Raw genomic sequence first — 72,089 nt, forward strand, 5'->3', positions numbered from 1 at the left:
TTATGACTTTCTTTCCCAAGTGTCTTCACTCTCCATGACACCCAATAATATTTACTGAGATATTTGTGATGAGATGTTTGAACAAAGATTTTAGAAGAGCAAAGGGCCCAGGGAGGGTTTCAGAGACAGATGGCCTCCCTGTGTCTACTAACCCAGAGAACAAATGTGCAAGGTGTGGGGGCAGGGAGGCCGTCTCAGCCCTGACGTCTCCCTTCCAGGGGCCTCAATACAGTTCCTCTTGCACAAGGACAGCATTATGCCTGGTAAACTTTGGTGTGGGCAGGCGAGATATTAGAGGATTTGCAAGGCTGCTGCAGTGATGACACCAGCCTATGACATGAGAGACCGGCAGAGCTAGAAAAGGAGCCCACGTTCCTTAGTTTACAAACACACAAGCCAGTGGCCTTGTCCACGGGCTCAGCATTGGTTAGCGAAACAAGAGAGGATATGAATCCCAGGCTCCTCGCTGGTTCTCTAATCACTCTAATCCTCTTAAAAAGAATTGCCATAAAACCAACAAAAACTCCAGAAAGAACTAGCATCTTTTGGATGAGCATGACCTTCACTGGAGAGAGTTTTCTTAATATGCTTTTGGTGCCATTTTTCCTATGAATCAATCACAAATGTCCTGTGGGCAGAGCCCTGGCCAGGTACACCTGTCCACAGCTTTGCATTGTGGACTCTGAACTGTTGGCAGCATGGATGGATGGATGGATGGATGGATGAGTGGATGAGTGAGTGGGTGGGTGGATGGGTGGATGGGTATGTGAATGTATGGATGACTGCAGGAAGGAGTTAGAGAATATTACCTGGACAGCCTCAGAGTACAAATTCTAGGACATAAAACGTCAAATTAACATTTGTTAGTGTTTCTGGCACAGAAGACTGTCTCTTGGTGGAAAACTCTGCTTTTGCCTCCCAGTGTAGACATCAGCAGTCAGTTAATTACATGTAGTTATAGTTACCACTGTTGTTTTTATAATGTGTCTGACTCCCTCAATGAAGAGGTAGTAAACAATTAAAACACTTGCTCCTATACTGTCCTAAATACTCCTTTGGAGCGGCTGTGAAATCCACCATCCCGAGAGAGAGACAAGGGGAGAAAAGAAAGTGCCTTCCCTTTCAGAATACATCAAGCAGTAAAAAGTCACCAGTGGATGACAAGAGTGGTAGGGACATCTAAGGCTGAGGTAGCAGCAGCAGGTTCGGGGGGTGGGGGGTGGGGGGTGGGAAGGAAAGTCTTAATAAAGGCTCTGTTGGCTCTCTTGCCCCTGGGGTCTTCTGCTGGGCCCCTGACTAGGTCTGCTAGTCACTAGTCCCTCCTGTGGGGGACTGGTCACAAAGGTGTTTTGCTGCTTTTGGAAGTAGGCAGACCTGGGTTCTATCCCCCTAGCTTTGTGACACTAGTTACTTAACCTCCCTGAGCCTAAATTTACTCATTTGTGATTCAGGACAGGATTGTCCAGAGTAAGTGATGTAGGACACTGGGTGTCAGGGCGCGCTCAGCCAAGCGCTCACAGCGTGGATCTTCCCTCTCCCCGCGCTGCTGCAGGAAGCGGCCACAGAGAGGAGAGACCGCAGGAGACGAGCCCTCCACTCGGCTTCCAAACGGCTCTCTGCGGTGCCTCTGCCGGCGAGGTCCAGGCGCGCGTTCCGGAGACAGCGCGCCCCCTAGAGGCCGACCTCCCGAACAAGGGTTGCTTCCAAGGTAGGACTGATTAAAAAGCTTTGGGGAGGCCCTAGGCCAATGCACAAGGTGGAAAGGAACTAATGAACGAGAGCACAGCTGTTGATTTCGTTTTCTGGAGGCCTAGAGGGGATCCTGTCGGTCCTAGCTTGCATCCCCAGGCCGCCGAACTGACCACAGTTGGCTAAGCTGAAAAAGCTTCTTTATTCGAATGGGAAAGTCTCAGTTTCAACTACCATCTACTGAGCACTCACGAGGTTTCAGTCTCTGTGCTGGGTGCTTTCACTTACTTTATCCCATTTAAATTCAGTAACCCTTTGAGGGAGGGTTTGTTTTTCTGATATGGTAACTGAAGCACTCTAAAAGAAAGTATGTACCCATGGTGGAAACGTGGCTACCGCGGGATTCGTTTAGTGTGCTAGGGCTGCGGCAACAACTACCAAAACCACAATAGAAATGTATCGTCTCATAGTTCTGGAGGCTAGGAGTCTGAAACAAGGTGTTGGTCACCTCCTCAGGTCAGAATCTTCTTCAGACCTTTCTCTTTGGACTGTAGATGTCTCGTGTTTGTGTGGTATTCAGTCTGTATGGATATCTGCTCCAAATGTCCCGTTTTTAGAAGGACACTAGTCATACCGGATTAGGATCCTAAGGGACTCCTGTTTTAACTTGATTACTTTTGTAAAAATTCTATCTCCAAGTCACTTTCTGAGACGCTAGAGGTTAACACTTCAACATAAGAATTAGGAGGACTCCGTTCAACCATAATGGAATTTAACCCACAACTGCTGATTCTAAGGCTGGTATTTGCCTGTATAGCAGGATTCTTATACTTGGGTGTACGTTAGATTTACCTAGAGGGACACCTGGGTGGCTCAGTCGGTTAAGCGTCCGACTTCGGCTCAGGTCATGATCTCACAGTTTGTGAGTTCGAGCCCTGCATCGGACTCTGTGCTGACAGCTCAGGGCCTGGAGCCTACCTCGGATTCTGTGTCCCGTCCCCCACCCCTACCCCTTCCCTGCTCGCACTCTGTGTCTCTCTGTCTCTCAATAATAAATAAATGTTAAAAAAATTTAAAAAAAAGATTTACCTAGAGAATTATTTTTTTAATTTTTAAGAGGTGTGTGTGTGTGTGTGTGTGTGTGTTTTAGAGAGAGAAAGCGAATGGGGGAGAGGAGCAGATGGAGAGAATATTTTTTATTTATTTATTTTGAGAGAGAGGGTGCAAGCATGGGTGTGCAGGTGGGGGAGGGGCAGAGAGAGGGAGAGAGAGAATCCCAAGCAGGGCTCGATCTCACAAACCGTGAGATCATGACCTGAGCTGAAATTAAGAGTCAGACACTTAACTGACTGAGCCACTCAGGTGGCTCCCTGAGAGAGAGAGAGAGAGAGAGAGAGAGAGAGAATCTTTTTAAAAAATTTTTTATTTATTTTGAGAGAGAGAGAGAGAGTATGCACAAATGTAGGAGGAACTGAGAGACAGAGAAGGAGAGAGAGAATCCCAAGCAGGCTCTGTGCTGTCAGCACAGAGGTCAACTCGGGGCTCAATCTCACAAGCCATGAGATCATGACCTGAGCTGAAATCAAGAATTGGACACTCAACCAACTGAGCCACCCAGGTGCCCCGTAGATTTAGGTTATTTTTAAGATCTTAATTTTTCCTTTACATGGTGAATTAATGGGTGCTTATCTATATCCACATCTATATTTATATCTCTATTAATATGATCATATCTAATGAAGAGGCTACTCCAGGACCATTAAGGAAAGTATATCATAAACAGGATTATGATTTATCCTAATTCATTGCTGTGTACCTGAGGCTACTCAATCCTCCAAATAGTTGGGCTTGTTCAGATTGGTTCATGATTCTCTGAATCTCACTTAGCTTATTCTAATAGCTTAGTTAGATTTTCACAAGGGTCTGGAGTTAGGACCATTTTGTCCAAGCTACTTCTTTGATCAGTGCTGTGTTTTTACCAATCTAGATCAAACATACAGGTCACGATTTAGTGTGCCAATTCAGTTAGAAAGCTCAACTGATTAAGGTAGAGGAATCCAGAGACTGAAACTTCACTGAGTTAAGTGGAATCAGTTCAGTGGATAGGAAAAAGAAAGAGAAAAACAATTAGTTCCTATAAAACAGAAGAATATGAGTTGCTGAGACTCTCTTAAACATGTAGAGATAGCAAGTGCCTTGGCAGGAAGTGGTAACCAAAACCATTAAACCACACCTTGAGAAAATGAGCATTAATTTGGGATTACAGCAGGGATAAAAAACAAAACACTGGTGGAAGAGAATAAGAAAATCTAATCTTCAGTGCCCACGGATCAGAATGCAACGTTTTGACTTTGTTCTTCTGGTTTTGAAATGATGGAGCTGCTTTTCCATTTTAGAAACAATGTATTTTAAGTACCTCAAATACCCCATATTCTGTAGGCAAAAGTAAAGACAGTTAACAGAGCATAAATCTGTTTCATTTGACTACATGAGGGAGCTTCAAATTCTCCTTTAAAGCCCTGGCTAGTGCATTGTTCAGAAACAGTGGGACACAGGGATCTGGGAGGCTTCGGAGGTACCCAAACTCAGAGAGTGGTTTGCCAAACAAGGAGCACTGAGTTGTCATGGTGTGAATTTGCAAAACTTGATACTTTTAGTGATACGGTATTCGCCTTGAATTGTAGTGCACAGTACATTTTGTCTTCATTGTAAGGAAAAGGATATGAGCAAAGATAAGGTAGTATGTTTTTCATATTTCTTCCCTTTTCTACCCTGTAAATAAAAGAGCAAAAGATATTACCGAGCAAATGTTTAGAAAAATTTGGCTTATTTTCATGCTTAGAAGTTTTGCTATAGGGATAGTCACTGCTACTGTTTACATGAGACATTCCTATGGGGGAAACTAAACTCTGAAGTATTTACTATGCTTAGATAAAACACATATTTTTCCTTGTGAGTACAGCATGTTCAGGTTTATACATACCATGTGTAATTCCCCAAGCACTTTTTGCAGCTCAAAAGCATGACATCAGATGCATTTGTGGAAGTTGATGTGAAAATTCTTTGCTTTTTAAAATACTTGCTAACTGAGCCTATTAAAAGTATGCCTTGTTACTGAATTGGCTTTTATTGGTATTGACTCCAAAAATACGGATAAAATAGGAGGGAAAAATTATCTTTTCCCCATAGAATTTGAATGGAGAAATCCAAGACTAAGGGTGAGAAGTTTGTCATAATAATAGCAGAATCCTAGAAAGAAGAGTCAAAAATGAATGCAGCTGAAGAACCCAGAGACTTCTCTGGTTTGTGCCATCCTGAGGCTCTGATTCATGTAGTACCCTAACGCCATTCTGTACATTTCCATCATTCAGAAAATATCTAAACGGTCCATAGTATTAGGGAAAAAATTAGCCAATTGTGAACAGAGCCCAGAAGATGGCACAAAACATTTCTTTACTGTACTCATCACATCATTATTCAGTCTTGCCACCCGACTATGCTGCATGACAAGACCAAAACACATCTTTCTCACTAAAGCAACTGAGGAATGCGTTAACGGGTGGAGCCCCTGTAAACTCTCTCAAAGGACAGCTCTGTGGTTGCTCTGCTTGGGAGGCCAGGTGTGAGATATCACCATTGACACAGCCTCCCCAATCCCAATGGTGATGATGGGATCTTACAGTGGTAGAGATAGTGGCAGCCCTTAATCATCAGAGGCAGAGTGGGTGCATCTACGGTGGAGGGTAATCAGGATGCCTTTGCCTGAACTTTGATGGTAGTGAATTTGCCATGCTCCCGGAGTGAAATAGATGAGCCACCTTCTGGAGTATGGCTTGGTCTATATAAGAGGAAAACACTCTAAGTCTAGTAGCCAAACACCTGCCTTGAGCCACCACTGTGGACAGTCATGGCCTCTTACCAGTTTCCAGACTTAGGTCAATTTACAGACCCAAAGCTCCTTGATTCAAGAAGAGGCAGGTTGCCCTGGAGGAAGGATCCTGCTTGCTCTCACATAAGCAGAACACATGGGGCCAGAATCAAGGGTTAGAAATGGGAGTGGCTCTTTTTATTATTTTACCTAATGAACTCACTTCCAGTTAATTTTTGCTTTTCATCCTGATAACCTTGAGTTCTGCTGCTTTGGAGGTCTTAGTCCTAAAAGAGGAAATCTTTCCACTGGAGAAAATAACTACAGTTCCATTAAATTGGAAAGTGGGATGTCCACCTGGTCTTTTTGGGCTGTTTTATGCCATTGAACCAACAGGCAGAAAAGAAATTCCTCTAATGGCCACAGTGATTGATCTGAACCACCACAGAGAAACTAAATTGCTGCTACACAGTAGGGACAAGGAGAACTTTGTCTGAAACCCAGGGGATTTTCTGGGGTGTCTTTAGTATTTCTATGCCCAGTGTTATGATGGAAACCATAGAAACAAACAAACAACAAATGCAAGATAGTTGACTACTCAGTCCTTTTTCGAATTTGGGCTATACTACCACTTAAAGAATCCCCACCAGCTGAGGTTCTGACTGAGGGTGAGAGAAATACAAAATGAGTAATAAAGGAAAGAAGTCATAGATATCAATTATGGCCTCATGGCCAATTAAAGAAATGAGGAGTGTATTGCTTTGCACATTTTCTATTTTCTTGGTATATATAGGTTTTTATTTGCATATATCAACCATTTTCTTCATCTTCTTCTCATTTTTATTTTTAAATATAAGTTGTTGGAGAATAACTTTATAGCTTAGTCTTTAGGGTAAACAGAATAGCAAATTGAATTGTGACAAGATTTGGGGGTTAATTAACATAATCAGTGATGGACATAGTGACTGTTTGGACCTTGCCTTTCTTCATTTTGAAGAAAGGGTGAGAACTTCTTCACTTGGAAGGACACCTGTATCTTATTAGTTAGAAATATAAAGTTGCTTTGCTATTTTACAGAAGTTGCAATGTTTAGAGAAAGGTGTATATGGAAGCTGTATAGCCAAAGGGGTAGGCTGTGTCAATTATTAACTTATTGCTTCTCAGCTCCAAATCCATACTTCATTGCCTGCTCTGTGATAATGGAGGTGGACCCTATAAATATTTCTCCCTTGCCTACTGAGATGATGCTAAGTGTTGTTGGTAAAAGGTACTGGAGGAACACTGGAGGAAACAGGGTTTTGCTTCCTGGTTCTAATGTGCTTCTCATAAAACTAGGCTTCTGCCGTGAGGGTAGCTTGTCAGGCTGGGTTCCTACAGTAAGCAGGGGCCAGCAGCCCCTGGTGGTCAGTTGGCACATGGCACATCCCTGTGGGCAGCTTCCCCTGGCCCACCTTGGGCAGCTTCACAGCAGAATGGTGCCAGCATGGCACTTCCCTGTGAACAGCTTTCCTTAGCACCCCAGACAGCAAATTTAGGCAAGTTGAAAGCCATGACACCTTTCTGTGCATGGCTTCCTCTGGCACCCCAAATAGCCCATATCCAGCAAGTCCCCCTAGCACAGCACCCTAGCATCCATAAGCCAAGGAATGCCACGGATTGTCAGGAACCACCACCAGCTGGAAGAGACAAGGAAGGAATCTTCCATAGAGCCTTTGGAAAGAGAATGGCCTTGCTGACACCTTGATCTTGAACTTCCAGCCTCTAGAACCGAGAGACTTCCCGAATCCCAGTCTCTTCCCAGGTGTTCTCTTCCCTAGTCGGCACATTACCTGGAATCAGGGGTAGTGACAGAATGCATTACAGTGCATCACCTCTAGAAGGGGATAATGAGACACAGTGCATTATAGTACATAACCTCTAGTAAGGGGTAGCATGACAAAGATTTTTAAATGTTTGCTTAATGTGCTCAAAGAGAAAAATGAAAGCATAGTAGCTATTAATAATGAATGATAAAAAATTATTAAATCCTTAGTTTTTATTATGTGACATTACCGCATCTGTTAGTTGGCAGGAAAGCACCCTCAGGTTCCAATGTGTCCATTCCCTGACTGCCAACAGACTGCTGATATGTGCGAAGGGCTCCAAGTATCCATTGGGTTACCCATATAAGGCATTTATAAAGTATTCTTGTCACATTAGAACTTGACTGGATCCAACCTACTTTTCCTCTGTTGTCACTAATACTGCTCTTATCTCGTTTGTCCTGTGCCTGTGTTAAAAAAAGGACATACATTGCTACTAATAACCAAGATGCTAAATGGTGATTACAACTGATAATGCAAAGATTTTTTGAAAATATGTAAGATTGTCTTTTTATGTACAGGAATGTGTGGAATTGATATGAGAACTGGAATCTCATATCAATTTGGAATTGGAATGAGGATTGATGAAAAATTCATCTGTACCCACTTAAATGATATTGCACAACAAATACAGGTACCAACAGATCCCATTTTCATTTCCCCATGATTTTTATCTAAGATAATATCCTATGTAGATTGGTTATTTCCATACTTTGTTTTGTTGTAATCTTCTTAGTAGGTCCTGTGAAATGTTATTTTGCCTAAGTGACTTGAGACTGGAGTTGATCTTTTCGCCAGAAGCCCTTGGCAGTAAGGGGTTAGTGCTAATTTACCTTGGGGGTGTTCTACTGGGCATTACTTGATGTTGCCACATAACTTTTAAGATATGTTCTGGAAATTTTGTTGATTAGTCTATATTCTATAGCATAGTGGGGAACACGTATAAAGCTTAGTTAACCTCTATATACTATGATAGCTTATTGCTGACTAGTTATAGTGTATGTAGGATTGCCTATAATAATTTAAGCTGCTTATTGATGTGTGTAATGGTAGCAACATGTAATCTTGTACATTTACTGAGATGTTGCCTTTTTTATTTTAAAAGACTTATACAAATAGAATTCAAGTGTGCCTTTTACTTCAGTGAGGGTTAATTTGCAAAAATTTTTAATGACATCCCACTGATTTCAGATTTCACTTGAAACTGACTTTAGGAAATTGTCCTGTATATTCCAAAAGAGAGAAAGAAAATTATGAGAGAAAAGCAGGCAGAAATTGAACAAGAATAAATGAGTATCAAAAATAGTGAATGAGAGATGCTTAACTGACTGAGCCACCCAGGCGCCCCTCTCACTTAATTCTTATACAGCTTCTTTGAGTCAGGCATTATCACCCTACATTTTACAGATGAGAAAACCAAGGCTCCTCCAAACATTCCCTTTCTTTTTAATGGAACCTGGCAACTTCTGAGGACCTTAAAGCCCTGTTGGGTGGAGGCTGAATTCCTTCTCACACTGAAATTCCTCAGGGTCAGGAAGTGAGGACCATGCCCCGCTCTCTCGCCATTTTAGCTTCCAGAACATTACCCTTCATCCCTATGCCCAAGATCCTAAAAAGTTTATCTGGAGTCAGTTTTTGAATGAAAGTCCATCAGATGATAAAGCACAAGCTCTTTCCACACACTCCACCTGGGAAGATGAGCCAGCAGTGGGGCCATCTGTGCTCTTACCTCCCAGGCAAACCAGTGGGGCAAGTCCTAGAGTTAGCTCTCCAGGTTTCAGTTTCCCCACCTGTAAAATCAAAGTACACCAGCTGTGTGTGTGTAAACAGGGAAATGAATGTGAGTGGATTAGTTGTTAAGGGGGGTCAGTGTATGTACTGGTTAAGGACCTGGGCTCAACTGGAAAGGTCAGAGTTCAAAGCCTGGCTGTGACAATTCTTAGCTGTGTGAACTTGGAAAAGTTGCTCAACCTCCCCACACTTGACTTTCCTGAACTTCCTCTTTCTTTTGACCCAACATTTTACTATGAAAATCTTCAAACATGTAGGCAAGTTGAAATAATTATACAGTGAGTACCCATATACCTACCATCTAGATTCTATGACCAACATTTTACTGTTATCTGCTTTACCCTAATCTATCCATTCCTTTATCAATGTGTTACAAACTGAATGCCTGTGTCTCCCCCAAGATTCATACATTGACCTAACTCCCCGTGTAGCTGTATTTGGAGATGGGGCCTCTAAGGAAGTAATTAAGATAAACTGAGGCCATAAGGGTGGGGCCGTAATCCTGATAGGATTCCGGTGTCTTTCCGTAAGAGGTCATGTGAGTACATGGTGAGATCGCAGCTGCCTACAGGCCAAGAAAAGAGGCCTCAGAAAGATGCCTACCTTGTCAGCACCTTGAACTGTGAGAAATAAATTTTCTGTTGTTTAAGCCTCCCAGTCTGTGGTCTCTTGTTATGGTAGCCCTAGCAGACTAATATACTGAATATTGATCCAACTTATCATTTTGTGCATTTCAAGATAGGTTTGCAGATAGCAGTACATTTCACCCGTAAACATGTCAGCATGCATATCATTAACTGGAGTTCAATATTTATTTACATATTTCTTTAATCTTATTAAAAATAAATATGACTATTAAAAACATATATGTTGTAAGGACATATATGTGCTGTGTACCCCTTTCTGACAATCTTAAGAATTTACAGAGTGAAGAGCTTGTATACAATAGTTTTTTGTTTTTTTTTAAACTTCAGTTTGGGGCTCCTGGGTGACTCAGTTGGTTGAAACTCTGACTCAGATCATGATCTCATTGTTCATGGGATTGAACCCCATGTCAGGCCTTTGCTGGCAGTGTAGAGCCTGGTTGGGATTCTTTCTCTCTCTGCTCCTGCCCTGCTCATGCTCTCTCTCTCTCTCTCTCTCTCTCTCTCTCAAAATAAATAAATACACATTAAAAAAACAAACAAGCAAAAAACTTCAATTTGAAGGAAAAGCTCTTGTTAGAACTACACTTGTTGGTTTCAACACTTTTTGGACATCATCAATTGCTGAAGTATGATTCTATGGAAAGGGAATTGAAATGGGGTTCAGAGACTGGATTATCATGCTGGCTTGGTCAGATCTTTGCAAGTCCATCAACTAGAAAATTCTAATACTGAGGATGTCCTCCACCTTTTCGGCTTATTCAACTCATTTATTCTTTCATTCAGTTATTTAATTCATTGAATAAGTGGTATTAAAGTCCGTGGGCCCCTCATTTGCATAGGCCCTTCTAAATCCTGGCAAAGACTCTGTAACATATTCACGTGGTCATGTGTTTTCATAAGATTTACAAAAATAAGAACTTTCACTTTAACTGGTTAATGGCTATGTTTTTTCCACTCCAGCTTCCCCTCTGTCACCCTGTGCTGGGTGGTGTTGGAGTGGCCATAAGCACTTGGGGGGCTAAGGAGAAATTGAGTTGGGGGATCCATTTCGGGAGGGTTTCTTGGCAGGTATCAATGTGGTTCACAGTCATTTCACATACAGTGAAGTTACTGTGAACTGTCCAGATGTAGGCGTGGCTCCAGGCTTTCTCCAGCCATATACTGTGCCAACTTATCTGACACCGTGACATGGAGAGGCAAGAGGTCATATTGCTTCATGAGCGTGTTCACAGTGCCCACCATCAGCAGTCTAGGGGTACTAAAGGAGAAGCAAGGCTTGAAATACAGCACCGGAAGCTGATCTGTGGAACATTTTGATCATCAAGATGAAAACTGGGGGTGGAAAATTTGGTTCTGTTGGCTGAAAGATCTCTTCTGGGAGGAACATCCTCGATCATGTCCTGAAATCTTACAGTGCGCATATGAAAAAACTTGATAGAGTTTCTCCCAAATTACATAGCAATCCTAAACATTTGTGAGGCATTAGAAATCATGAGCTGGGGAGCTGAAGGAAACTTTTCTAATTTATTGATAATAAAAAACAAATTTCAATCAGTTATGCTAGAGAAAAGACTGAAATCTTTCTCTTTCCTCTATAAAAATGACAATTCAAACATTGTCATCCTATACACAGGTGATTATGTAGCCAAAAAATGTAAAGAAAAAATATTATACAGGTTATTTAATCATTAACTAATAAAAATTTGTTATTTTTCCAAAATTTATAATGTAGAGGTGATTTATTTAGCCATTAACCAATAAAAATATCATGTTATTTTTCTGAATTTTGAAATATTTGCAGTATTTGGAAGCTTTCTAAAAATTTTGGTAATTTTTTCTCATTCCTAATATTCACTTTCACAGCTCAAGTTGTAGTTATTTGTAGTTCTGTATTATTTTTCTTTTTTTTTTTTTTTTTTTTTTTAAATTTTTTTTCAACGTTTTTTATTTATTTTTGGGACAGAGAGAGACAGAGCATGAACGGGGGAGGGGCAGAGAGAGAGAGGGAGACACAGAATCGGAAACAGGCTCCAGGCTCCGAGCCATCAGCCCAGAGCCTGACGCGGGGCTCGAACTCACGGACCGCGAGATCGTGACCTGGCTGAAGTCGGACGCTTAACCGACTGCGCCACCCAGGCGCCCCAGTATTATTTTTCTTTTTTTTTTTTTTTTTTTTTTTTTTAATGTTTATTTTTATTTTTGAGAGAGAGAGAGAGAGAGAGAAGGTGGGGGTGGGCAGCAGAGAGAGGGAGACACAGAATCGGAAACAGGCTCCAGGCTCCGAGCCATCAGCCCAGAGCCTGACGCGGGGCTCGAACTCACGGACCGGACCGCGAGATCGTGACCTGGCTGAAGTCGGACGCTTAACCGACTGCGCCACCCAGGCGCCCCTTATTTTTCTTAATGAGGGTGCCCCGGATCGAATAAGCTTTAGGCTTCAGAAAGCTGAATCTTTCCGTGTGTCACCCTAAGAGTGACAGTGACCTGATTGGGCCACAGTTGTCAAAGAACATGCAGAAAGAATTGTGAAATTTGATAGTCCCACTGGCATCAGTATTACTCGTGGGTATTTCATTTTTGTTCCAAGATGCCTCCTTAAAACCAGGCGGTGAAAGTATTCGAGTGCTAGCTTCTGTTTGCTGAGCAGCCGGCCTGGCCCCTTCTGACTCTAACATGTGTTTGTTACTGTTGCTGCTGTTCTGATGCAGCCATCACTGTGTTCCAGACTCTGTTAAGCACATTATACACAAAACCTCAATCATTCTTCACAGCAACCCAGGTAAGCATTGATTAAATTTCACAAATTAATTCATTCAAAAGCATTTACTGAGTGCCCATAAGAGCAAGGCGTGGCACTAGCCACTGGGAATAGAGTGTTGGACAGACAGACAGGGTCCCAGCTTTCCCGGAGCTGAAATGTTAGCCAGGGAGACAGACATTAAGAACTAGGTGATGATATGTAGAGGGGACAAAGACATTCATCTCGGTCTGAGGAGTTAGAGAAGGCACCCCTGAGAGGGTGAAAAGCAGAGACCCTGTCCACGTAGAAGTCAGCTAGGCAAAGAGGGACAACAACCTTCGAGGCAGGGTGACCAGCATGTGCAGAGGCCCAGATTTTACAGGTAAGGATGCACAGGGTCATTTACTCATTCATTTGTTCAACCAATATTTATTGAGCACCTGTGATGTGCCAGGCATGGATCTCAGTCCTGGGAAACTGGTGAATCAAGGTAAATAAAAGGCCTTCATGGCACTTATATTTATTTCAAAGGAAAAATAAAAACAATACACAAATTAAGTCTATGAATAACTATCTCATAGTTGTAAGTGCTACGGAGGAATAAAATAAGATAGATAATGTGTTTTGGGGTCTGCTTTTGATTAGTGTTCAGAGAGGGCAGCTTAAAGGAATGGCATTTACTAGTGAGCTGTAACCTGAATGACAAAAAGGAGCTTTCATACCAATATCTGAGGGAAAAGCAACGCAGGCAGAGGAAATAGCAAGGGCAAAGGCCCTGAGGTGGGACCAACTGCGCAAGTTGGAAGATTAGGAAGAAGGCTGGTATGACTGGAATAGAGTTGGAGAGGGAAGCAGGAGCCAGCTCCTGAAGAACACAGTTTCCTACCCGGGGCTTCTGTGTGGTGGACTTACTGTTCCACCCAATCCTGGGGGCAACCAGATATAAGCACAGCCTTATCTATTCCCTCAGGGTTAGGAGTTAGGAAGCGGTTCTGGGTACTGCAGGAGGCCTTTGGAATGCTATATGCTGGGAGTAACGGGTTCTGACTTTCGAAAGCCAGTCCGGCTGCTCTGTAGAGAATAGATGGTACGGCAAATGGTGGTGGCCCAGAGACCATTCAGGAACCTGATGCTGAAGAAGAAGCTGGAGAGGCTGATAGAAGTGGAGATACAGAGACATGAACAATTTGGGACATTTTGGAGGTAAAGTGCACAAGTAATCTGTCCAAGCCCGCACTGCCAGCAAGGAGCAGAGCCCGGGTTTGTGACAGTTGAGTTGCATGCAGATGGAGTCTCTGAGATGATTACTTAGGTGGAGCAGAGACAGTGTTCATCACAGTTAAGGGCCAAGGCATGAGCCTGACTCTGATGCTGGCCAGGTATGACCTGAAAGAGATGCTTCACTGTACCGTGCCTCTGTTTCTTCATCTGTAAATTGGCACGATAATCATAGCTACCTCAGAGGGTTATAGTGAGAACACACAGCACCCAGAACAGTTCCTGGCATACAGTCAATAAATGTTACTTATTTTTTAGATAAATAATGTACAGGGGCGCCTGGATGGCTCAGTCAGTTAAGCGTCCGATTCTTGGTTTCGGCTCAGGTCGTGATCTCACGGTTTGTGAGTTCGAGCCCCACATCGGGCTCTGCACTTGCAGTGTTGAGGCAGCTTGGGATTCTCTCTCTCTCCCTCTCTCTCTGCCCCTCCCCTGCTTGTGCATGTTCTCTCTCTCAAAAAAGATAAACTTAAATAATTAAAATAAATAATGTAAATAACATAAAATTTACCATTTTAAGTACATAGTTCAGTGGCATTAATATCTTCACACTATGTACAAACATCACACTATCCACTTGCAGGACTATTTCATCTTTCCAAACCAACATTCTGTACCCATTAAACGATGATTCCTCATTGCTTCCTCCTTGTCCCCAGTGTTCTGTTTCCTGCTCTCTGTCCCTATGAATTTGCCTATTCTGGGCACCTCAGAGAGGCAGAATCATACACTATTTATCCTTTTGAGTCTGGTTTATTTCACTTACCACAATGCCTTCAAGGTTCATTCATGTGTCAGAATTTCATTACATTTGAAGGCTGACTGATATTCCACAGTATGTACATTCTGTTTAGCCATTCATCTGGTGATGGGCACTTAGATTATGTCTACCTTTTGGCTCTTGTGAGTAATGCTGCTATGAACAGTGAATATGTAAGTATACAACTTCCTGCTTTTAACTCTTTTGAGGATATATCTAGAAGTAAAATTTCTGGGTCGTATTGTATTTCCATGCAATTTAACTTTTGGAGGAACTGCCGAACTGTTTTCCAAGTGGCTGTACCATTTTACGTTCCCACAAACAGTGCACAGGGGTTCCTATTTCTCCACATCCTGGCCAACATGGACTATTTTCCAATTTTTTGGTGATAGCCATCTTAATGAATGTGAACTAGAAAAATCATTTTTTTAAGGAAAAAACTGAAATTTTCCCAACAGATGCTTGCAACCCGGCTGTTGGCAGATGCCTTTTGTCCTCCATTGGCTACTTCTACAGGTAAGAGCCAACATTTTACAGTTAGGGGATTTCTCTCTCTCTCTCTCTCTCTCTCTCTCTCTCTCTCTCTCTCTCTGTGTGTGTCTCTCTGTCTCTGTGTCTCTCTCTCTCTCTCTCACACACACACACACATACACACACACACACGGCTTCTCCCCAGACATCCCACAGATCCAGGCCAGGACATACGTGGGCATAGTTGTTACATTTCTGCATACATGTTCTATGAACCTTTTTACTGGAATAACCCACTTTGCCTTGCTTGAGGCATACCTTTTATTTCCCTGCTGGCTTTTTTTCTTCCATGGTGGCCATCCCTTCTTCTGCCTGGTCACATCCTCCTGTTCATCAAGGCCCCTGTTCTCTCCTCTCTCGACGTCTCTCCTTTCTCTTCAGCTCAGTCTGGTTCAAGAAAAGAGGAAGTTGGCAGTGCTGTTTGTTAGGGGGAGCACCAATGTCCTGAGGGGTCCCTGAGGGTAGCTGCAATGTGGTAGAGCTGAGCAATTAGAGATTCTGAGTCAGTCTCTGATGATTACCCCAAAAGGCTAGGCAGTAGCATTGTGAAAAGTCTCTAAGCCCCCACTCTAGGACCACGCTGATTGAGATCATTCACGAATCTCTCCAGGTATTCCTCCCCTTTTATTTTCTATTCATTCATCCTTTCATCTAGTACACATTTACTGAGCACCTGCCATGTGCCAGGCATAGGCTATGGGGATACAAAGGTGGTTCCTTCTCTTCCCCAGGACTGATGGGGGAACTTCTGAGACACTGAGACTAGTTGGGTCACTATTTTCCATTACAGAAACCACCAAGAAAAGAGGGAAACTGACAGCTAGTATTGCTTGGGTTTATTGTAGGGCAGTGACAGTGGACACTCAAACTTGAGTGTGCTCAGAATCACCTGGAGGGCTTGTTGGGACACAGGTTGCTGGAACCCATCCTAGAGTTTCTAATTCAGTAGGTTTGGTGTGCGATCTGAGAATGTGAATTTCCAACAAGTCCTTAGGGGATGCTGATGCTGCTGGTTCAGGACAGACCTTGAGAAACTGTTCTTTTTTTTTTTTTTTTTTTTTTTTTTTTTAATGTTTATTATTTAGAGAGAGACAGAGAGAGACAGCACCAATGGGGGAAGGACGGGGAGAGAGGGAGACACAGAATCCAAAGTAGGTTCCAGGCTCTGAGCTGTCAGCACAGAACCCAACACAGGGCTCAAATTCAGGGACCATGAGATCATGACCTGAGACGAAGTCAGATGCTTAACCGACTGAGCCACCCAGGCGCCCCAAGAAACACTGTTCTATGAAAACTATGCCAGAGTTGTTGTAAGAAAACTCCCTCCCCTTCGGCTGTATCTCCTTAGCTAAACATCCCAATTCATACAACAGCCATTGCTGTTAAATGTTACTGGAAGGTTGCTGAAATGCCTGGCTGTCTTGATAGCAATCCCAAATTATTACTGGGGCTAGAAATGAGCTATCCCTTTGGCTGGGCCCACATGTGGGGGAAGGAATTTTACCTCAGAATAACGAACCAGTAACTTTCTGAGTTGTTAGTTCTGCATGCCAGGGATCCTTGGAAAAGCCCTTTTAAGTCTAGTTGGAATCAGCTTTGAGTCTTTCCCTGAAGGTGAAGCTACTGATCCTGCTGTTGCCAAGACCACTCACTGGAAATGGCGGCTCCCCCAAGACAACCACTCATCTCTGCAGAGACACATCTGGAGCTCTAACCACTGGCGTTATCAGGAGGTCACTGTCTTGTCTTCTCTTTTTCCGGGCAACTAGGCAGCTCTTAGTTTGTCGGTTCAAGAACTGAATTCTACCATCTCCACTTATTTAAAATTTGTCCTAATCAAGAAACAAGTATTATTTTATGTATCCTCACCATCTACAGTAAAAAAGGGAGTGGAGTAGGAGAAACTCCTAACTGCCCTTTGACGGTGTAGATTAGTATTTACAGGTGCATATGACTCCATCTGTGGTTCTTTTTCCTTTCACTTTGGATCTGTCCTGATTTGAGGGAAATCAATGCTTTCTTTCCTGGTGGTAAAATTCTAAATGATGTTTTACCTAAAGCAGTGGTTCTCAGCCTTGGTTACACATTGAAATCATCTATGGAACTTTATAAAGTACTGATCCCAATGGCCAAAGCTGGAACAATTTGGGCAACAAAATCAAGTAGTATTGGATTATAACTCAAAATATAAATAAATATCCGTGGGCCTGTACTGACATACATAAAGACTTGAATAAAGAAATAGGGGCGCCTGGGTAGCTCAGTCGGTTGAGCGTCTGACTCTTGATTTCGGCTCAGGTCATGATCTCACAGTTTGTGAGAATGAGCTCCCATCAGGCTCTGTGCTGACAGTGCAGAGCCTGCTTGGGATTCTCTCTCTCTCTCTCTCTCTCTCTCTCTCTCTTTCTCTCTCTCTCTCCTTCTCTCTCTCTCTCTCTCTTTCTCTCTCTCTGTCCTTCTCTCTCTCTCTCTCTCTCTCTGTCCCTCCCCCACTCACACACACCTTCTCTCTCTCAAAATAAAAAATAAACATTAAAAAAAAGAAATTGGGAAAATAGACAAATCTCCTGTGCAGAAGAACTCTAAATAAATTATGTAGAGACTCTGTCCTCTAGGAGGTGGAGCATAACTCCTTAAATTGCATCTGTCCCCTCCTACAACCAAAAAAGAAGCACAACACCTGGGGGGCCTTTTTGGAGTTTGGAAACAACATATTTTTCATTTGAGTGTGCTATTCCAGCCCATTCACCAAGTGACCTAAAAAGCTGCTAGTTTGGAGTGGGGCCCAGAACAACAGAAGGCTCTGCAACAAGTCTAGACTGAGCCCCACTAGCAGTTCGGCTGCTCGGCCCGTATGATCCAGGAGATCCCATGGTGCTTAAGTTGTCAATGGCAGATAAGGATGCTTTTGGAGCCTCTGGCAGGTCCCAACAGGTGAACTGCAGCCCAAGTCCTCAGGATTTTGGAGCAAAACTCTGCCATCTTCTGCAAATAACTACTGTCCTTTTGGGAAACAGCTCTCAGCCTGCAACTGGGCTTTAGTAGAGACTTCATGCTTAACTATGGGCCACCAAGTTTACATGAGACCTGAGCTTCCCATTATGAACTGGGTGTTATATGACCCACCAAGCCATAAAACTGGGCATGCACAGCAGCACTCCATCATCAAATGGAAGTGGTATATTTGTAATTGTGCACAAGTAAGTTACATGAAAAAGAGGACCAAATGTACTTGGTCTTCACCCCTGCTGGACTATCTTCTCTCTCCCAGCCTGCACCTCCCCAGCCTTGCCCACAATCAGTAACAGAGTAAAAGAAGATTTGGGCCTGGTTTACAAGTGGTTCTGCAGAAATATAAAGGCACCACACCCCCTGAAAGTGGACAGCTGTAGAACTACGGCCCCTTCCTGGGACATCCCTGGAGGCAGTGGTGAAGGGAACCCCTCCCAGTGGGCAGAACTTCAGGCAGTGCACCTAGTTGTCAGTTTGTTTGGAAGAAGAATGGCCAGATGTGTGATTATATACTGCTTCATGGACTATGGCCAATGGTTTGGCTAGATGGTCCGGGACTTGGAAGAAACATGATGGGAAACTCGGTGACAAGGAAACTTGGGGAAGTGTATGTAGAAAGCCCTCACTGAATAGGAAAAAAATGTGAATATATTTGTGTCCCATATGAATATTAACCAAAGGGTGAGCATAGCAGAGGCGAATTTTCATAATCAAGTGGATAAGATGACTCATTCTGTCTTTCCCCAAAGAGAGGCTCTGTCATATCACCTAGAGGGCTCATGAACAAAGTGGCTATGGTGGTAGGGATGGAAGTTATGCATGGGCTCAGCAACATGGGCTTCCACTCACCAAGGCTGACCTGGCTTTGGTCACCACTGACGGCCCAATCTGTCAGCAGCAGAAACCAATACTGAGCCTCCAACAGGAAATGATTTTCCAGGGTGATTAGCCAGTTACCTGGTGGTAGCCTGATTATATTGGACTGCTTCCATCATGGAAGGAGCAGTGTTTTGTTTTTACCGGACTAGGTTCTTACTCTGGATATGAGTTTGCTTTCTTTGCCTGCAATGTTTCTGCTGAAATTAATATCCATGGACTTACAGAAAGCCTCATCCACCATCATGGTATTCCACACAGCATGGCTTCTCATCATGGAACTCAACAGCAAATTAAGTAAAGCAGTGGGTCCCTGCTCAGGGATTCACTGGTCTTACCATGTTCCCCTCCTCACCGCACCCCACCCCCACCCCCCATGAAGTAGCTGGCTTGATAGAATGGTGGAATGGCCTTTTGAAGACTCAGTTACAGCACCAGCTAGTTGGAAATACCTTGCAGGGCTGGGGCAAGGCTCCCCAGAAAGCTGTACATGCTGCGAATCAGCATCCAATATGTGATGCTGTTTGTCCTCTAGCTAGCATTCATGAATCCAGGAATCAAGGGGTGGAAATGCAAGTGGCACCACTTACTATTACCCCTAGTGACCCACTAACAAAGCTTTTTGCTTCCTATTCCCACAAACTATGCTTTGCTGGTCTAAAGGCTTTAGTTCTAAAGGGAAGAATGCTTCCACCAAAAGACACAACAATGAGTCCACTGAACTGAAAGTTAAGACGGCTGCTCAGCCACTTGGGCTCCTCATGCCTTTGAATCAACAAACAAAGAAGGGAGCTATGGTGCTGGCTGGGGTGACAGATCTTCACTACCAAGGGGAACCTTGACTGTTACTCCATATGGAGTGTAAGAAAGAGTATGTCTGGAGTATAGGATATCCCTTTCGGTGTCTCTTAGTACTACCATGCCCGGTGGTTAAGGTAAAGGGAAATCTACAACCCAATCCAGGCTGGACAATTAATGGCCCAGATCCTTCAAGAATGAAGGTTTGGGTCGCTCCATCAGGTAAAGAACCATGGCCAACTGAGGGGCTTGCTGAGGGTAAAGGTAATACAGAATGGGTAGTGGAAGAAAATAGTTATAAATACCAGCTACAACCATATGACCAGCTAGAGAAACAAGGAGTATGGTTTTCATGAATATTTAAGCTATAGGATACCAAGAAGAGTAAACATTACTCAAGGACTTTATCTCCTCTTCTGGATAAGGGGTTGGTGTGTTTTCAGCTGTATGCAAGATAGTTGTATTGTGTTTGGTGGAATTATGACTTTGCTATTGTCTTTATTTGGAGATTAAGTATGGTTTAAGGAGATGCATATGGGTACCATGCCTACAAAGTATGGACTTGTGATGATTAATTTTATGTGTCAATTTGCTAGGCCATGGGGTACCCAGATATTTGGTTAAAATTTATTCTGGATGTTTCTATGAAGGTATTTTTGGGTAAGATTAACATTTAAATTGGTAGACGGAGTAAAGCAGATTATCCTCCTTAAGGTAGGAGGGATTCATCCAATCAGTAGAATGTCGACCTTCCTCCAAGTAAGAGAGAACTCTTCATACATGATAACCTTTGAACTAGGAAAAAGGCTTTTTTCTTGCCTTCAGACTGAAACTGAAACATTGTTTTAGGCCTTCAGACTCAGATCAGAACTATTTATTATCAGGCCTCCTCTGTCTCCCGGTGGCCAAACGCACCTTATAGATCCTGGGACTTGCCAAACTCCATAATTGCCAATTTCTCATAATCTCTCCCTCTCTCTCTGTATGTGTATATATTTATATTCTACTTATCATCTATCTATCTATCTATCTATCTATCTATCTATCTAATCATCTCCTATTGGTTCTCTTTCTCTGAAGAACCCTCACTAGTACAGGGAGAATGGACATATCTCCCAAATCTATTCTCTGCAAATCTATTCTGCCCACAAGTAGGTGGAACATAACTCCCCACTCTAAGTGTGGGCTGTACAGAATGACTTCCTTCCAAAGAGTACAGTATGGAAAGGGGGGAAAAGAGTAACTTTACAGTAGAGAAACCTGACAAAACACTACCTCAGTCAGGTGACCAAAGTCAACATCAACAGTGACAAGTGATGTTGATAGTATGTAACCTTGATATGGTGTGATGAAAATGGCACTTTACCTCTGTGGTCTTACTCCCCAAGACCTGTAACTCCATGGATCCAGCCTCAAGAGCGGGAGCATGGAGAAGTGGTGACTTGGGCTCTAATGCTCTCTTTTGGCACTGGGAAGGACTGTCCCTTTGCATGTATCAGCCCCAGGTTTTTTGGTGAGAAGTATGGTCTCCAAAGGGATGGAGTGATCATCTGGAGAAGGAAAGATAGACTTTTCATAATATGAATTGGTGGAAAAGGTTATACTAGTTTTACTTATATTTTCTCTTCCCATAATTAGTATGTAAAATTTTTGCCCTTTTTTTGGGTAACAACTTTATTGAGATCTAATTCATATGCCATATATCTTATTCATTTAAAGTATACAATTCAATCGTTTTTAGTTTATTTACAGAGTTGTGCAACCATCACCACAATTAATTTTAGAATATTTGCATCCCAACAGAAAGAAACATTCCCTTTATCATTCCCTGCCTCATTTCCTCCCTAGGCCCAGGCAACCACTAATCTACCTGTTTCTGCAGATTTGCCTACTCTGGACATTTCACATAAATGGAGTCATACAACACGTAGTCTTTGGTGACTGATCGGCCTCTTTCACTTAGTGTTAATGTTTTCAAGGTTCATCCATGTTATAGCACGTGTCAGTACTTCCTTTCCTTTGTTGCCAAGTAATATTCCCTCATATGGATATACCACATTTATTTATTCATTCATCAGCTTATGGACAACCAAGGACTGAATGCTTGTGTTCCCGCCAAATTCCTATGTGGAAGACTAATCTACAATGTGATGGTGTTTGGAGGTGGGGTCTTTGGGAGATAATTAGGTCATGAGGGTGGAGCTCTTGACAGGATTAGTGCCCTTATTAAAAGAAGCATACAAGAGCTTACTCCCTCTCTCTCAACCCCCAGGAGGATATAATGAGAAGATGACCATTTGCAAACCAAGTAGAGGATTCTCATCAGACTCCAACCACGATCTTAGATTTGCAAGCCTCCAGAACTGTGAGAAATAAGTTTCTGTTGTTTAAACCACTCAATCTATGATAATTTGTTGTAGCAGCCCAAACTGACTAAGATATAGACCTTTGGGTTGTTTCCACTTTTTGGACGATTATGAATAATGTGGCGATGGACATTCATGTATAAGTTTTTGTGTGCACATATTTTTCAATTTCTCTTGGGCATATACCTAGGAGTGGATTTGGTGGGTCATTGTTAATTCTATGTTAACCTTTTAAGGAAGAGCCATACTTTTCCAAAGCAGTGCACCATTTTACATTCCCACCAGCAGTATATGAGGGTTCTGCTTTCTCCATACCTTTGCCAACACTTATTATCTTTGCGTTTGATTATAACCATCCTTGTGGGTGTGAAGTAGTATCTCATTGTTGTTTTGATTTGCATCTTTCTGGTGGCTGATCATATGAATTAATTGAGAGTGTTCTTGAAAATGATGGAGAATAAATCTTTCTTTCAGTGAATTAATGAAGCACGTTGCAGGCCCTGTTACCATTCCCATCATTTCCCGGAATTAAGGCACTGACTTAGACCATCAATATCTCCAGATCGACCTTGGCCACAGCCTCCCATTGGCCTCCCTGCCCTCTACTCTTACCCTACTCCAAATCATCATTCACACTGCTGCTAGAATTACTCAATTTCCCTTGTGTAAAATCCTCCTTTGGCTTCTCAGCCATGGGATAAAGATAATCTCCCTAGCTTCGAATATAAGACCCTTCACTGCTGGATTCATCTGCCCTTCTGGCATTCCCCTGTTGCTGCTTGCGTTCCCAGACCAGGCTTGGTGCCTGTGCACATTGTCTCCTCTGCTTAGAATGTTTATCTCTCAAAGCCTAGTTCTATTCCTTCTCCCACTGCAAGAAAGAAAAAGGTAACTGCCTCCTACTGTGTCCCCATTACACTTTTCTTGCACCATCACACCATGATGACCTCTTTTCAAATCTCTAGTCCCAATGACTCTGTAAGCAACTCAGAGGCAGAGAGCATTACTTCTTATTAAGCTACATACCCAGGGCCAGCCTAGCACCTGACATCCCTTGGAGAGACTCAGCAAAAGCTTGTGGGCAGACTAGCTGAAACAAACTTGTGGAGATGTTTCTTTCTGGCAATAACCAGAATATATTCACTTTTTTTTTTTAAAGTTTATTTTGAGAGAGAGAGAGCACACACACACAAGCAGGCTTTGTGCTGACAGTGCAGAGTCCGATCAGGGTGGGGGGTAGGCTCAAACTCACAAACTGTGAGATCATGATCTGAGCTGAAATCAAGAGTTGGACACTTGACCAACTGAGCCACCCAGGTGCCCCTCATGTTCATTTTTCTTAATCAGATTGAGCCAAGTACCTATTATAGTTGATTGAAGGTTTAAGAGACCCATCAGATATTCAATTGTTTGCTCACTGGGCAGGAATGGGTATGATGTCCAGTCAGGAGGCAGCTGAAGTGGTCTGGGGGGAAAGGTGATGGTGGTTTATTTTCAGAACTTTGAAATAGCAGATGTGTAAAGATGCTGAAGCGTCCATACCTCTTCCTTGTAGATGAGACGAAGTAAATGACTCGCCCCCTCATTTCCACACTCAGTTCCTGCACTCTCTACACTGATGGTAAAATGATTATCTGGTTTCCATCCATTAAGTCTATGACTCAATGAGGAAAATGTACAATTGTAGCAATCGAGGGAACACTTTCTTGGGATTTTCTGTTTCCCTATGCAAAGGCTGGTTGAAAACCTTCCTTTCATGCATTCTCTGGGGCTGGGTCTTTAAGCAGAGGCTTAAAAAATTATTTAGGAGCTCTCTGTTGGCATCCACCCCACCCCTCCACACCACAAATGTCAGCTTTTAAAGGACAAGAATCACACGTCTCTTTTTATATCTCCTTGCAATGCTTAGCTCACTCATAAACACTGGGCACTCAGTAAATGTCAACTAATGATTACATTCTTACAGATAGATGGACATGGAAGAAGCCAGAAATACTGCTGTTACTATCCTTTATTTAGTTTATTGGATTTAATTGTCAAATGAGAGAAGTGTTCTATTAGAGAAAAACAAGAGAGTCTATCAGATGTGAATTAACAGAAATCTCTAGAACTATCCTAAAGCAAAATGAAATCTTACTTAGGAGTATATATAAAGTTTAAAACCTCACCTATTTAAATATAATGATAATGTTCTGGTAACACAGTAGTGATGAGCCACTTTCTGAACTATGAACAACAATCAACTTCCGGCTATGTGTACAAATGAACTGCTATCTTGTTCTGCTGCTTTGCCAACACCACTTTCCCTCCTGCCTTCCTAAAAGCATCCCTTGTGCTTTATGTATATTTGGATGAAAATTAGGTGGCAGTCATGATCCTTTCAAGGGTGGAGAAAGATGAACACAAGTATTATTTTATTTTAAAAAGCCAGTTGCGCCATCTCTGTCGATGGGACTTCAGGGGAAGAGACGAAACATCTGTTGAAATTCTACCATGTGGGTCAGGTAGAAGATGGGGAGGTAGAGTTGTTTAGGTCACAGCTCTTGTCCGGTTTGGTGAGGGAAGGAAGTGGAAGAGGAAACCTCCAAGGGGAGGTGCAGAGCCAAGAAATAAGTGGGGCAGCATTCCAACAATGGAAGAGCCTGCAGGGTAGAGGGCAGGTCAGTAATGCTGTGAAATCGGGGTGGAACAGGAAGGAGACGCAGGGAAAATGAGATCTGCTCTAGACGATTGGTAGAGGTAAAAGGAAGGTACTGAGGGGTCCTGCCTTGCTGGAGAATTTCTGGGGATAGAAGCAGCAGCATAAATATCAGCATCAAATAGTAGAATAAGACTTCAAATGTCTGTCAAGGATTAGAGAAGGGGACATACAGTTAGGGGTAAAGCATGGGATGAAGAGAGGGCCAAAGGTGAGGTAAACATTATAGGACTGAGATGAGTTTTGGAAGATGGGTTCTGTTCATCTCTAAATAAGTCTGCGTTACTTAAAATGCACTTGAAGAAAACTATAAAACTGCCTCAGAAGACCCGAGATTGAAAGATTGAAAGGAAATCATATTAATGGACAAAAAGACTGAATATCATAAAATGTCAATTTTCTTCCTATTAATTTAGAGTTTTAACACCATGAAAGCCACAACAAAATTTTTGTTTTATTTTTGGAACATGATAAATTATTCTGCAGGTTATCTAGAAAAATAAACAAGTGATAATACCTATGAGAAGCTAGGAAAGGAAGAGTACCCATTGGGTATAAGCCCTACAAGGACAAGAGAACATTCAAAAAAGCACTCTGTTAACACTGAACACTGAACTCTGTTAACACTAGTGCAAGGCTAGACAGCTTTGGGAAGGTTAGACCTATAACCAGTCCTAGAAATGCCATATAGGGGAGTAGTTAAGTATAGTGGGTTTGAACCCTCATTCTGCCACTTCTTGGCCATATGAATGTGGACAGTTTTAAAATGACGGTGACTGTAGCTACTTCATAAGGTTGTTCTGAATGTTAAACAAGGGAATGTATGTAAAGTTGTCAGAACAGTGCCTCGCCCACCATGCTCAATCAATTTCACCTTCTTCTGTGGTCCCTCTGAAATGCAGAAATAAGTTACAATATCTTTACCTACACAATCAACTTTCAACTATCTTCCCAAACAACCTGAATTCACTAGATGAGTATTTGCCAAAGTATTACACAACACCCTGTTCCTAAGAAAAGGAGTTCTTTGATTGAATGTTTAGGTAATGTTATACATCCTATCTCCTTCTCTTGGTCACAAGCTGGTTTTCTCAAGTTCCATAGGAAATAGATATATTTCCTAAAGTAGTTAGACCTTGAACCATTTTTGCACAATGTCTATTAACATCCTCTAGAACTGGCGTTCTCTGAAACACACTTTGAGAAACACTGTGTTGATTAGTAGATCAGTAGAAAAGCTTAACCACACATTATCTCCAAATACCAAGTGGCCAATTTTTATTGGCCAATAAAACAGAATAAAATATATCTTTAGCAACATATTAGATCCATATTTTATTCCAAGGCATATCTATCACACATGAATCAGTAGTCATCTTTAAATAATCAATATATAATGAAGATTGAAGCAGTTACTCAGATAATTAAAGCAAAGGTAGAGGTTTTACAATAATTACTCAAGAAATTGTGCTTGTATAGAGCTGCCTTCTGTGGGCTTTAAATCTTCATTTTCCCCATTTTTTATGGCAAAAAGACTTCTGAATCACTGCTTCTCAAAAACTTTATTTTGTGCAAGGAACAAGAGAGTTCTTCAAATTAAATATGTTGGTTAATGACACCACAGAAATACAAAGGATTGTAACAGAGTATTATGAAAAATTATATGCCAACAATTGAACAACCTAGACAAAATGGATAAATTCCTAGAAACATAACCTACCAAAACTGAAGCAGGAAGAAATAGAAAATCTGAACAGACTGATTACCAGCAATGAAATTAAATCAGTAATCAAAAAACTTCCAACAAACAAGTATCAGGTGGCTTCACAGGTGAATTCTACTAAACATCTGAAGAAGAGTTAACACCTATTCTTCTCAAACTTTACCAAAAAATAGAAAAGGAAGGAAAACTTCCAAATTCATTCTAAGAAGCCAGCATTACACTGATTCCAAAAGCAATAAAGACATCACAAAAAAAGAGAAATACAGGCCAGTATCTTTGATGAACAGAGATGCAAAAAATCCTCAACAAAACACTAGCAAACAGAATCCAACAATACACTAAAAAAAACATTTACCACAGTCAAGTGGGATTTATTCCTGGGTTGCAAGGGTGGTTCACTATTTGCAAATCAATCAGTGTGGTACCTCACATCAGAAAGGATAAGAACCATATGATCATTTTATAGACACAGAAAAAGCGTATGACAAAGTACAACATCCATTCATGATAAAAACCCTGAACAAAGTAGGGTTAGGGAGAACACACCTCAACATAACAAAGGTCACATATGAAAAACCCACAGCGAATATCATAGTCAATGAGGAAAAACTGAGAGCTTTCCCTCTAGGATCAGGGACAAGACAAGGATGTCCACTCTGACCACTTTCATTCAACATAGTACTGGACGTCCTAGCCTCAGAAATAAGCAACAAAAAGAAATAAAAGGCATACAAACTGGTAAGGAGAAAGTAAAATTTTCACTCTTTGCAGATGACATGAAACTATATATAGAAAATCCTAAAGACTCTGCCAAAAAACTACTAGAGCTGATAAATGAATTCAGTAAGGTCAAAGGATACAAAATCAATGTCCAGAAATCCATTGCATTTCTATACACCAATAATGAAGTAGCAGAAAGAGAAATTAAGAAAACAATCCCATTTATAATTGCAGTAAAAAATAATAAAATACCTGAGGTAAACATAACCAAAGAGGTGAAAGACCTATACTCTGAAAACTATAATACATTGATGGCAGGGGCACCTGGCTGGCTCAATTGGAAGAGCATGAAACTCTTGATTTTAGGGTCATGAGTTGCAGCCCCACGCTGGTGTAGAGATTACTAAGAATAAATAAACTTAAAAAAAAGCACTGGTGAAAGAAATGGAAAGTGACACAAACAAATGGAAAGATATTTCATGCTCCTGGATTGAAAGAATATTGCTAAAATGTCCATACTACTCAAAGCAATCTGCACACTTAATGCAATCCCTATCAAAATACCAACAGCATTTTTTTATAGAACTAGAACAAACAATTCTAAAACTTGTATGGAACCACAAAAGACCCCAAATAGCCAATAGCAATCTTGCTAAAGAAAAAAACCCAAAAAACCAAAGGTGTCACAATTCCAGACTTCAAGTTATATCGCAAGGCTGTAGTAATCAAAATAGTATGGTACTGGCACAAAAATAGACACAGAACAATACAGCAAAATAGAAAGGCCAGAAATGAACCCACAATTATACAGTCAATTAATCTTTGACAAAGCAGAGAAGAATACCTATTGAGAAAAGACAGACTCTTCAACAAAGCATGTTGGGAAAATTGGACAGCTACAAACAAAAGAATGAAATTGGACTGCTTTCTTACAACATACACAAAAATAAACTCAAAATGTATTAAGGACCTTAATGTGAGACCTGAACCATAAAAATCCTAGAAGAGAACACAGGTAGTAATTTCTCTGGCATCATCCATAACAATATCTTTCTAGATATGTCTCCTGAGGCAAGAAAAACAAAAGCAAAAATAAACATCGGGACTACAACGAAATAAAATGCTTCTATACAGTGAAGGAAACAATCAACAAAATTAAAAGACAACCTACTAAATGGGAGAAGATATTTATAAATAACACATCTGGTAAAGGGTTAGTATCCAAAATCTACAAAGAACTTCCATAGCTCAATATCCCCAAACCAAATACTCCAATTAAAAAATGAGCAGACGACATGAACAGACATTTCTCCAAGGAAAACATACCAGATGGCCAACAGACACATGAAAAGATGTGCAACATCATTCATTATCAGGAAAAAGCAAATCAAAACCACACTGAGAAAACATCTCACACCTGTCAGAATAACTAACATAAAAAATTCAAGAAACAAGTGTTGGTGAGGATGTGGAACAAAAGGAACCCTTGTGCACTGTTGGTGGGAATGCAGACTTGTGCAGTGGAAGACAGTATGGAGGTTCCTCAAAAAATTAAAAATAGAACTACCCTATGATGCAATAATTGCACTACTAAGTATTTACCCAAAGAATACAAAAACAATATATTCAAAGGGATATACCCCCTGTGATTATTGCAGCATTATGTATAATAGTTAAATTATGGAAACAGCCTAAGTGTCCAGCAATAGATGAACGGATAAAGAAGAGGTGGTATATATGTGTGTACACACACACACACAAACACACCACACACACAGAGGAATATTATTCAGCCATGAAAAAGAATGAAATCTTGCAATTTGCAACAATGTGGATGAATCCAGAGACTATAATGCTAAGCGAAATAAGAAAGTCAGAGAAAGACAAATACCATGTGACTTCACTCATATGTGCAATTTAAGAAAAAAACCAACTGTACAAAGAAAAAAAAAGAGAGACAAATAAAAAAGTAAACTCTTAACTATAGAGAGCAACCAGAGGGTTACAAGAGGGGAGGTGAGTGCGGGGGATGGGCGAAATAGGTAAAGGGGGCCAAGAGCACACTTACCTTAATGGGCATATATATGTTGGTTAACAACCCAAATTTCCCAAATAAAGGTGCGTAAAATAAATCCCAAGGATTCTAGTCTATTGTTACCATGAAATTAGTTTCACTGTATTGCCGGAAAAGACACATTTATGTCAATTTACTTCTGTTATTATTCCTGGTCGAGTAAAACTGCTGCAGAGCCATGAGCATAGTCATGCATGTCTTTGAAGGTGACGACGGTCTTACTCGTCTTCACATCTCCTGGCCCTGCGCTTGGCACACTGTAGATGCTGAAAAATACTTGTCAAATGAATAAGGTCAGTCCTACAAAAATAATCTAAAAGAAAACTTACTGTATAATGAGATTTCAAGAGCTTACTCAGTTTCCACCATCATTTCTGAGAAGAGCTGTGGAATACTTAAGTTATACTATCTTGTTTTTCAAGATCCCTATCCAATAGGTAGGAACAGTTTTATGATAGCATGACAATTGCTTATACGAAGATACATACTTCCAAAATGTTGGAAAACTGTTTTTGTGATGAGTTTAAACCTTTTCCCTATAATTTAATTTATATTATTATATTTGCTTTAAAGTGTTCTTCAAAAGTGAAAATAAAAAAGGAGCTTTGGGGTTGAATCTTCATAAAATCTGAATCTGTAAAATCCAGCAAAAAATGAGGCTTTTCTAAAGATACTTCTGATGGGAGGAACAGGGTCTAGGAAAAAATTCCGAAATGACAACTAAAGAACATATATCATAGCAAACTTCATTAAAGTACTATGGATTTTCCAAGCTTCAGTGTACATAGTCCCATCTAATTATAAGGATATAACACAGGAGAAAAATAAAATGTCTTATCAGTCTTTGAGGCCACACCTCCATGTCTGCACATAACCCAGGGATGACAGTGGGTGAATCATTAACTGCTGTTTATTTGTGCTGATAGAGAGCTGTCACATAGATATCAAAAAGGTAGATATTTATTTCTTCATTTCTGGCAGCTTTACAAGTACCAAGCATTAAATAAGGGTGATCAAATATGAATACTATCTAATGGTCTATCCTGTCTTTGTCTCAGACAGTTGTATGAGGATATGTTTTATAAGGCTGCTAAACTGTCTTTCATGCTGTCAGTGTTAAAAATGATATATTACTAAATTTCTAGCTTCTATCAAAAACTCTTTAGAAACCTCTAGAGATTGCTAATGGATTTATCTTATCACATGGCAGGGTAGAGTGAACTTTGTACAATGCCTGACAGAGTGCTTATGTTTATTAATGAAACTTGGATTACCTGGATTTTGCTAACTGTGTCACCTAGGCCAAGACACCTAATCTCTCTTGGGCCACTTTGCCCATGTGTGAAGTGAGAATTTACACAAATAGCTTCCAGTATTTCTTGTTGCTTAACAACTCCATTTCAAGGGGCGCCTGGGTGGCTCAATCGGTTAAGCCTCTGACTCTTGATTTCTGCTCAGGTCACGATCTCATGATTCATGAGTTAAAACCCCTGCATCCAGCTCTGTGCTGCTTGGGATTCTCTCTCTCTCCCTCTCTCTGCCTCTCCCCTGTTTGTGCTCTCTCTCTCTTTCAAAATAAATAAATAAACTTAAAAACACCTAAAACTCAGTTTCGAAACTATGTCTCCCTATACCACCTCTGGGTAGAATAATCCCTGTTTCTTACACAGCATAAACATAAACCTTTTTGCCTCTAAGTATTTCTTTCTTAAGTTTTAAGGGTTGCTGCCTTAATTATTAGCACTCAGGAATTTGGTCAGTAAATCCAAGTTTAACCTACCCTAACCATCCATACTCACCCTGATTTTATGGATTTGGATAATATTCATTCTCAGCCTTGACTTCCAGACTGACAGGCCTACACGTCTAGTGGCTGGCCTTCTCTTGGTCACTTGTGCTATTTTTCTTGGGGTTTTCTTCAACTCACCCTTTCACCTGAAATGCGATAAGTAAACCATACATAGGTTAAGGAGAGACAAATTTTGTGTTTTGTTTCTTGTAATGGTTGGTAAAATTCTCTGCTTAATTTTCAACCCCCTTTCTAATGGTTGCATTTTAGAGATACTTTTGTGGCCACACCCTGGAATGGTAGCTATAGAGATCTCTTTCTGAGCTTAAATAATACATAGGAGACCATGGTACTCATAGTTTTGTCTATTTATCCCTAAACCTCACAGTTTTTTTGTTCATCACTTGTAAGTCACTGTTGTCTACTCACAAAACTGTGTGAGAACTCTGGCTTACCCTGTCGAGCTGGCACTATGTTCCTAAATGAACTTTAACATCATCTCCCCTTTCCAGAATTAACACAAAGTTAATATGACAAGTCCCAGTATAGATCCCTGGAACTCTTACATCTCCCATTTCTTTGTTTTCAGTTTAACTTAGAGACTTGGCAACAGTCTGACTGAATTCAAATCACAGTTTTAGAAAACATCTATTTCAGCCTCTAACCAAGCAGGAACCATATTTATGATTTATGTAAACCAGCGTGTGTATTCATTACATGCTCTTATTTCCTGTATTCTTGATGCTTTGGCATCTGGGGGCCTTACTGACAGGGGAGGCACAGCCCCACCCCCAGTTAGCTGATTCCTAGAGACAGCCAGGATCCTGCCTTTCCTTTACAAACCAACCAATCCAGAGCCCCACCTCCTCTATCTGGCTCATACACTGCCCTGTCAATACTCCCCTGTCCTAATCACCACAGGGCAAGGTACCAGACAATTTGAGACAGCCTCTATACCCCAGAGCCTGCTGAACCTATTTAAAGTAGCAAATCCTAAGTGTGTTTACCCGGTCTTGACCACGGAAACCACAATAAAGGCTCACGCCTTGCTTTCCCCTTGTTCCTTCTGCCTCCTGACCTAACCTGACGCTTACCTGTGTGTGCCTGTGTGGCATGGTGTGTCCTTTCCTCTTGGGAACTGTAACAAATTAGCTTTTTCAAGGGCAGTCATCCCCTGATCTGTTGGCCCACCATACCTCAGTAAAAAACCCTACATTTTAAAACAACTGTTAGAACAATTCCAGGGACCAGAAGTCCATTTCTTTGCAAGGCAGCAATTTCAGTGGTGAATAGAGTTCTTTCCCATCTTAAACTGCAATCTGCTTCCTTGTACCTTCCAAATAATTCAGCCTCCAGGGCAACAGAGAATAAATCTACCCATTTTTTTCAGGTGATGAACGATGAGGTATCAGAAACACATCTATGATTGCCTTTCCTGAAATACATTTGTGAGAATCACACAGATGAATCTACAGAATTTTTTGGCTTTATTTCTAGCCTCCTTCTTATGATGATCAGCATCTGACAAGTCACTGTGGCTTCAACAGCCCAGTGAATTGAATATTTTCTTCTAACATTCCCATAATCATCCATTCATTCATTCATGGATTAAGAAGAACCTCAGTAGCCCGGTAGCCTTCACTAGTTTATCACTGTCGAGAATTGGTCTACTGCACATGCAGTTTCATTACCACTATTAACTTTCCTGGGTCTGGGCATCAGGCTTCTGCTGGTGCCTGTCACAGTATCAACTAACAATTTACCAGATAAATTTTATCAATAAAAGAGACAGTTTCCTGTAATCCTATTTCCAAGATATAATATTTTGGTGTATACTACTTCACGCTTTTTCCTAGACCCCAGGTTTTTATTGGCTCGTATTATACACAGAAATATTTAACAACTTTTTTTTTTTTTCCATTTACCAATATATCTTTGGTATTCTAGAGTGCCAAACTTACAAATTGCGATTAGTAGAGCTCCCTGAGGGCAGGACTACCTTGTCTAAGTATTTATGAAACACACATAAATGATACAATTGTTGAATGACTATGTTGTAATGATTCCTATATAACCACAGATTACACATTTCAGCCAATACTGGGACAACTTTTCCTTTAAATTTCTAGAGAACTCTTGGATAGATAGTGTGTGATTTCATTTATTTTGCTAATTATATTTAACATTATTTTATGTTTATACCATTTCAATAATTTTGTCACAGTTATTTTAAAAGAGCAAGTTGAAAGGGGATCTCATATCTTATTCAATAAATGGAAGAACAATAGTTAATTGATTCTACTATTATGTTTCTACTCATTCACATGAACAGCCCAATTAGCTCCCAACAGTATTTCCCTGCCAGGTTGCATAATTAGTGCAAATTAATATAAGTGGTAACTGATTATATTCCATTTATGAGTTCTATGTTTGGTTATATCTGTGTACAGGGAAATTCTAGAGTTTTGACTGCAGATTTCTCCTCACAATCGTATCTAGTGTTTTTACATTTTCTAAAAGAAGTTATTGATTTAATGTATTTTATCAAAACTCATCCAAGGTCTCACTTGCATTTCTAGCTATGCTTTTGCTGGTCCATAACTAGACTTACGTTAGAAAATAAATAGTTAACAATATCTGAGCAACAATATCATGCATATGTCTGTTTTTGTTAATGATTTAGAAAAGCCCTGTCAAATTGTTTTCTACCATTCTCAAATTAATTTATAATAGTCTGTAATCCAAGTTAAAAATATGTTCAAATTATCTTAACTAATGAGCCAAAGGCAATTAAAAACCACACTTTTTCTGGTTTATAGTATGTAAACTGATGAAAAGATTTTGTTTCAGCTAAGCGAAATTAGACAAAGACAAGTATCATATGACTCCACTCATATGAGGACTTAAGATACAAAACGGATGAACACAAGGGAAAGGAAACAAAAAATAATATAAAAACAGGGAGGGGGACAAAACATAAGAGACTCTTAGAGAACAAACAGAGGGTTGCCAGAGGGGTTGTGGGAAGGGAATGGGCTAAATGGGTAAGGAGCATTGAGGAATCTACTCCTGAAATCGTTGTTGCACCATGTGCTAATTTGGATTAAATTATTAAATTATTAAAAAAAATACATTATGGAAAATAAAAAAAATAAAATTGAAGGGAAAAAGATAATTGATATCTAAAAAAAACTATTTTGTTTCACATATCTAACATTACAAATCCTTGTTAATACTGAAATTACTGAAGTAACATGGATAATAAATCCTTGATTTTCAACCTATGGAAAACTACCCTAGTACAAATGGATTTCTGCAGTATACAGAAAGACACTGGGCATGGTCTCTTTAGCCAGGAACAAATGCAGGTATTTGTGTTTTATGTTCCATCTATGTCTGTATTTAGCTATCATTAAATATTTAAGCTATGGGTTTATACCGTACTAATATTCTTCATGGTGGCTTCATGAAAGGCTTTATTTTTGTTTCTCTTAGCTCAATGTAATTTTTTAAGACTTTTTTATTTTAGTTTAGATTTACAGGAAAATTGATAAGGTAGTAGTTTCTATATATCCCCTCTCTGTCTCTCCCGTTATAAACATCTTACAGGATAAATGTATTTATTCATTTAGTTAATAAATGAATATTGATACTTTATATTATTAAAATCCATGGATTATTCATATTTCCTTAGAGTTTTTACCTAATGTCTTTTTTCTGTCCCTGGATCCCACATTACATTTACTTGTTATATCCCCTTGGACTCGGCTCCTCTTGGGTATGACAGTTTCTCCAACTTTGTTTTTGATGACCTTGACAGTTTGGAGAAGTACTGCTCAAGTATTTTATAGGATGTCCCTCTACTGGAATTTGAAGTTTTTCTCAAGGTTAGACTGAGGTTATAGGTTTAGGGAGGTAATTTTCCTAAGAGGACTTAGATACCTGCAGATTAAAAACACACATCTTGGGGTGCCTGGGTGGCTTGGTCGGTTAAGCGTCCGACTTCGGCTCAGGTCATGATCTCACGGTCTGTGAGTTCGAGCCCCGTGTCGGGCTCTGTGCTGACAGCTCAGAGCCTGGAGCCTGTTTCAGATTCTGTGTCTCCCCCTCTCTCTGCCCCTCCCCTGTTCATGCTCTGTCTCTCTCTGTCTCAAAAAAAAATAAACGTTAAAAAATTAAAAAAAAAAAAAAAAGTAAAAACACACATCTATACTTCATCAAACTGTTGCCGAGGACGTAACCCATGCATCATTTTTAGTATTGTGCCTATTTTGTATGACTAGAGGCAGAAAAGATAGCCTTGAGAAAAAAATATGATTAAAAAAAAGTTGGCTTTTTAAAAAAAATAACTAAGAGGTAGATAACATTAATAAAGACAGCAAACAGTAGTCATTTTAATTTGCTTTCCAAAGTAACCATGTTCTTTACAAATTAAGACAGAACATCAGACAAAAATGCATAAATAATATAGTTAGTTCAATTCTGTATCTTCAGAGGTAAATTTAGGTTGTATATAAATTTACTTAAGTATATTTATGTTTTCAAAGCATATTGTCACATTTTTATCTACCAAACAAACAATAAACACTGTGTAGGATTCTCTTGCCTATGGGTCAAAAATAGCCTTAAATCTTTAGAAATTTTATAGTAGGAAATCATTCTCTCCTGAGCAGTGGTTCTCAAACTTTAGCATGTATTAGAATCGCCTGAAAGGCTTATTCAAACACAGATTCCTGGGTGCTGTTCCTGGCAGTTTCTGATTCAGTAGGTCTGGGGCAGGGCCTGAGAATGTGCATTTCTATAAAGTTCCCAGGCGGTGCTGATGTCTGAGAACACTATGAAAACCACTTCTTAAGAGTCAACAAGGAAGCTACATTTATTAAGTGCCTATGATGATTCAGATGTTTTTCAGATATTAGCTTAATTAGTTACAGAATCTTATCAAGCAAGTATGAGTATCCCTTTTGTAAATGGGGAACCTGAGCTCAGGGAAGCTAAGGAACTCAGCTGAGGAGGTAATGGGATTAGATGGCAAAATTACAGTTCAGATCTCTGATTCTAATGCCCATGTTTTTCGAGCACAACACACTTTGTACTTGTTGCCAAAGGAGGGAAATGTACACATCCTCGGCGTGCTCTCTAGAAAAGGAAACTGTACCCATCACTGAGTACAGTGATTAATTCAGGTTAGTAGAGCATTAAAGGAATCTTAGCTGAAGACTTGGCAAAGGCTCAAGGTCACAGAGAGGATTCGCTGATCTCTGAACTTCTGAAATAATCAAGGATGAAGTGAATTTAATGTATACTTAACAAAACAGGAAGAACATGTATTTAGTATAGTACTAAATATTCCTTAATTACTATTATTTTATTATTCCTTACAGAAAAACACATATTTAAATAAAAGTCCTTAAAAGAATAATCTCATTATATTTAAGTTTAAAGCAGCATACTATTCTAAATGTCTGCCAGTGTATACTACATCACCAATCAACCACTACTTACTCTGGTACTGAAGTAACACAGCATGATGGTCTTCAACAAAATGCTCTGACAGTTACCGAAACATTTATCTCCTTTCACAAAGCAAATCAAAAGCAATGACATACAAACAAAATAAACAATTTAAAGTTTAAGAAAAGTGGTACGTTTTACAGTAAATAAATCACCAAAAAAGAAGTTCCCGATGATATATTTTCTGTCACTTTGTTATCCTCTGTATAAAAAAGAACACTGAGACACAAAATTATTAGACTGCAGACTTAAAATAATGAGGTCTAAATTTCAGAATGAGAAAAACCCACCCAATTCTACATCTCTATTATAAAAACAAATACTTTACGTAAGAAAGATTCCCTTTTAAATATCTATATACATATTTCTACTTAATACTGTTAATCAAACCCACAGTTATATTTATTTAAATAACAATTAAATAAATTGTCCAAAATGCAGATTTCATCTCACAAAACAGAAGTATTTTAAGTCACAACTTCCAGATGGTATCTTGAATACATTGGTTCCTTAAACAACATTAACAAGCATATTTTAAGAATATATTTTCATCTACAGGTCAGGTAAAGCTTTATTAAATGGTAAACACTTTTAAAAGTGCAGAAACACAAGTTTCAAAAACAAATACACTCAGAAGATCTGCTGTTCAAATAATATTTTTTCAAAACCAGGTGGAGGAGTGTGATAAAATTCACTGAACTGGCAATCCAAAATTGCACTGTCATCAACTAGAGACAGAAAAAGAAAGAAAGAAATTAGAAACCTTAATTAGAAAGAATACACAATTATAAAATAAACTGTCTTTATAATATCATAGTGTTAACAGGCAAAAAGAATAAATACATCTGCTGTCCAGGTTACAAAACATAATCCTACTTGATAAAAATAACCACAATGTAAAACCAAATCTATCAAAAACAATGAAAGGATATATATCAAAATATTACTAATAATTAGATAGTGTGAATAAGAGTACTTAACTTTTTCCTTATTTGCCTACCTGTATTTTCTTTTTTTTTTTTCTTTTTTTTCTTTTTTAATGTTTATTCACTTTTGAGACAGAGAGAGGCAGAGCACTAGTGGGTGAAGGGGCAGAGAGAGAAAGAGATACAGGATCTGAAGCAGGCTCCAGGCTCTGAGCTGTCAGCACAGAGCCCAATGTGGGGCTCGAACGCATGAACTGTGAGATCATGACCTGAGCTGAAGTCAGACGCTTAACCGACTGAGCCACTCAGGCGCCCCGCCTACCTGTATTTTCTTAATTTTATACATTAAAATGTATTACTTTTAAAAATTGTTTTATTTTGAAATAATTATAGATTCAAAAAAGTTGCAAAAATAGTAAGAGTTCTATGTACCCTTCATCCAGCTTCCTCTAATGGTAATAGGCTCATAACAACAGTATGATCTCAAGACCAGAAAACTGACATTAATACAGTACTGTTAACTAGACTGCAGTCCTTATTCAGCTTCTACATTTTTTTTTTAATGTTTATTTATTTTGAGAGAGAAAAAGAGTGTAAGTCAGGGAGGAGCAGGGAGAGAGGGAGAGAGAGAATCCCAAGTAGGCTCCATGCTGTCCGTGCATAGCCCAACATGAGGCTTGATCTCATGAACCATGAGATCATGACCTGAGAAGAAATCAAGAGTTGGACACTTAACTGCCTAAGCCACCCAGGCGCTCTTCTACATGTTTTTACCAGCATTTACCAAAGAGAAATAAATGTATATATCCACACAAAGACTTGTACATGAATGTTGATCATAGCAGCTTTATTTGTAATGGCCCCAAACTGGAAAAAACCTAAATATCCATTAACAGGGGAAGAGAAAAACAAATTGTGATATAAGCACACAATGAACCATATATACTACTTGGCAACTAAAATGAATGAATTATTGATACATGCTACCATGTAGATCAATCTCAAAATAATTATGCTGAGATAAGCCAGAGAAAAAAAGAATAATACAAACTTATGATTCAGATAATTGGTGGTGACAGAAAGTAGATCAGGGCATTGCTTGGTTGGGGCTGGGGTGGGAGAGGCGAGCAGGAGGGATTATAAAGGAACAGAAGGAAACTTTTAGGAGGGATGAATATACTCATGATGTTGACTCATGACTGTGGTAATAATATGAATGTTCACTTCATAGCTACTTGTTAAACTACAGAAATATGATTAATGCACATTACTAAACTATTTGTATTTCATAATAAATGCAGGAAAAAGTTAAGTACTGAATTTGACATTCATGAAGTCACTGGAGATTTTAACAAGGGTGGTTTCAGTGAAGTGGTGCTAAAGGCAGTCAGACAGGGCTGAAGAACTACTGAATGATACAGCATATGGCGTAGAAATGAAGCCATATAAAGCAGGGTAAATAGAGGGCTAATGAGGGATATGAATTTAGGAAGGGTTTTGGGGGATAAGGATGACTCAGAATTTTCATAGGCATTGAAGAGAGAGGTTCCTGACAGGAGATATAAGTGAAATAACTGACAAAGTGAAGTCCCAGAGTTGGGGAGTTTAAAATCCAGACTATACACTGTTTATTTAACATGAAACATACCACTTCACCTAAGACGGGACAGAAAGAAGGCAAGATTGGATCTGATCCAGAAAAGCTTTAGGAGGGTAAGGCTGGGAAGGTGGAGTGCACCATTAATAGCCTCATTCTTTATAAAGTTAAAGATAAGGTCATCTGTGGAGAATGAGGAGGGAATTCAAGAAGCATAGTCAATGTATAGAATGTAAAAGAATTGTCAAAAAACGTTGACAGCTTAGGCTGGAAGTCATAACTTTGTAATGACACTCTTTTTGAGTGTGACATGTTTTTTTCCTCTCCGTAAGTTCTGTGTTAAGAGCTGACAAAATGAATGACTGGATGGATCTAGGTTTAGAGATGGGAAGGAGGGATAAAGGATAAAGGAATTTAAGTTAGTTAGTTAGTTATTTTTGAGAGCCAGAGAGAGACAGAGCGTGAGCAGGGGAGGGGCAGAGAGAAAGGGAGACACAGTATCAGAAACAGGCTCCAGGCTCTGAGCCCGATGCGGGGCTCGAACCCACGAACTGTAAGATCATGACCTGAGCTGAAGCTGGACGCTTAACCGACTGAGCCACCCAGACGCCCCATATTTATTTATTTTTAAGTAATCTCTATACCCAACATGGGACTCAAACTCACGACCGTGAGATTAAGAGTTCAATACTCTACCAACTGAGCCAGCCAGGTGCCCCTTAAGTTTTATTTTTATCTGTGATAGTAACAAACTATTAAAATATTTGGCTTAATTTGACTAATTTACTAATGTCAATTTATAAAATATATATTATTTACTATCTATAACTTTACTACATTAAAAATTATGCTGAATCAAAGAAGTAATTTGGAATAAAAATTTTGTTTGCTAAACTCATTTGTGTAATTCATTCTACTGATATTTATTTCAGACTCAGTTTTTTAGAATATTAAGCTACATTTCCAATTATTTAAGTAAATAAAGGAAATGCTTTTAGGCTTGCCCAATATGGCAAGGAAACTAACTGAAATCAGACTTAAAAATACACTTTTACATGCAAAGACAGAGAAGGTAAAATCACTGGAAAGTAATTTTTAGGAGAAAAGAAGACTAATGAAAACCTTAACTAAAAAGTAAAGCATATGGGGTGCCTGGGTGGCTCAGTCGGTTGAGCGTCCGACTTCGGCTCAGGTCATGGTCTCACGGTCGGTCCGTGGGTTCGAGCCCCGTGTCAGGCTCTGTGCTGACAGCTCAGAGCCTGGAGCCTGCTTCAGATTCTGTGTCTCCCTCTCTCCCTGCCCCTCCCCTGTTCACACTCTGTCTGTCTCTCTCTCTCTCTCAAAAATAAATAAACATTAAAGAAAAAAAAGTTAAAAAAAAGTAAAGCATAGGCTTTGGTTATTATTATCCTATTATTAAATATTTACATTTGCTATTTGAATACTTTTCTGATGTCCCAGTCTGTCATCACTAACACTGCTACCTTTCTAATAAATTACTATAAAAATTAGTAATTAGTTTTTATTATAGCTCAAATCTAAAAATTTAAAGTAATTAAATGAGAAAATACTTTTAGATCTACTAAAACCACAGGCAGAAAAATCAGATACTTGTTGCTTTAAAGTTGGGAACATAAAAAATAAAGCAGAATAGTGACAAAGGCACTGTGCTTATGTTTGTTATTTTCTATAAAGAGAGACACCTTCCTTTTTAGAGATACATACTAAATATTTATGAATAAAATGATATATAACATCTGACATTTACTTCAAAATAATCCAAGGAGGGAAGGTGAAAAACAGGAGGAGTATCAGTATTAGGGGGTAGATGAAGCGTTACTGGCTCCAAGTTGATAATTGTTTGAAGCTGGGTGATGGGTACATGAGCTTTCATTATACTATTTTACTTCTACACGTTTGAAATTTTCTGTAATAAAAATTAAAGTAATTAAATGGTATAGAGTCATCTCTTAAGTAACCCTTTTTTTTTTTTTTTTTAATTTTTTTTTTTCAACGTTTTTTATTTATTTTTGGGACAGAGAGAGACAGAGCATGAACGGGGGAGGGGCAGAGAGAGAGGGAGACACAGAATCGGAAACAGGCTCCAGGCTCCGAGCCATCAGCCCAGAGCCTGACGCAGGGCTCGAACTCACGGACCGCGAGATCGTGACCTGGCTGAAGTCGGACGCTTAACCGACTGCGCCACCCAGGCGCCCCTTTAAGTAACCCAATTCTTGAAGGGATATACTTGTACAGAAATTATAATACATACATACCAATACTATTCAAAGTCACAACTTTCTCTCTCTCTCAAAAGAGTTTTAACATTTAGGTAATTTTACAAAGGTGACTAATGGTCAATCTACATAAAATTCCTATCTATAGTTCCACAATATTCTTTACAATTACATTTCTTGGTAACCTAAATCTCCCTAATAACTGGCAGAAAGAGCTTTGTAAATTCAGTAAAGCTTTTTGGAATGTTCTAGAATATATGAATACATGATTCAAAAAGGGAATATGGTTATTATATATTTAATTATATAAATGTTTTGGGCAGTTTTTTAATACATGGGGAATAAAAAGCTTCCTTAGTACTGCAAAGTGGGATTATAGTATCCTACTCAGTACATTTCATAAAAAAAAGGTCCTTATTAACTTGTCCAGATTTTTTTTTAAGTTTATTTATTTATTTTGAGAGAGAGAGAGCCAGAGAGGGGCAGAGAAAGGGGCAGAGAGAGAGAGAATCACAAGTAGGCTCTGCACTGTCAGCACGGAGCCCAAAGTGAGATTCGAACTCATGAACAGTGAGATCATGACCTGAGCTTAAATCAAGAGTTGGACACTCAACCAAATGAGCCACGCAGGCACCCCAACTTGTCCAGATTTTTGAATGACAGTTACTTAGTTAAGGAAAATGTCGAGTAAAAGTTAACATATATAATAATATTTAGAAATATTTTAGCTTACCATAAACAACCGGATACACTGTCCCTCGTATACCTGATGCTGGACAATGCATATTTTTTCCATTCAAATATACATTTAATTCTACATGGTCATATGTAATACCCTAGGAAGGAAAAAAAATGTTAAAAAGTAAAAATATAAATGTTCCAATAAAAAAGCCTAAATAGTCAAAAAGCACTACTGGGAAGCATGGAAAAAATTAAAGTAAGGTGTCACAATAGCTTTCATTAAGGGTTTACAATTTGGTAGAGTTCTACTTGAACTGAGCTAAAAAAAATTAGTGGTGATTATGTGGGGGCAAAGTCATGTAAAGTCCCAAGAGTTCACATCAGAGGTAAAACAAATGAGGAACAATTTGGAGTCTGAGTTATTATATTCAGATAATCTGCATTTTATATTCTGAATATTAAGATGATATAAGTACTGCCTACCATGCACAGAGAGGCCTTTAAAACTCATAGAGAAAACACTGCTCTCTCTCTATAGAATTTGATCTTAAGGGGGGAAAACAATGAGGTTTTTAGCATTAGGGCTTACTACGTGTCACTGTTCTCAAGTTGTGAAGAAGTGTCTTCAACTTATTTCTGAAAAGAAATACATTTCCATATCTGTTTACCTTGCTCTCGTATATGTCAAAATGTATTACCAAAGTGAAGCTAGTGCTTACAATGGACTATAACTGGTAGTTAGTACCCAGCTAAAAACAGAAAAACAACAGCTCAAAAGACTAAGAAAAAAAAGTAGAATAAAAATAGATCACTCTGTGTATCTATACATTATTGATGGTACAAAGGTCACGATGAATACTAACAATTATTATTAATACATACATTAAAATGCTGGAAAACACTTAAAAAGCCTGTATTATCTACCAAGCACTGTTCTAAGTACTTCATGTTTAATCATTTGATCCTCACAACAAGATGGGTATTATTATTATTATCCCCATTTTATAGATGAAATAGCTAAGGCACAAAAAGGTTAAATAATTTACATAAGGTTAGAGAGTTAGGAGGCGGCAGAGCTGGGATTAAAACCCACGCAGTATGGCCTCAGAATACCCTACTTGCCATGCCATACTACCTCTCTTTAAAACTTAATGTCATAGTTACTACCTGATGACAGAAAGACAGCTTTTCTTTGAAGAATTAAGTAGACAGTTCTTTCAGTAGAAAGATCATCATCAGACCAACAAGCAACTGCTCCAAGGAATTCTGACTGTGGATATATTTTATTATTTTTTTTTATTTTTTAATTTTTTTTGTCGTTTATTCATTATTGAAAGAGAGAAAGAGACAGAGCATGAGCAGGGGAGGGGCAGAGAGAGAGACACACAGAATCCAAAGCAGGCTCCAGGCTCTGAGCTGTCAGCACAGAGTCCGATGCGGGGTTTGAACTCACAAACCGTGAGATCATGACCTGAGCTGAAGTCGGATGCCCAACCGACTGAGCCACCCAGGCACCCCCTGACTATGGATATATTTTAGAGGTAGAAAAAGATCTGACACATGATCTAGTCTTAACTTCCCTCACTTTCCAGTTAAAACAACAAAGGTCCAGATGAATCAGTGTGTTAAGTGCTATAAAAGATTCCCCCTAAACCTTAGCAAAGCCACGGTTAAATAATAATTTATTAAGTTACAAAATATTGAGAGAGACAGTTTTTGCAGTTTTTGTTTCATTTCAGTTTATGTATTTAAATATAATTATAAAGTTAAATGATAGCTGGGATTAGTTTCTGTAATGAAGAGGCCTTTTTTCATTCAAAAAACAAAAACAAAATTACATAAAAACAATGTGTCCTCTCTTTAGAGGACTACCTTACGGGACATCAGGCCTGTAATCTAGGCACCCTTCACCACCTGGTGGCAGCATATACTGCCAGCAAGCAAATTTTAAAGCCCAAACCTGCAGCATAATGGTAAGGTCTCAATACCAAAGAAAGAAGTGAGAAAGGATATGAGAACCCCCAACTCCTACTATCAGGGTTTAGTTCCAACTATTTCTAATTTAATCTGTCCTTTTTATGATCTAGAAACTAGGTATGACTCCACCATAATGATACCAAAAAATCTGACATGTTTTATGCATTTATCAATAATTGTTTGCATGTTCAGTGAACGGACTCTGAAATTAAGCTGCCTGTATAATAATCCTGGGATCCCTCCATACAAGAAGTTACTTAACTTCCCCTAATCTGTAAAATGGTGATAATAATACCATCTATATTATAGAGTCATTATGAGGATTAAAAAATTTAAACCCTGCCAGGCATTTAGAACAGTGCCAGGCCTATAATAAATTCTAGAGAAAAGCATTTGCTATTATTAGTAATGTTATTATTATTACATAGAATGGTTATAAAACTTCTCTGAAACTGGGACCTCATCAAAATAAAAAGCTTCTGCACACCGAAGGAAACAATCAGCAAAACTAAAAGGCAACTGACAGAATGGGAGAAGATATTTGCAAACAACATATCAGATAAAGGGTCAGTATCCAAAATCTATAAAGAACTTCTCAAACTCAACACCCAAAAACAAATAGTCCAGTGAAGAAATGGGCAAAAGACATGAACAGACACTTCTGCAAAGAAGACATCCAGATGGCTGACACATGAAAAAATGCTCAACATCACTCATCATCAGGGAAATACAAATCGAAACCACAATGAGATACCACCTCACACCTGTCAGAATGGCTAACATTAACAATTCAGGCAACAACAGATGTTGGCAAAGATGCAGAGAGAGAGGATGTCTTTGCACTGTTGGTGGGAATGCAAGCTGGTGCAGCTACTCTGGAAAACACTATGGAGGTTCCTCAAAAAACTAAAAATAGAACTACCCTACGACCCAGAAATTGCACTATTAGGCATGTATCCAAGGGATACAGATGTGCTGTTTCGAAGGGGCACATACACCCCCATGTTTATAGCAGCACTATCAACAATAGCCAAAGTATGGAAACAGCCCAAATGTCCATCGGTGGATGAATGGATAAAGAAGATGTGGTATATATATACAATGGAGTATCACTCGGCAATCAAAAAGAATGAAATGTTGCCATTTGCAACTATGTGGATGGAACTACAGGGTATTATGCTAAGCGAAATTAGTCAGAGAAAGACAAATATCATATGACTTCATTCATATGAGGACTTTAAGACACAGAACAGATGAACATAAAGGAAGGGAAAATATAAAAACAGGGAGGGGACAAAATATAAGAGACTTTTAAATATGGAGAACAAACAGAGGGTTACTGGAGGGGCTGTGGGAGGGGGGATGGGCTAAATGGGTAAGGGCATTAAGGAATCTACTCCTGAAATCACTGTTGCACTATATGCTAATTTGGATGTAAATTAAAAAAATAAACACACACACACACAATAAATAAATAAAAGGCTCAAATTCCCCCCCCCCCCAAAACTTCTCTGAAATTAAACTGAAATAATGCAATTTTAGAATATAATTTGCACTTTTCGGGGCGCCTGGGTGGCGCAGTCGGTTAAGCGTCCGACTTCAGCCAGGTCACGATCTCGCGGTCCGTGAGTTCGAGCCCCGCATCAGGCTCTGGGCTGATGGCTCGGAGCCTGGAGCCTGTTTCCGATTCTGTGTCTCCCTCTCTCTCTGCCCCTCCCCCGTTCATGCTCTGTCTCTCTCTGTCCCAAAAATAAATAAAAAACGTTGAAAAAAAAAATTAAAAAAAAAAAAAAAAGAATATAATTTGCACTTTTCAAAACTACATACAGAAGGAAAAAAGTAAGCTTAAGCCAGGTATGTTTCCTAGTGCTGTGGGAGGCCCTATGGGTATTATATGATTATTGTATGAATATAATCATTTGGTCAGATGTTGAAAGCTTATCTTTCTTGATTTCTCCTCAGAGAATGGTATATGACTTAAATTCTACACATATGAAAATGTTTTTCCTGTCTTATACTAAACTGATAAGAACAAATACTACACTTGATCTTGGCCAAAAGGCTAAGAAGCAATTGTTTTTCCTGTCTTATAATCATTTCTACTTTTCCTATGCCACTGTCAGCAATTTGGTGAAATTTTTTCTCAAATGTTTGAACTAGGAAGATAAAGGTAATATTGTAGGGTAATGTTTTACTTTTCTTGCTTCTTCATATATTTCACCTTTTTAAAGTTCTCCTTTTATCAGGATGGGTACAAAAACTCAAAGTCTAATTTAATAATGCTGACAGACTAAAAATGACATTCTTAAATCTGTCAGTTTGTGGTATCAGTCATTTCAATGAATGAGATAGGAAGGCAAGAATAGCACACAGTAGTTCAATACATCAACAAAGAAAAACATTTGTTACTGATTATCCTTGCTTATGTTTGAATTTCATCTTAGTGTAAACAGCTTGATAGCCTCAACCTGACTTCAAGATTCTCTTTCAAGAAATATCCATTTGAGTAAGAGTGTTTCGTATTATGGACATCTGGCAATGATCTACAAATACAAAACCAGCTATTCAAAAAGATGAACAGGGAAAAACAGATTTCAAAAATGGTTTATGCCTTTTGACTCCTACAACACGTTCAATAATTTACCCATTTAAAAACTAAGTGTTCTTTACACTTTTTAATTTGCAGAAGAGATGGAAGATCAGACCCCGGTTAAAAATCTTATTTTCCACATTTGTCTTCATTCTCACCAGAATACTGTATAGTTCTTTAATTCAATAACCTGGATTTACCCTGTGTCATCTTATTATTAGAAACTTTCCTTCATTATGTATAGATTCCTTTCAATTTGGTACCAGAGCCACGAACCCAAGGTTCTATGTAGAAAAGCACCTTTGCTGAAGGAGATCCTAGGACTCTGTCCCTCATCAATAGCTAAAAGCCTGAAATCTGTGTAGAGAGTTCTTCAATAATAGCATATAAAAAGAAATAACTGGGAAAGACAGAAAGGGATCTTTGGATTACATTTTCAAGAGGGTGGCTTTGGTAATGACTTAAATATATCTAGTTGGGAATAAAAATAGAGAAGTCTTAACAATATGTAACTCTTTCCATCCCCTGCTTTCCAAAATAACTTTTCTACAATCAAACCTTAGGATTTTGAGTCCAGTTCTTTGAAGAGTTCTGAAAGTGAAGAAGTTTAATAAGATTAAGTTTAATGAGAATCAACACTCCTAATAAAATGCTCTTAATTAAGAGAAATTCATAACAAATTAAATACAGGCATACTTTATTTTATTGCACTTTGCAGATATTGCATTTTTTACAGATTAAAGGTTTCTATCAACCAAGCGTCGGGCAACTCTATCAGTGCCATTTTTCCAATAGTATTTTCTCACTTCAAGTCTGGGTCGCGTTTTGGTAATTCTTGTAATATTTCAATCTTTTTCATTATTCTATGTAACAGTGATCTTCATTCAGTGATCTTTGATGTTACCATTACAATGATTTTGGGGTGCCACAAACCACGCCCATATAAGACCAAAGCTTGAACAATAAACGTGTGGGTTTTAACTGCTCCACTGACCGGCTGTTGCCAGTCTCTCTCCTTCTCCTCTGGGATCCTTATTTCCTGAGACACGATATTGAAATTGGGTCAATTAATAACCCCACAGTGGCCCCTAAGTGTTCAAGGGAAAGGAAGTCACATGTCTCTCACTTTAAATCAAAAGTCAGAAACGATTAAGCTCATGTAGAGAGCCAAGATAGGCCAAAAGCTAGGTCTTCCGCACCAATTTTGCCATGTTGTGATGCGAAGGAAAGTTCCTGAAGAAAATTAAAAGTGCTACTCCAGTGACTAAGTGATAAGAAAGTGAAACACCTTCTTGCTGATATGGAGAAATTTGTGGTGCCTGCTTAGAAGATCAAATCAGCCATAATAATACTCCCTTAACCCAAACCCTAATACAGAGCAAGACCCTAACTTCAATTCTATGAAGGCTGAGAGAGGTGGGGAAATGACAGAAGAAAAGTGTGAAACTAGCAGAAGTTGGTTCATGAGGTTTAAGGAAACAGGCCGTTTCTATTACATAAAAGTGCAAGGTGAAGCAGCAAGTGCTCACGCAAAAGCTGCAGCAAGTTGTCCAGAAGACCTAGCTAAAATCAGTGAAGGTGGCTACACCAAACAACAGATTTCAGTGTAGATGAAACAGGCTTCTACTGCAAGAAGATGCCATTTAGGACTTTCATAGCTAGAGAGGAGAAGTCGATATCTGACCTCAAAGCTTCAAAGGACAGGCTGACTCTCCCGTTGGGGGCTAATGCAGCTGGTGACTTTAAGTTGAAGCCAATGCTCATTGACCATTCCAAAAATCCTAGGGCCTTTAAGAGTTATGCTAAATCTACTCTGTGTGCTCTATAGCTGGGACAACGAAGCCTGGATAACAGCACTTCTATTTACAACATGGTTTACTGAATATTTTAAGCCCACAGTTGAGACCCACTGCTCAGAACAAAAGGCTCCTTTCAAAATATCACTGCTCATTGACAATGTACGTGAGATTAATGCTGTTTTCATGCCTGCTAACACAGCATCCATTCTGTAGCCCATGGATGAAGGAGTAATTTCAAGTCTTATTACTTAAGAAATACATTTTGTAAGGCTACAGCTGCCATAGATAGTGATTCCTCTGAAGGACTTGGGCAAAGTAAATTGAAAACCTTCTGAAAAGGATTCACCATTCTATTAAAAAAATTTTTTTTTAAACATTTATTCATTTTTGAGAGAGTGTGAGTGGGGGAGGGGCAGTGAGAGACACAGAATCGGAATTGGGCTCCAGGCTCTGAGCTGTCAGCACAGAGCCCAATGTAGGGCTCAGACTCACAGACCGCAAGATCATGACCTGAGCTGAAGTCAGACGCTTAGCTGACTAAGCCACCCAGGTGCCCCGAGGATTCCCCACTCAAAATGGCCTAAACACATTCATGATTCATGGGAAGAAGCCAAAAGATCAACATGAACAAGAGTCTGGAAGAAACTGATGGCAACAAAGAGTTGGGTGCGAAACCTACTGAGCGACCCAGGTGTCCCCCCCGATATTTTCTAATATGAAGGCTAGCAAACTTTTAAAATTGTGGGTGAAGATTTCTCTGATGTGAGAGAAGCAGGAAATGTTGATCAAGAGCCAAGCTGTCATTAATTCTCCTGAATGGGAATAAGGGCTCACACTAATTTTCCTGGCCAGTGGCAGCTCTAGAAAGGAGAGCAGTTAGGTTAGCCAGCAGCATCTTTATCGAGTGCTTTCTCTGGAACATGTACCTCATTAGATCTAATCCCAGTGCTTCGGAATTCAAACTACAAACTCCCAAGCAAAACTATATACGCTAAAAGCCGTTCAAGTTGAATAATTTACAGTGGAAAGCAACTCCACAAGAAAACTCACCACCACGTCTCCCTCCTGTGGGAGGCTGTTTGCTGGCAGCCTATTTTTCTCCTCGTTGTTGTGGTATAGGGCTCCATCATTCCTCATCACCAGACTGTGGGCATCTCGGCCAAGAGGAATCTGATTCAAGTTAACTTTCTGAGTTGCGACGCCAATACCCCATATTCCTAAAAAATAATAGTTTAAATGCCCCCAAAATCTGAAGAATATGAAACAAGGGGTTGTTTTTAAGAGAGTGTAAATTGTTTTTAAAAGAAATGGCACGCTATCACTAAACTATTTTTTATTAATTTTTTTAAAAAACAAATCTTTTAACAGTAGTTTGCAAACTACCCTATATTCTCGACAGATGGAGTACAGCCTAGGAGATAAGAGAGGGCCCTGAAGCTGTAAGGATGAGGTTAAACCTTGGCTTAGCTATGTCCTCTGGGGCAAGTTATTTGACCTCTCTCTGCTTCCTCACCTGTGAACTTGGGATTCTAACAGTACGGACTTCAAAAAGTTATTAAAAGATATAGCAAGGTAATCAAGTAAAGCACTTATAACAATGTAAGTATTCCCCCCACAATCGGTTAAGTGAAGCAGAGTATTTTTAGATGTTAGCTATTATCATCATCCCTACTCTCTGAAAGATGTTTTTAAAAAGCTACACGTTGAATTTAAAACGCCTAGGGTTCCAGTCAAGCACTACTTTGGAGAAGTGGGAAATTAGTCTTTAGTTTTTACATCTATATAATATGTGACAAATAATATAGGACCTGATCAAAATTATGGAGAGGAGAAAATTAAGGATGAAGTGTAAAATCATTTTCTTACCCGTGCCTTAAGTCAGTGGGCTTAAAATCTTTTGGTCTAAGCTGATTTTAAAGCAAGCAGCTCTCCCCTTAAGCAGCCAAACAGAATACCTAGAGCTCTGGATTTTGTCTCAAACTGTTTCCTTCTCAGTTTTTATCAAAATCAGTTAGGAGAAAATCTATAAATGGAAGAAGGTTTCAAGGTCATGTTGCCAATCGATTAATTTTTCTGAATTGAGCAAGACTATCAAAAAGTTGCATGTCTGGATATCACTGTCTGGGCTTCCTAAATAATCTGACTATGCAATTTATTCTCCAGAGTGGGACAATTTTAAGAGTAACAGAAGGTAATAATATTGATTTCATGGGACAACAGTTCTAGGCAGGGTTACTCTCCTTACCCCTAAAGAACTGTGCATGCTGTGATACATTTTGGCATAACTGCCTCAGGCTTTCATTGCGAGATCAATTTACAGACTCCAACAATGTATTCTCGGGGTGTCACTGAAGATGTCATCCTTTACAGAAAATCCACATAAAAATTTGTACTGGATTCAAAGATCTAGAAAACATTTGCTTTTCTTGAGAAAAGGTATTGTTTTACTTAAGATTTTAGTAGCCAGAGATATTTTATAAAAGAATGGAGGACAGATTCATATTTATTTCATATACTTAGCAAAATCAGTATTTTGAACTAATTTAGAAAACAAGCTCCAGAAGGATGCTTTATACCATTCAAGCTTGTCGAGTAAAAGTATGATTTACTTCCCTCTACTTTTCCTATTCTACACTTATACTTACATTATTCATACTATATTTCACTAGCAATTTTTTGTAATAAAGTTTTAAAAATATATTTCCCCATATTCAATATGGCTACAAGTTATCTAATCATTATTATAATACTCAAGCAGAAGTGTTGTATGATTCAAGAAACTCCGCAAGTTTTTAATGAGAAGTATAAACATTAGCCTTCTATCAGAATTCTAAATTTGCTGGGGCGCCTGGGTGGCGCAGTCGGTTAAGCGTCAGACTTCAGCCAGGTCACGATCTCGCGGTCCGGTCCGTGAGTTCGAGCCCCGCGTCAGGCTCTGGGCTGATGGCTTGGAGCCTGGAGCCTGTTTCCGATTCTGTGTCTCCCTCTCTCTGCCCCTCCCCCGTTCATGCTCTGTCTCTCTGTCCCAAAAATAAAAATAAAAAACGTTGAAGAATTCTAAATTTGCTGATTGCTTCAGAAGACAATGAACTTGGGCATCTTAACAAGAATCAAGAGGAAAAAAAAACGGATCATAAGATTGATTTTATGCTAAGATAAAACATCAAGAGTCTACACCTTATATACTTGACCAAAGAAAACATTTAGTACCCAAAGGCGCATTTAGTACCCATTAATAACGCTAGTGCCTAACACTGACCCTGTGTGCCCTGTCTTTAAAACACTTTCATTGGTATAACTCATGTGAAGCAGGATTACAGTTCCTGTAATCCCATTTTACAAATAAGAAAACTGAACCTAAAGTGTAATTTAACTGGAACCACCCGAGGGGTGGGAAAAAGGGTCTTCCAAATAAGTTTCGTGCTTTTTTATTGCCTCATTAATCTTTTCCATATATCGAGAACTGCTCTTAATAGTTACAACAATTAGGACTTTTAATAGTAAAGGACCATTATACCGACCTGTGGACTGGATTTTGAATTCAAAGTAGCTTTTGTTTTGATGTAAAGGGGCACTGGCTAAACAACCTCCTGTTCCACATATTCTTCTTCCATTTTTTACAATGACAACATCTGTTCCTAAATAAAAAATACACAGTGTGAAGTTTTTTATTTTCTTATCCAGCAATCAAGGTTACTTTCTTTCACTTTTAATTCCAAATAAAAAAAATAGTGATGCTATATTTACTTTGAAATTTAGAAATGCTGATAAATTCAGAACAATTTTTACTTCTCCCCCCGCCCCTTTTTCCCCCTGAGACTGTTTATATTAATATTCATTTGCGGCTACAAATCCTGTTTGGGCAATTTAGTAGTAACTCAGTAGGAGGAGCACCAGAGGCGCTCCCCTCACCCGGGAACAGCTGACGAGTCTCGGGAGGCGGCAGCTCGGAGATTCCCGTGAAAATAGGTAGGTGCGCACAAGCACCTCCCGATGACAGGGGCAGACAGGGCTGCGTAGCCTTGAACACAGAACAGGGCCGAGGTAGAGTCCGCCGCGAGACGAAATGGGGTCGAGGGCAGCAACTGAGAGCAGAGAGCGGAGGGCGGCGCCCGGAGAGGCAGGGCCGCGCGTGGGCGTGTGGTCCCTTCGACCCCTCACTGCCCCCGACCCGCCGCGCCCCACCCGGCGTGGGCCGTTGGGTCTGGGGAACGGAGGGCCCTTACCCATGTGCTGCGTGTCCAGCTGCACCGCCGGCATCTCCTTCAGAGGGATGTGTCCCGTCCCGCCGTCCCTGCAGCACCGCAAGCAGCAGAACACCGAGGCAGCCATCACGCCAGGACCACCGACTCCGCCACCTTCGCTAGCCGCCGGCCGCCCCAAGCCCGCGGTGACACCGCCCCTACGCCTTCGCTCCGCCTCCCGCCCCTGCCCGAGCGCCGGAGGTATCTGTGTCGAGCGCGCAGACCGATACAGCGACGCCCCACGCCGGGAGGGCGCAGTGCAGTCAGAGGTGAAGCCGGCCTGTGCGGAAGATGCGGAGGATCTGCGCGTGGGGAGGGGCGGGGTCGAGAAGGGGGCGGGGCTGGAGGCGGAGCAGGGGCAGAGGGCGGGACGGGCGGGACGGGCGGGACGGGCGGGCAGGCGGAGGACGGTGTGCGCCTGCGCGCGGGGTCGTTTTTTTTTCCTCGGCGGGGCTTCAAGTTTGAGTTCTTATGTTGAGCAATGCTCAAGGCGTCGGCTTCTCCGCCTGGTCTGCAACCGTCCGATGCTGCGTTTTAAAAACTGTTCCCCCCAACTTTGACATTACCTTTAGGGATGAATCGACAGAATCAAGTCAGGCTGGGGGAGTGGAAGCCCCGAGGTTTTCCACACACTCCCATCCCCCCACGGCAAGCTCAGGCTGAGGTTTTCCACACACTCCCATCCCCCCACGGCAAGCTTAGGTGCAGAGATGCGCGTCCCGTGGCTCCTGATGCCATGCGGTTGGGGCTCCCAGGAGGCCGTCCAGGGAGGATACCTCTGGGAGGTACCGCTTGACGGGCCTCTGCCAAGCTCACCCTCTTCGTGGATTGGGGGTTTCTAGGAGTGTGAAGAGAACTCCCGAGGGAGCGAGGATGTCTGGTCCCCCAAAGGAAGACCTCGGTTCCTACCGTCTGCCCCTTTCTGCTTCCAAGTAGGAGGCCCACAGGGTGGTCATCTGTCATCTCCTTGCCTGCTTACATCATATGTGCCTGGTCGATTTCATATCTTTAAATACAGGGGTGCCTCGGTGGCTCAGTGGGTTTAACATCCTACTCTTGATTTTGGCTCAGGTCATGATCTCATGGTTTGTGGGTTCAAACCTGGTATGGGGCTCCACGGTGACAGTGCAAAGCTTGCTTTGGATTCTTTCTCCCCCGTCTCGTTGCCCCTCTCCTTCTCGTGCACGTGCACACGCTCTCTCTCTCTCTCAAAACAAATAATAAAATAAACTGTATTTTATTTTTTTTTATTTTTTTATTTTATTTTTTATTTTTTTTTTCAATGTTTATTTATTTTTGGGACAGAGAGAAACAGAGCATGAACGGGGGAGGGGCAGAGAGAGAGGGAGACACAGAATCGGAAACAGGCTCCAGGCTCCGAGCCATCAGCCCAGAGCCTGACGCGGGGCTCGAACTCACGGACCGCGAGATCGTGACCTGGCTGAAGTCGGACGCGTAACCGACTGCGCCACCCAGGCGCCCCAATAAACTGTATTTTAAAAAATTGTTAAATACAGCTTGGTGCCTGGAGATGGTCTTCAACGACCTCTAGCATTAACCGGGCTCAAACCTTTATTCCCAAAATGGTTTCCAACCTGGAGGCTTCACCCAAGTTCAGGCTCTGGGAAACAGATGCAAGATGCCCATTTCATATGTAATGGTTTCCTGTACATAACTTTTTAGCGACCTGAGTGCAAATATCCTTAATGGAGGTTTTTTTTTAGTTTTTGTTTGTTTCCTCCCAAGGAATAAGAGAATTTTTTCTGGGTCCTGGGTCTCTGCAGTCTATACAAATGATCTTTTCATTACAATAGGGAAAACCTCCAAATTCTATACTTTGAGATTTAGTTAACCATAGAATTAATATCTAAAGGTGATTATTAAAGTGATTGAGGATAGACTCTCACTGCCTATAGAGTACTTTCTTGGTAATCATTTTACACATGAAATTTTTCTTTTACTGAAAACCTTGCTCATTATTCTGAGGGTTTAATTAGGGTTCGCTTCTCTTTCCGTTGGGGGGAGGGGGGAGTCGAATGTCATTCCCTGAGGTAGGCACTCTTTCATGTATGTATCTAGTTGAATTCTTGAAAGTTTTCTGGGTAGATATTGTCCCCACTCTATATGAAGAAATAGGATTAGAGGGATTCAAAAACTGGTGTAGCCTCAGATAATTAGGAAATAAACAAAGTAGGATTCAAAGCCCATCAGTCTGACTCCTAAGCCTGTATTTGCTCCACCAGGTCATGCTGCCTCTCAAATTATGAAGATCTAACTCTTGTAATAAATGCTGAAATTCTTAAAAAAAATAATAAATGCTGAAATTCTTTTAAATGTGCTTTCAGTTCAAAATGCAGATTTGCACTTTATTTTTGTATGTTTCATTAAACTCCACATTGGCTACAAGCTGCCATAATTCACGTATAGACAATAACAAAATAGCTGTTGTTATTAGGTAAAATATTTATTCATAAATCTTATTAATATTTATCAATTATGTTTTAATAATACCATAATATTATTAATTTTTTATATTTATTTTTTGAGACACACACGCACAGACACACACACACACACACACACACACACACACACACACAGCATGAGCGGGGGAGGGGCACAGAGCGATGAAGACACAGAATCTGAAGCAGGATCCAGGTTCTGTGCTGACAGCTCAGAGGGGCTCGAGCTCCAGGAGATCAAGACCTGAGCCCAAGTGGGACGCTTAACCGACTGAGCAACCCAGGTGCCCCTCATTAATATTATTAAAAGTAGTACTTGTATTAAATATTTAACGAATATTTAGACCATTCAAGTTACTCACATCTTCATTGACAAGCCAGACTATTAGATGGCATGAATTGGCCATGACTGTAGAAGCAGAATTGCCATAGTCTTTCCTGGCTGGAAGAGTAAAATGCTGGGCCACTGCCCAGTGCACTTTGCCCCCAATGTAGCAACTCAAGTAGACTCAGCAGTATGAAGCAAGCAAAACCAGTTAGCTCCTAAAACAGACTTCCCTGTCTTGGCAGATGAATGCCATCCATGAGCTCACAGACCTTATCCTTCTTATACCTGGGATTTGATTATCCTTTCATTATTATTTTCAAAGGAATTATCCTTTCTTTTTGAAAAGCACAATGCTAAAGATATTTTGACAGTCTTTCACAGCTATCACTTTAAATAACAATCACAAATAAAGCCTACAAAAAGTTTCCCAATAGTTAGTTAGAAGGTCGTTTATCTAAGTCAAAAGCAATAAGAGAGAATGACTACTTGAAAAAAAAAAAAAGTCTGCTTCAGCGACATATGCCAGGAACTTGAGAACTGATAGGACAATAATGTAAAGCATGTGTTTCCGAGTTGAGTTTAACATCATGCTCAGGATTTTCTTTAATGGTTTTTATGCCAACCAGACATCTCCTGTTAGTGAACTTTACACTCTGTACTGGGTCACACAAAATGGTTTCTTTTTTAAAAACTCATTAATCAGTTAGTAAGCCAAACTTTCTTCTTGGGGTACTCCAGACCACATTTGTGATCTTTCAAAAATCAGAAACCTTACAAAAACTCATACTTCTAAAAACTAAAAATATTTCTGGGGCCTTGATCTATTCATTACTGTAATTTTGAGTCATTGTAACCAATATTTATGTTTTGCTTACTATTACCGGGCAATAATAAATGCTTTTTATAAACTAATTTAATCCTTGTAACAACCCCATGAGGTAAAAGCATCCTCCACTTTACACATGAGGAAGCCGAGGCACAGAAAAGATAAGAAAGGTGCCCAAAGTCACACAGTCAGTAAGGGATAAAGCTGCACTCAAACCCAGGCAGTCTGGCTCTAGGGTCTTAGTTCTTAACCACTCTGCAAACTGCCTCCCTAGGGTGCTACATTTAAGAATAAATTCCTAATTTTTGTTTACATCTCTTCCCTTACCTCAAGCTGACATTTAAATTCAGCTGACATTAATTGCACTCATTTAATCTGGATTTGCCAAAGTATAAAGTATCTTACCTATATTCAACAACCAAAAATTAACAAGAAACATTGAGAACCTTCTCCTGCAACACTTCCATTTTGTTAGCAACACATTGGAACATTTAGGAAGGGTGTCTTTCATAGGGTATCTCTAAATGATCCAAAGAAAAGGATAGTTAGTACTTTGAATCGCTAAAACAGTTAAAACATGTTGGATACTTGGAAAATACAGAGTTCTGGCATTAGAAGGAAAGAGAGGATGGGGTAAAATAAAGGAATTGGATAGAGGTATAGAAAAAGGAGAATAATAGAAGATAAATCAGAATAGTTTTTAGTACTGAAAAGGAAGAAAAGAAGCCAAGTGCTCTGTAAATAAGACCTCAGGGAATAAAAAATGTGATTTGCCAGGGCACCTAGGTGGCTTAGTCGATTAAGCATCCAACTCTTGATTTTGGCTCAGGTCATGATTGTATGGTTCATGGGATCCAGCTCTGTGTTGGGCTCTGTGCTGACAGTGCAGAGCCTGCTTGGAATTCTTTCTCTCCTTCTCTCTCTGCCCCTCCCCTATTCTCTCTCTCTCTCTCTCAAAATAAATAAACATTTATTTTAAAAACCCATGATTTGCCAGGAACTTTCAACCTGGAAGAACTGTGCCTTTATCTGCTTCCCTTCTGGAGAAGAGAGAGAAGGCTGTCATAAACTGAGGGGTGTTTTGTGATTTCTCCCCAACCTTAGCTTCTCTTACTAAAAGTGCAGGTGTCCTTGTGTACTTACACAAAACTTTCCCTACCAATTTAGATTCTAGGTACAATTTCTGCAATAATTAGGAGAAAGAGATATTAGGATAAAGAAAAGAAAAAAAAAAAAAGGAAGCAAAGCAAAGGTACTACTGGGGTAGGTTTTGCATTCCCAGAAGAAATTAAGGAAGGATAAGACACTCCTTGTTTAGCAGTACAGAAGTTACCTAAACCTTCACTTGTCATCAAGGAGCTGATGATAAGTGTTTTGTGCAAAGTTTCTATGGCCAAAGATAAGGCTACATAGCCTGATATTATGGAAAGGAGGTTGTAAAAACACTTAGTTGGCTGGATCAAATAGTTCAAATAAAGGTTTCTCAAAGCATCTCAAACATTGAAATGATTCTGTGTCTTGGGACTGAAGTAGGGCTGGGGAACAAGAAGTCACCATCTCGAAATTATGAAACCAAAAGGCACTGGACATTTGCAGGAGGATCAGACAGAGGAAAAAAATACTTCTTATATGTAATATCTGCAAAAGAACAAAATCATAAGTATCTCATTGAAATTGTGAGAAAGATCCCAAAATGTTTCTTATAACAAGGAAGGGAAATGAATTATTGGTTAAAATGTACCTAACATTAGTTTAAGATATGCACAATGTCACACAGTGTCTATGGCTTTATTTTTGTGAGTGTAGAAAAATTTGTAGTGTTTTTTATAAGGTTTTACCTATAGTTGCAATCCCTCCAAACCTATTTTCTCAATAGTGGTCCTGCACATGAATATTCCAAATGCAGGTGTTGTCAGAACCCTGATTTTTATATTGAGAAGGACGTGTTTTACTTCCATCCATTAAGACATGTGTGTCTATGAATGTAGATGCGGTCCTGGGTCGGCCTAGTTTCAGTTTAACTGAAACTCTAACCTTTGCAGATCCTGTAAGCTGAGTCACAGGGAATGTGAGACTACTTAAAATTGTTGGTAAAGTTGGGGCGCCTGGGTGGCGCAGTCGGTTAAGCGTCCGACTTCAGCCAGGTCACGATCTCGCGGTCCGTGAGTTCGAGCCCCGCGTCAGGCTCTGGGCTGATGGCTCGGAGCCTGGAGCCCGTTTCCGATTCTGTGTCTCCCTCTCTCTCTGCCCCTCCCCCGTTCATGCTCTGTCTCTCTCTGTCCCAAAAATAAATAAAAAAACGTTGAAAAAAAAAAATTTAAAAAAAAAAAAAAAAAAAAAATTGTTGGTAAAGTTTACAGAACTCTGGAATATTTGAAAACTACTTTTAAAAAACTCACTGTGAAAGAAAAGACTTTGAAATACCAGCAGTGTGAGCTAGCTCCAAGGTTATGTTTGCCAACAGGACTTCAGTGTAGGAAAATGGAACTGCTAAGAATTGAGCATGATTAAATACTTTTTTTCCCCCTCTCACTTTGGCTATTCCAAACATTTAACCAAATGCTTTAAAAATTATTATATATGGCTTCTTTCAAACTTCCTGTTTGTATCATGTCTAATGTAGATCTCAATTTATGCCAAATACTTAAAATACTCTCTAAAAAGAGATGCAAAGCTTTGGAAAGGAGGCAATAGAAAAAGTTAAGAAGATACTTGAATTTTCCTAAAATTTCACAAAAAAAGGTAAAATCCCATTTTATATGTTCTTAATTCATCGGCACCCTGTAAATGTTCCTAAGAACAGCAAATGAATAAAGCCCCTAAAATAAATACAGATATTATAATCACACTTCATCTAAAACCCAGAAAGCAGTATGTAAACTGAATTCTTAGAAATAGATTTCTACATTAAATGCACTAAGGTTGCTGTAGAAAAGAAATCTATATACAGAATTTATCTAAAAAAATTTTTTTAACGTTTATTTATTTTTGAGACAGAGCATGAACGGGGGAGGGTCAGAGAGAGGGAGACACAGAATCTGAAACAGCCTCCAGGCTCTGAGCCGTCAGCACAGAACCCGACGTGGGGCTCGAACTCTCGGACCGCGAGATCATGACCTGAGCCAAAGTCGGCCGCTTAACCGACTGAGCCACCCAGGCGCCCCTATACAGAATTTAAAAATAATAGAAGCTTTGGGGCGCCTGGGTGGCACAGTCGGTTAAGCGTCCGAATTCAGCCAGGTCACGATCTCGCGGTCCGTGAGTTCGAGCCCCACGTCAGGCTCTGGGCTGATGGCTCGGAGCCTGGAGCCTGTTTCCGATTCTGTGTCTCCCTCTCTCTCTGCCCCTCCCCCGTTCATGCTCTGTCTCTCTCTGTCCCAAAAATAAATTAAAAAATGTTGAAAAAAAAATAATAAAAGCTTTATTGAGATTTATCACATATGATAAATTTCAACCTTTTAAAGAGTGTAAGTCAAAGTTTTTTAGTTTATCTACAGAATTGTGTGACCATCGCCATCACCTCAAAAAGAAACCACATACCCCTTAGCAGTCACTCCCCATTCTGCTGCCACCTGGCCCTTGGCCATCATTAATCTACTTTCTGACTCCAGGAATTTGCCTATTTGGGACATTTAATATAAGTGGAATCATACAGTTGTGGCCTTTTTGTGTGGATTTTTTCACTTAGCATGATGTTTTCAAAGTTCACCCACGTTGTAGCCTGTGTCAGTCCTTCATTCCTTTTTTGTGGTCAAATAGTACGTATTCCACTGTAGTAAATGTGCCATGTTTTGTTTATTCGTGCATCAGTCAATGAACATTTGGGTTGTTTCCATCTCTTGACTATTATGAATAATACTGTTAGGAACATTTGTGTACAGGTTTTTTAGTGAACGTGTGCTTAAATGTTCTTGGTCATATACCTAAGAAAGGAATTACTGGATCATATGGTGACTCTACATTTGAAGGTTGAATAACTGCCGAACTGTTTTTGCAAAGTGGCTACATCAATTTACAATCCCAGCAATGTACAACTTCTCCACATCCTCACCAGGACTCGTTATTGTCTGTCCTTTTTATTTTAGCTGTCCTGTTAGGTCTGAAATAGTATCTCACTATAATGTTGTTGTTGTTGTTGTTGTTGTTTTCAATGTTTAATTATTTTTGAGAGACAGAGACAGAACATGAGCGGAAGGGGGCAGAGAGAGAGGGAGACACAGAATCTGAAGCAGGCTGTCAGCACAGAGCCTGACGTGGCGCTCAAACTTATGAACCATGAGATCATGAGCTGAGCTCAAGTCAGCCACTTAACCGACTGAGCCACCCAGGCGCCCCTCACTGTAGTTTTGATTTGCATTTCCTTAATGATCAGTGATGTTGAGCTTCTTTTCACATGTTTATTGGTGATTTGCATATCTTCCTCAGAGTAATTCTATTCAGATCCTTTGCCCATTTTTAAATTGGGTTTATTTATCTTTTTGTTCTTGAGTTGTATAAGTTCTTATATAACCTGGGTACAAGTCTCTTACCAGATTATATAACTTGCAAAAAATTTCTCCCACTCTGTAGGTTGTCTTTTCACATTCTTCATGGTGTCCTTTAAAGCACAGAAATTAATTTTATGAATCCCAATTTATCCAGTTTTTCTTTTGTCACTGTGCTTTGGTGTTATATCTAAGAAACCATTACCTAATCCAAGGTCAGAAAGATTCACTCCTATGTTTTTTCTAAGAGTTTTATTATTTCAGCTCCTACTTTAGGTCTTTGAGACATTCTAAGTTAATTTTTCCGTATGATGTAAAGTAGGTATTCATTTTTTTTTTTTTTTCACAGACATGCAGATGTCCCTGCACTACATGTTAAAAAGGCCATTCTTGGGGCACCTGGGTGGCTTGGTCCTTTGAGTATCCAACTTCAGCTCAGGTCATGATCTCCCAGTTTGTGGGTTCAAACCCCACATCAGGCTGTCTGCTGTCAGCCCTGAGCCCGCTTTGGATCCTTCGTCTCCCTCTCTCTCCCTGCCCCTCCCCTGCTTGCGCTCTCTCTCCCTCTCTCAAAAATAAATAAACATTTCAAAAAAAAAATTTTTAAAGGGCCATTCTTTCCCCCATGGAATTGTCTTGGCATCCTTATTGAAAATTACATAAGACTTTGTAACTCAGATAACAAAGGTTTTGTTTGACTAAGAATAGTCATGGTTGGTTTAATCTGAATATGAGCAGTCAGAAAGCAGATACCAAGATCTCTTAAATACCTGTGTACATATTTTAAACACGGTCATAACGATTACTGGGAGTTTTTGTGTCAACTAGACTAGTAGCAAAACCACATTCCCTCTTGGATCCTTCAGGGGGCCCTCCATTTTGTTGGTCTTTATCTTTCCTACCCTATCTCTCCTCATCAGTTCCCAGGATGTGGCATCCTGGCTTTGATCTTTACCTCACCAGGAACTCTTCCTTTAACCATTGGTTCTCATCCTCATCAGACTCCATGCTTCCTTTTTACACAGCTAATACTTTGTCCTCTTTATTCTCCTGAAGTGTAACTCATTGATAACGTATCTATATAATTTCAGAAAATCGATATAATGCCCTTACTATTAAATAAGGAGGCATACATTCAGTTGTTTGTGATTAACAATATCTTGGAGATCAGAACCTTTGATAGTATCAGAGAACAGCGTCTGGATGGAGAACAGAAACTAGTACAAAAGGCTAAAAAGAAGTTGTATGGTACTTTCCTCGGGACAGTGTTAGATTAGGAGTGAAAAACAGTCCAGGAATAACCCCCAAATAAATAAATAATTTCAATAAGTAATGTTCTTATCATGACACTAAAAATTAAATATATATTAAATTAAATAAATATAAATATGATGGCAGTAGTAGAAGATATTTTTCAGACAATCTTGTTAATGAAATTTAATAAAATCCGTGCATTTAGTATTTCAACTAATTGTATAGTATTAGCTTTGAGTCTATTAATATGATTCTATAATCTTGTCTGTTATGTTTGCAGTTGGTTTTGTTGCTTTTGCAGTAACTACACTACTGCACTGAGTCCCATTTCAACTAACTAATTAAGTAATTAAGTAATGCAATGAGTAAGCTCTTTCCAAGAAACTAGGTATGAACATTTTAGGTGGATTTCAAAGCTTGTGTGATTAGACTGATTAAATTGCTCTTTGGCCTCAAAATCTTCATGTTTTCTCTCTCTCTTTTTTCAAAGTGGGTTTCACGCTAGGTGTTCAGGACTTGAACTCATAACCCTGAACTGAGGTGAAGAGTTGGATGCTTAACCAACTGAGCCACCAGGGAGCCCTTTCTGTTTTCTTTTGTTAGTTTTTTTAAATTATGTTTTAATAATTTCTGCTAAGTTGGCTAACATGGTCCTCATTCATTTCAAATGTATAAAGTATCCAATTTGTTATTTTAAATTTAAAAAAATCTTTAAATCTATTTATGATGACTTTTAAAATCATAGTCAAGTGAGCACAATAAATTTCCAATTCAGCATCATTAAGCATATTTCTATCTATTAATTGCAAGGATGGAAATTGAAAAATCTTGAACAAAACGTTTTTGTAAATAGTGTAAGTTTGTTAATAAATTCCATGATACTATCTTTGACTTTAGTGAAGTTGTTCTTATTTTCTTCCAGCTTGAAAAAGAATTCTCATTTGGGGCACCTGGGTGGCTCAGTCGGTTAAGCATCTGATTCCTGATTTCAGCTCAAGTCATGATCTCGAAGTTTCTGAGATTGAGCCCTGAGTTGGGCTCTGCTCTGACAGCACAGAGACTGCTTGGGATTCTCTCTCTCCCTCCCTCTCTGCCCCTCCCCTGCTTGTATATGCTATCACTCTCAAAATAAATAAACTTAACAATTATTTCAAAAAAAGGGACTTTGCAAATGTGATGAAGGATTTTGAGATGGGGAGGTTATTCTGTATTATCCAGGTAGGCCAACTAGTCAGAAGGCTTCTTATAAGTGGGAAGCAGGAGGGTCTGAGAGGGAAGGAGGTGGAAACAGAGGTTGGAGTGATGTGGGCCTCCAGAAGCTGGAAAAAGCCTTGGGATACATTCTCCCCTAGAACATCCTGAAGGAATGCAACCCTGCAGACCCAGTTTGGACTAATCTCTACAATTGTAACAGTAAATTTGTGTTGTTTTCAGCCACTAAATTTGTGGTTTCTTGTATGGCAACAATAGGAAACTAATTCGTGCAGTAAAATACATAAAGTACATAGCTTGATGAGTTTTTATAAACATATAGACCTGTATAACCATCCCCCACATTAACATCCAGCACATTTCCTGCATCTCAAAGTTTCCTTTGCCCCTTCCCCTGAAACTCCTCACACACCAAAGATACCTACCATTCTGACTTCTTTTACCATTAGTCAGTTTTCCATGTTGTGGAAGTTTTTATAAACAGAATCTTACCATATGTGTTCTTTTGTATTTGGAATTCTTACTCAACTTAATGTCTGTGAGAATTATCCACTCTATTGTTGTATCAGAAATTTGGCTTTTTTTTAATGCTATGTATTTTTTAGTATTACATATATCTATTTATCCATTTCCCATAGACTTTTCTTCTTTAGAAGATAAAAAAAAACACATTCCAATCATAGTATGATGATTTTCTAACATTTCCCTTAAATATCAGAAATACATATTTTTGCTATCAGAATTTCTCTGTAAAATGTATACTTAATCTTGATGGTTTCATTGCCTTACTAGAAAAGCAAATTGGCAGAATGGATACTTTATTTGTGAACAAAGTTATGAAACACAACTTCAAATAAACACTTGAATATTACCACTGCCTTTTTATGTCGGACATTTTGAAATAAGAGCTAAATAAAAACATTCATACATGTACAATATATATATATATATATATATATACATATATATTTACATATATATGTATATGTACATATATACGTAAATATATGTGTATATATATATTTACACTATATATATACCTATATATGTATATGTATATATACATATATACATACAATATACATACAATACATACATACATACAATAGCTAGGCCAATATATATGTATATATATATTTACCATGAAAATGAGAGTACAAATGTAGGCCAATAGTGGTATAGTAGTCCCCTCTTATCCATGGTTTCAGTTTGAAGAAGACCTCAAAGTGTAGGACACCCTGAAACAAGGGGCCTGGGGAAGAGGCCGCCTAGGTTAAAGGGCTGAACTGATTTTAGGGCAACCCATTGTTTGATGATAGAAAGTTCCCCTTTGCCAAAGGCATACAGTGGATAAATGTAGGATGAATGATACCATTTAAATGTCACCCTTTAAAATCCACTAATGAAATAAGAGATCCAGGCAATGATCATCAATGCATGCTCAAACTATTAGCTGAAATGTTGATGGGGAATTTTCTAATGTGCTGAAGCCACCTAAATCCGCTGAATAAATTTAGCTTCACTAAAAGTAGAAACCTGACACTATGTCTCCTAATGTGGGGCAATAGGAAGAACACAGCACAAATGCAGAGTATTTCTGCTTTGAAAGCTGGAGCTGAATCTGATGAAATTTTCAGATTTGGCTTCTAGTTTATAAGAAATATGGACATGGAGAACAAGTTAAATGACTCTGTCATAACACCATCAGCCAAATCCAAGCATAGAATTGTCAAGAACTGTGCAAAGCTTGGGATTTTACCCTGCTTATAAGCTAACACGTTAGCCTGTTCCTGTTTTGTGGATGCTGGCAGAAGACACAAAATTCCTGAGTCAGAGACAAAGGACTTTATTGCTCACCGCAAAAGTAGTGTATTCAGAGCTTCGTGTTCCTTTGTGTTGTTCCCCGTGCCTCACGAGTCCCACAGAAGTGACACAAAGGGCCCGTGATGGATGCCTGGGCATGCAGTGAGTTGCATTAGAGGAAACACTGAGTGTAGGAGATTCATTGTTTGTCTAGTAAGTGAACGTCAGAGGAGACATTACCCCAGCTCAAGACACAACCTGCAGAAATGGGCCCTGTAAAGAATGGTCAAGGCTTTGCATTCATGGCATGCCCAGCAAGAACATGCAGGGATACTCAGGGCCCATGGCAGACTGCCTCTCTCAACAATCCACCCCTCAGCCCACAGTAACACATTCTTGGCCAAGTTGAATTTTTACATGAGTATGCCACCCCATCAGCTACTCTGATTAATCTGACCACAAAGGCTGAGAGCAAATTCATTTAATTTGTCTCATTCAGCATTTAATCAAAGCTTCTATCAACAGGACTCCAAGCAGCAGGCTGAGGCCACCTTGCAGTCTTCACCTTAATCATACCCCTCTCTGCCAAGGGCACAAATTCAGCCAACTATGAATATGTCCCAAAGGGGATCAGCAAGTCTTATTTCAGACAGCCAGGATGAGGTCCAAGGCAAAGCTATAATCCATTATGATCCACACAAGGGAGTTTAAACTGACCTGCTGATCTACAGTGTCTTTGCCAATAATTACAGAGTGCAATAGCTAGGCCAAAAAGCAACTCCATTTCCAACAGTGGGTTATTCTGTAGCCTACACTTTCCCACATACAAAAATATAACCTGACGAGCACAGGTCGCTCCACTTTGGGATTTGTTGTTCAACTTGGTTTGGGTCACCATTACTTTGGTTAGGCCACGTGGGCATTGTCACCCAGTAGTTATAGTCTAGATCACCATATATGGCATAACTAAGGCCACTTAGGCATCAGGAGAAGCATATGAATTTTTTTGTTTGTTAGCCAGCAGTTTTTTTTTGTAAATATAACTTATTGTCAAATTGGCTAACATACAGTGTGTACAGTGTGCTCTTGGTTTGGGGGTAGATTCCCATGGCTTTAGCTAGCAGTTTAATCAACGCATTTCTCAACTACAATTGAGTGAAAATAGTTACCGAAGGACCATTTGATCTACACTTTTACTGATTTGGTGTCATTTGTCTTCTGGTTATTTTTTTTTAATTTATTTATTTGTTTTGAGAGAGAGACAGAGAGAGAGCATGAGATGGGAAGGGGCAGAGAGGGAGGGAGAGAGAGAACCCCAAGCAGGATCCATGCTGTCAGTGCAGAGCCCAGTGGGGGGCTCAAACTCAAGAGCCTTGAGATCATGACCTGAGCTGAAATCAACAGTTGGATGCTCAACTGACTGAGCCACCTAGCACCCCTGTCTTCTGGTTATTTTAATGATCCCTTCTTATGAGAAAATGGAGAAACTCCCTGAAGAAAAAAAAAAAAAAGTGGAGTCATCTTGCTCCATTTTATTCATCACTTTGTTTTAGTGCATAAAATAATGTATTCCAATTGTATTTGAAAATGGAGGATCCTGATGCCTAATTAATGTAGTTCTGGAATTCAGAAAGAAAAACTCTCTTATTCCAGACAGGTTATTTTGTGGATATCAATAAACTGATGGAGAGGTAAAAGGCCCAGAATAGCCAACTCAGTACTGAAGAGGAACAAAGTCAGATGACTGACACTACCCAACTTCAAGACTTGTTACCTTTTTTTAAGTTCATTTATTTATTTATTTTGAGAGAGAGAGAGAGAGAGAGAGAGAGCAACCACATGAACTGGGGAGGTGCGGAGAGAGAGAATTCCAAGCAGGCTTGGAGCTGTCAGTGCAGCTAAGACAGGGCTCAATGCGGGGCTGGATCTCATGAACTGTGAGATCATGACTTAAGCTGAAACCAGGAGTCAGACGCCCAACTGACTGAGCCACCTAGGCGCCCCACTTCAAGACTTAGTATAAAGGTACAGTGAGAGAGAGAGTATCTTACCGGTGAAAGTATAGGCAAATAGATCAATGGAACAGAATAAAATTACCAGGAATAGACCCTTATAAATGCAATCAACTGACCTTTGACGAAGGAATAAAAGCAATACAATGGGGCAAACACAAGTGTTTTCAATAAATGATGCTGGAACAGCTAGACATCCACATACAAAATAATATCTCCAGACACAGACCCTACACCTTTCACGACAATTAACTGAAAATGTATCATAGACATAAATGTAAAAGGCAAAAGTATAAAACTCCTAAAAGATAACATAAAAGAAAACCTAGATGACTTTAAATATGGTGATGACTTTTTAGACACAACACCAAAATCACAATGCATGAAAGAATGAATTGATAAGCTGGACTTCATTAAGATGAAAAACTTCTGCTCTGTGAAAGACAGTGCCAAGAGAATGAAAAGATAAGCCACAGACAGAGAAAAAATATTTGCAAAAGACACAGCTGATAAAGAACTGTTATCTAAAATGTGTAAATTCGTGGGGCGCCTGGGTGGCTCAGTTGGTTAAGTCTCTGACCCTTGGTTTCGGCTCAGGTCATGATCTCATGGTTTCATGAATTTGAGCCCCACATTGGGTTCTGTGCTGAAAGTGCAGAGCCTGCTTGGGATCTCTCTCTCTCTCTCTCTCTCTCTGCCCATTCCCTACTCGTGCTGCCTCACTCTCTCTCAAAATAAATAAACTTAAAAAAAAAATTTTTTTTAATGCACAAAGAACTCTTAAAACTCAACAGTTAGAGGGATGTCCCGGTGGCTCAGTTGGTTAAGCATCTGATTTCAGCTCAGGTCATGGTCTCTGTCTCTCAAAAATAAATAAACATTTTTTAAAAACCTAAAAAACAAAACAAAACAAAACTCAACCATTAGAAAACAAACAACTTGATTTAAAAATGAGCCAATGACCTTAACAGACATCTCTCCAAAGAAGATATACAGATGGCAAATGGCAAATAAACATATGGAAGGGTGCTTCCCATCCTATGTTATCAGGGAAATGCAAATTAAAGCAATAATGAGATACCACTACATGCCTATCAGAATGGCCAAAATCTGAGAATGACAACATCAAATTCTAGTGAGGATGTGGAACAACAGGAGCTCTCAATCATTTGCTGGTGGGAAAGCAAATGGTAAAATCACTTTGGAGCAGAGTTTGGAAGTTTCTTACAAAACTAAACAGATTGTGAGGGGCGCTTGGGTGGCTCAGTCGGCTGAGGCTCTGGCTCTTGGTTTTGTCTCAGGTCATGATCTCATAGTTCAAGACTTCGAGCTCCACATCAGGCTCTGGGCTGGCAGCGTGGAACCTGCTTGGGATTCTCGCTCTTCCTCTCTGCCCCTCCTCTGTTCACACTTGTTCTCTCTCTCAAAAATAAATAAATAAGCATTAAAAAAACAACAACCCCACACATATTCTTAGTATATGATCTAGCAATTGTGCTTCTTGGTGTTTACCAAATGAACTGAAAACTTATTTCCACACAACAAAACTGCCTACAGATGTTTATAGCAGTAATGAAAAACTGAAATTTGAAATTTAAAACACATTTAAAATAGCACCTCCTATAATAAACATCTTATTTAGGGGCGCCTGGGTGGCGCAGTCGGTTAAGCGTCCGACTTCAGCCAGGTCACGATCTCGCGGTCCGTGAGTTTGAGCCCCGCATCAGGCTCTGGGCTGATGGCTCGGAGCCTGGAGCCTGTTTCCGATTCTGTGTCTCCCTCTCTCTCTGCCCCTCCCCCGTTCATGCTCTGTCTCTCTCTGTCCCAAAAATAAATAAAAAACGTTGAAAAAAAATTTAAAAAAAAAATTAAAAAAAAAATAAACATCTTATTTATAAATCTATGATATATGGGCAGGATCTGTTTGCTGAAAACTATAAAACACTGATGAAGTAGGGGGAGAATATCTGGAGAAATGAAGAGCATGCTGTATTTATGGGCTGGAAGACTCAGATTGTTAAGATGCCAATTCTCTCCGGTTTGATCTCCACATTGAGCACAATCCCAAGGAAAATCTCGGCAGACATATTTTAGATATTGACAAGGGAATTCGGCTTTTATATGGAAAAGGTTATGAAATGAGAAGAGCCAATTTTTTAAAGAATAACAACACAAAATAAAAAAGTTGGAGGATTTACACTACCCAATTTTAAGGCTTATTACAAGGCTATAGTAATCAAGACAGTGTGGTAGTGTTAAAAAGATAGATGTATACATGTCAATTGATCAATTGATCAAAATAGAGAGGCCAAAAGTAAACCTACAAAAACGTAGGTGCAAAAAACTTTTGACAAAGTTACAAAGGCAATTCAATAAAGAAAAGATAGCGTCTTCAATAAATGATGCTGGAATAATTATTCACCCATGTGCAAGTGAAAATATAGACATGTAACTCACAAAAATTAGCTCAACTGACCTAAATATTAATGTAAAACTATAAGACTTCTAGAAGAAACCAAGCCATTGGAGATCTTGGATTTGGCGATCTGTTTTTAGAAATGACACCATAAGCACAACCCATAAAACAAAAAGTTGAAAAACTGACTTTTATCAAAATTAAAAAATTTTGCTCTGCAAAATAATCTGTTAAGAGAATGAAATGACAAGCAATAAGTGGGGAGAAAATATTTGCAGATCACATCCCTAATGAGGAATTTGTATTCAGAATATATAAACAACTTTTTTTTTGCTATAATTTAAGTAGGCTCTACACCCAAAGTGGGGCTTGAACTTATAACCCTGAGATCAAGAGTTGCATGCTTTTATGTTTTCACTCATATATGGATCTTGAGAAACTTAACAGAAGACCATGGGGGACAGGAAGGGGAAAAAATAGTTACAAAGAGGGAGCAAGGCAAACCATAAGAGCCTCTTAAATACAGAGAATAAGGTGAGGGCGGATGGGGGGTGCGGGAGAGGGGAAAGTGGGTGATGGGCATTGAGGAGGGCACTTGTTGGGATGAACACTGGGTGTTGTATAGAAGCCAATTTGCCAATAAATTATATTTTAAAAATTAAAAAAAATAAAAAAGAGTTGCATGCTTTATTCACTGAGCCATGCACCCCTGATGCAATTTATTTTTTTTTCATATCAATTCCAGTATAGTTAACATATGGTGTTATATCTGCTTCAGGTGTACAATATGGTGATTCAACAATTCTCTACATTGCTCAGCGCTCATCACGTTACGTGTCCTCTTAATTCCCTTCACCTATTTCACCTATCCTTCCACCCACCTCCCCTCTGGCAATCAGTTTGCTCTCTCTAGTTAAGAGTCAGTTTTTTGGTTTGTCTCCTTATTGCTTGTTTGTTTTGTTTTTTAAATTTCACATAAGAGTGAAATCATGTGGTATTTGTCTCACTGATTTATTTCACTTAGCATTATACTCTCTAGCTCCATCCATGTCATTGCCAATGGCAAGATTTCATTATTTTCTATGGCTGAATAATTGTATACATATGCCACATCTTCTTTATCCAGTCATCTATTGATGGACAGTTGGGCTCCTTCCATAGTTTGGCAATTGTAAATAATGCTGCTATAAACATAGGGGTGCATGTATCTTTTCAAATTAGTACCAAATTTGGGTACCCAGTAGTGGAATGACTGGGTCATATGGTAGTTCTATTTAGAATGTATAAAGAACTCTTTAACCTCAACAGTAATAAAACAAACCAATTAAAAAATGGGCAAAATATCTGAAAAGAAACTTCTCTAAGAAGATATATGGATGGCAGATGAGTATCTGGAAGGGTGTTCGGCATCGTTAGTCCATGAGGGTTACATAACTTAAAACTACAATGCATCACTACTACACTTCTATTAGAATGGCTAAAATAAGGAGATGAATACAAAATTTTGGCCATGATGAGGAGCAACAGGAACTCTCATTCATTGCTGCCAGAAATGCAAAATAGTACAGCCACTTAAGAAAAAATTTTTGCCATTGCTTACAAAGTTAAATATACTTTTATCACATGGTCCAGCAGCAATCCTATTCCTAAGTATTTACCCAATTAAAATGAAAACTTATGTTCACACAAAAATGGGTAGTAAGTATTTATTCACAGCTGCCTCTGAACAAGTAATCAAGGTGTAAAGGAATAAACAAACTGTGGTAATCCATACAGGGGAACAACATGCCCTGCGTTGATTCATATGCCACAACATGGGCAAATCTTGAATGCATGTTAGTAAGAACATAGTTGTTGGGGCTGGGTGATAAGTCCATGGAGATTCATTATTATATTCTCTACTTTTGTGTGCAATTGAGTATTTCCATAATAAAAGTTTTTAAAGGGTGTTTTATTTTGATGACATCATAATGCCCATGTATGACACAAATGTGACTCAGGTTCCATATTCTGATGCCAGAAGCCACATCCGAAATGTTGCACAGCAAAATACCAGTTAAATGAAGATCAAATCTGGTAATATGAATGATTGTGTTTTATTACCTTAAGATTTATACTAAGAAAGCTTTTTGAGTGGTTTTCAGCACCCAATTCTGAGAGGAAATAAGACTTATTGGCTTATTGGCTTTAGGAATTTAATTTGTCTGGGTACTAGAAACAGTGCAGAAAGCCATGCAGAAGAGTCTGGACTCTGGCAGTGAGTCAGGCCAACTGAGTTCCAGACCTGTCAGGGGTACAAGTGGGATTCAAGCGAGCGCCTTTCCTTCTGTGTGTTTGTCAGTGTAGAGTACGTTACAGAAGAAAGAAGTTTGCTACAACCTGGCTGTACTTGTATTTTCTTTAACTTGAGACTGAAGTTCAACAACAGCTAGTAATCAATCATTCTTATGGATCCCTTGAGATCATTTTTAAAAGCTTATATATTTTGAGAAAGAGAGGGAGAAA

The 72,089-nt window shown here is 39.6% G+C and overlaps 1 protein-coding gene, 1 long non-coding RNA gene and 1 pseudogene across 2 annotated transcripts; all 3 read right to left on the bottom strand.

The window, feature by feature from the left end:
* Window positions 1–26,459: 26,459 nt before the first annotated feature.
* On the bottom strand, window positions 26,460–32,873 carry LOC131486044 (uncharacterized). The gene is made up of 2 exons (XR_009249155.1): window positions 31,233–32,873; window positions 26,460–29,733 (listed from the first exon to the last, which is right to left on the bottom strand). It is a non-coding gene; the product is annotated as an uncharacterized LOC131486044 (long non-coding RNA).
* Window positions 32,874–35,583: 2,710 nt separating this feature from the next.
* Window positions 35,584–53,029, bottom strand: SPRYD7 (SPRY domain containing 7). The gene is made up of 5 exons (XM_058686154.1): window positions 52,770–53,029; window positions 52,065–52,181; window positions 49,594–49,760; window positions 42,230–42,332; window positions 35,584–37,464 (listed from the first exon to the last, which is right to left on the bottom strand). The coding sequence occupies exons 1-5, from the start codon at window positions 52,873–52,875 to the stop codon at window positions 37,367–37,369; spliced, it is 591 nt and encodes a 196-aa protein (XP_058542137.1). The 5' UTR covers window positions 52,876–53,029; the 3' UTR covers window positions 35,584–37,366.
* LOC131490081 (U2 spliceosomal RNA) lies at window positions 46,118–46,228 on the bottom strand (annotated as a pseudogene).
* Window positions 53,030–72,089: the final 19,060 nt, after the last annotated feature.

The sequence above is a fragment of the Neofelis nebulosa genome, chromosome 1, assembly GCF_028018385.1.
Source record: "Neofelis nebulosa isolate mNeoNeb1 chromosome 1, mNeoNeb1.pri, whole genome shotgun sequence".
Lineage (NCBI taxonomy): Eukaryota > Metazoa > Chordata > Mammalia > Carnivora > Felidae > Neofelis > Neofelis nebulosa.

Bases quoted from the DNA above. Each gene is read 5' to 3' on its own strand.
- SPRYD7 (XM_058686154.1), bottom strand. From the start codon at position 52,875: ATGGCTGCCTCGGTGTTCTGCTGCTTGCGGTGCTGCAGGGACGGCGGG. The intron at 49,761-52,064 runs GTCGGTATAATG...ATTATTTTTTAG, and splicing joins ATTCAAAATCCAGTCCACAG to GAATATGGGGTATTGGCGTC. The intron at 37,465-42,229 runs GTAAGCTAAAAT...TTCTGTCTCTAG, and splicing joins AGTGTATCCGGTTGTTTATG to TTGATGACAGTGCAATTTTG.